Here is a 72,089-nt window from a genome sequence, read left to right as displayed (position 1 = left end):
CACCTTTACATTACAAGTTCACTGATAAAGATAGAGAGGAATAACCCGGATTCTAGTTGTGACTCCTCTCATACGCGTCCCATACCATGTATGAGCTTGGTGGTCCCTACCGTACATCCCAGGATAGTACACAACTCCGGATGATATGACGCACTATCCCTTCGAGTATTCACAGACTTTTTAACAACTCACAAAATAGCTACATGTATATATTATTTTCATTTGAAAATAAAAGAGAAATTAACAATACAAGGTTGATAATGGATATCCAGTTTCCTACCATGCAAGTGTGGCCACCCGGCCTAAAATAAATAATAGAACGAAAAAATAAATAGCGCCTCGCGCTAACAGAAAGTAAATAAACATGCAACCAGTAACATTATCCCTTGATATCCGTTCACCAACCTACACACAATACAACAATGTAAATTGCAGACATCACCCCTCGGGTGTGACTCTGACATTTTACCATTTCATATCATTTTTCCCTATTTAAGGTTTTTACAATTTTCCATCTCTCAAATAAAATATCCATTTACTTATATACATCAACTCAATATGAGTTCATTGAATATTAAATTATATTTTCTAACTATAGAAATTCATATTTATCAATAACATTGAAAAAGTACAAAACTTATATCAAAACGGGGTCCGAACGGTGTACATGACCCAACTGACGGAAATAACCCGTTGAAATATCCTACCCACATATAATTTGTTATAAAATACAATTAAACATATAAAATATGCAAGTTCTGGCATGAATTTGAAATAACTAATTGAATTCTATATTTTTAAAAGCACATCACAAATTTTTTAATAAAATTCTAAATGCAATTTTCACAATCTACCATTACTAATAAAAATTGAGAGTTCCTTACAATCTCTATGCGAAATGATCGAAGTACGTGCACAAAAATTGAGGCGATCAACACGAAAATCGAGATAGATCGGACTTCGAGGCGGTTGATTTTATAGTTTGACTCAGTGGTTTTGAAGATTTTGACGTCGTCGTCTTTTCTCTCTTCTACGACGGAAGACGTTTCGATCCCAAAATGGATAAAATCTGATGTCAAAGTTTCGAAACTCCCGTATATAAATACGACTGATTTTTGACGATACGGGGTGAAAAAAAGTTGTGTGGGTTTTGTAGAGAACGAGGCTGCGGACGTTTTTCCCTTCTACGTCTGTCGTCGACGGCAAGTGGTTCACGACGAATCTGAGTTTGAACGTTGAGAAAAAAAATGAATTTTAAAAAAAAAATCGTTCGCTAGTTTTTTTTGGATGGGTTGGGGAAAACAATGATAAAAAAAAATTAAAAAAATTTATTTATATAACTTTGGGATGAAATCGATATTTTACCTATTATTTTGATCGATGATAACTTGATCATCCAGACTCTAAAACTGACAAATGAATACTCTATTTATCTAATTTTTCATTCCGGATCTAATGGTATGGTCAATTTCTATAAATTTTGTCTCTAACAAAAATTTACATTTTTGGCTTGAGGTGACCCCTAAAATTGACGTCATTTTCATTTTTTGACGATAATTCGACTTTTTATGCTTCAAAAATGACAAATAAATAGTCCATATTTAATAATTTTTTGTTATGAACTCAATGGTATGATCAAATCTTAATAATTCTTGCTCTAGCAAAAAGTCATTATTTTAACCTGTTCCGACTCGGTAATCGAGGATTTTGTAATTTTTATGCTCGGACTCGCATTTGAGTGTGCTTACAGGCTAAAGTATGTTTTCGATCATTTTAAATCCAATGGTGAGGTCAGATTTCATTAAAATAATCAGAAACATTCTAAGATTTTACCCCTACGTCCCACTTTCAAGATTTTCTCAAAATTTCACTATTTATTTTCTCGAGATACGAATTAAAAACTTGGGGTTTTAAAAATTTTTTATTGTTTCATGTGAAATCTTTTTTTTTTTAGATTTTGGATGCATGTAAATTTGTTGATAACTTATTTTCAATCTTATTTTCTTAAGGTAAAATCTCTAGGTAAGAGTCAGACATCAAAGGGTATTTTAGTCATTTTTGTGATTTCTCGTAATTTTTTCTATTTTCTCTAATTTAGACCCCGTTAGACTCGAAATCATGTTCTAAAGTCAATGAATGTATCTTCGAGACTTTTCAGAGGTACGAGGTTCGTGAGGGGTATTTTTATCATTGTATTAAATTTTATGAATTTTGACGTGAGGATTCTTTTAGTCATAGTGAGATTATTTCTAAGTCTCGAGGTCACATTTTCCTAGCGTCTCAAGATCTCTTGGTTATCGAGATGTGTAATGAACCTAAGCGTACGTGCTTACTAAAACGGGTGTGAGGTGTAGCGATCTTAAGCGTGCATGATTTTATATGCTGTGTCATAATGAATGAAATAGGAGAAATGACTAGAAATGAGAAAATTGAGGAAGAGATTCTTAAGATTTTGAGTTCTTTGCGCTCATCATTAAGAATTTACCACAATTGAATGATGAATTACTGAATTAGAAGGTGCAAAAATGGGATGTTTATAAATGTCCTTCTTTGATAGAGGGTGGAAACAAACTAGATGGTCAATCTACTTTGGTAGATAGTACAATATCCAAATGCCAAAGCTAATGACAACTCATTTTGCAGTTTGGTTCGGTAATTTGGCGAGATGTCTAGATCCTTGAGGATAAGCTCTCCTTGGACTAAAAAATGTCAAATCCTCAAATTTTGAGAAATTCTTTTCGAATAATGCAAATGCAATGAGAGTGCACGTGTGTGCAATAGTGTCATGATGATTTTGAAATGGCGCGCCTCCATTCCGTGCATTCATGATGGGAGGATAACAAACTTAACATTGAAAAGAAAATTGAGTAAGGTGATCGAGCAAAATAAAATTTAAACAAAAACTCGAGAAAATTAAAACTCAACTGAGCAAATTTAAGAAAAATCTAGGTATAATTTAAGCAAAGTTTGAATAAAAATCTGAGTAAGGTCTGAGTAAGTCTGAGCAAAATCTAAGAAAGATCTGAGTAAGATTTGAGTAAGTCTAAGCAAAATTTAAGAAATGTCGAAGTAAGATCTGAGAGTCCTACTCTACCTACCCTGGATGAAATAGTAATGAACTATTTTTTGAGAGTCTTACTCTACTAACTCTGGACGAATTATTTTCTAGGAATATTATTCTATCTACTATGGGTGAAAGAGTAATAAATTATTTTCTAAGAGTCCTATTCTACCTATTCTAGGTGAAAGTGTAATGAACTATTTTCTGGAAGTCTTACTTTACCTACTTTGACTGAAAGAATAATGAACTATTTTCTGAGAGTTTTACTCTACCTACTCTAAGTAAAAGAGTAATGAACTATTTTCTTGGAATTCTACTCTACCTACTCTGAAAGGTATATGTAGATACGTGGTTTCACGATTACGCTTGCCACATCTACTAAGGTTTGGAGTCGCCACCATTCATATTGTAAGTGGGTGTAAATGGTCACCCGATGCACCTGCTTTGAAAAATGTGTCATTTTTGGCACGTAATGACGCGCGATATATAAAGTACTAGTCAAACCTTGAGGTCGGGATAAGCGGCTCAATTGGAGAAAAGGAAAGTTGTTAAGCACCCTCTTCACCCCGTCAAGTAGCAGTAACATCAATTTAACTCGGTCATTTCGATTAAAAAGTGCAAAAAATAAAGTGCCACGTGTTGTGTATTTGTACCCTAAGTAAGGATTTGTTTTTGGCTTTAGCTTGTAAGGATCATCTCATTGAAAGAGATTATCCTAAAGGGCATTAGCCTTGGACATAGTTGGTATAAAAAGTGTTGGCTAAGGTTTCGGATCCATTCTCATGGGTTGAGAAGAATCTGAACTCCAACTTGCCTCAAAATAGCTTTTTAGGATTAAAATCGATTTTATGTTTTAAAGGGGTTACAACCCTTATACTTTCAACCGGACCAAAGTCCAATCTACCGAAGATAAGGGAAGGGAGTATTACATCTTAGAGGCCTTTTAAAATAAAAAAAAATAGAGGAGGGGGATAGTAGAAGAGGGAGATGGAGAGGTTAGAGAAAAAGAGGGGGGATTTGCTTTGAACCCATGTTGAAGCTTCTCTCTTGCTTTTCTTTCCTTTTTTCTTCTTTTTCAATGTCTTCTAAAGTCCTTAGTAGAATATGAGAATGAAATTCTTTTTTAAAAGATAATGTGAGAGAGTAGTGAAGAGAGGAGTAGAGTTGAGTTGAGTTATTTTTTTTTATGAGACTTGGGGGGGAATTGGTAATATTTTTGTGATGAGAATTTGGGTAGGGGAGAAATTGGTAAGACTTGATAAGTTTTTTTTTAGTGAGAGTGGGTAATCATTTTAGGAAGAGGAGAGGGGTATTTATAAATGTTGAGGGGTTACCGTAGGGATATAATGGGGTAAAATGTGGGAAAGTAGATAATGGCACATGTTTTAAAGGTGAGGGTATGAAATTAGGAGTTTGGAGAAGGGTAATTATGTAATGGAGGTAAATGGGTTGTGTTTTGATCCAAATGATTTGGATCTTACCCAAACCATTTGGGTGGAGTGTTTGGTGAGGTGAGATGATGAGTGTTTAAGAGGGTGGTTGATTAATTGAGTGGTGTTTGATTTAAGAGAATGAAAGGTGTAAGATGGTGGTTGAGTGTTTGATGAGTTGAGGGGAATGAGTTTTAATTAGGTTTTGGGAGGGTGAGGGAGATGGTAACATGTGGCAAGATGTGTGGAGTTTAGGGATTAAGATGAATTGATGGGAGTGATGATAGTAGATTAGAGGGAGGTATGATGATGACAGGTTTGGGGGAGGTGTGTGTTTGAGGTGTTTGATTTGAAATAATAGGGGTTAGGGAATTATGAGGATAGGTTAGGGGGAGGTATAGGTTGGAGGTGTTTGATTTGAGATAACTAAGGTATATAGGAAGTAATGAGAGTAGGTTAGGGGAGGGTGTGGGTTGATGTGATTTTTTAGAGAAAAGGTGATGTGAGTAGTTAATTTTTTAGAGAAAGGTGATGGGGTGGGTGGTTTGATGAGGGAGGTGAGAGGGGTGATGACATGTGTCACCTTTTGATGATAAAAGAGTGATTGGTTGATGTGGGTTATGGTTTATGGGTTAGGATTGAGAGTTAGATATGAATTGGATATAGGTTTGGACTTAGAGGCATTGGACTTGGGTTTTAGGAAAGGTTTTGGATTTTAGGAATTGGTTGGGATCATTTTGGATTGGATTTGGGAGGGTGGATACGTTTTAGGTTTTTAGATGATATGAGATTAGATTTAGGTTAGGGGATAATGCGAGAGATACATTTTAGGTGATTTGCGGGTTCGTGGGCCTTAGATTGACTTAGGTTTTTTTTGGATTTGGAGATGGAGCGGTGAAGGTTATGGAAGGATGGGGGCGTCCCAAGTCTCACATTTTTAGTTTGTTCATTTTTTTTATTTTTGTAATCATTTGGTTGATCAAAATTCTACGTGTTGGCAAATCGGGCCTTTTAGGCCCGTCTACGAATTTTATTGAGAATCGGGTATTTTTTATTTTTGGAAGCGGAGCGGCGAATATTGGGAAAGCGTAGGGTAGGGCCGAGTCCTTTTGGTGGGCCCCCTAAACCATTAAGAGGTCTTAGGGGCCTTGGTTCGATCAAAATGTCACTTTTCAATGACTTGGGCCTTTAAGGCCCGTTGGCCAATTTATTTGGAAAATCAATATTTTTGGGCCCTTTCGAGTAGGGATCCGTTCAAATTGGGGTGTCTACAGCTACCTTTCTTTGTAGGAATTACGTGCAAGGAATAGACTAAATCCCTATTTGTACGGGACAAATTTTTTTGCTGAAACGCGACTTCGAATTATCGGTTGAATTGATGACTTTTGTAGTAAATGGTTACTTAAGCATGGGGTTTGATAGGGCCTTGCCTTATTAATTCCTTGATCTCGATGGCGCGGAACTCGTGTGAGATCTCGGATTTGATGAAAGTTTGATAAGTTTTGAAATTCAGATATTTTTTATCGTGTTTTAACAAATTTGAATTGAATGCAACTCGAAAGGATTTTTAAGAGATTTTTTTGATTTTTTTGCATTTTCTTGATTTTTTATTTTTTATTTTTCTATTTTCTCGATTTATGATTTTCTATTTATGATTTTTTTTTGTTTTTTTTTTAGATGTAAGGTGCTTTTTTTACTTCTTTACTTTCTTTCTTCTACAACCTAAAATTCATTTTTCATTATCTTCTTTTGTTGATCTTACTTTATTTTTACCATAAGTTAATCTTCCCAATTCATGCATTGTCCCTTGTAATGACGCATTTGATCTTTTCAACGGTGTAAGCAATAAGGTTGTTAACAGTTACTACAGATCCAAGATGGAGTTTTGTTGTTGGACTTGAATCAACCAAGATCTGAAGGCAGGAAGGCTACATAGTCTGAGTCGTCCCACATTCATTGCAACAATATCAACAGGAGCATAAACTACGAAAGAGCCTGTTGTATCGGTGCTACTCTCTTGCAATATCAACATGTTATTTTGGTTATAATTTGGAGTATTTACTCGCAGTAGAGATATGCAGTTACCAGGATCTTGGCCATTAGCAATGTGTGTCATTCCTTGAACAACACTACCATTAAAAAGGATATCCCGCTCATCACGAGAATTCTCATTCCAGAGGAAATCAGACTCTCTTTGGTGGAACAGGAAGCCAGAAAGAAGTGGCTGCACTTAGCACAATACCAAGAGGTAATCCTGGGTCGTTTATGCTTTTCTGGTCATGACCTTCACATCTTCAGCTCCATTTCCTAATAATATGGTCCATGTGTGAGCAGTAGAAGCACTTACTCTAGAACAAAAACTCATCACCATTATCACAGCTAGCTTCAACATATTCTTTCGTCCTTCTTGATTCGTTGTCACACCAATATCTCTAGCCGACATGTTACTAGCCATAACACTTGCAAGGCGTTCGTACTGTCGATCTAAGGTAGCAACCCATCGCTTTGCTCCAAATCCAAGGCCAGAGTTTAACCAGTGATTTATATATAGTATAAACTACTTTGGCATCCCCTTCAACATGTTCAATCCATACAACCTTGGAATAACTATTCGACATTTCTTGGATTACACCGCCAGATGGCCTTCTTCGACATCTCAATATCGAGCTTGGACGTAAATGTTCCAAGGACACATCGACAACCACCAAAATTCCCTCGGAGTACTGTTTACAATACCTTACAAAGAAATTCTCTCGGATCGGAACAAAAGGTGAAGGGACTTGGAATTTTGTTGTCATCACTTGAAGGGTTCCATTGTAGTTTTCTGTTACGCCTGTTGATAAGACCTCAAGAGTCATTGCTCTTGAAACAATGCTAGAAAACACGGTGGACCACTGATTCACATCTATAAGGATCTCAACAAGGTTAATATGATTCATGATTACAATGGCACTTTCTCGTGAAGCTTCTGTTTTCAATCTAAAAGGTTTTAGCTCAATTCTCCTAGGAAAAGTTCCTATGTACTCTTCTTCATTTAGAATCTCATAAGTATCGTAAAGGGCACGCATCCGTAAGGGTTCTTCAAGTTGGGCCATTCGGATCAGCTCTTCTATTGCTGAAATCGCAAGCTCGATGATCAATGGTTTATCTTACTCAATAGGCCCGGAGAGTAATCTTAGGAGAAGCTTGCTCAAGGTCCCTACTTCGTTGCATTCGCGTCTTACCTAGTGAGTCGTGATGCTTCAGACACCGAGGTGGTACCCTTATTTTTTTATATTTATATTATTATTATTATTATTATTTTATTATATATATATATATATTTATTAGTAAAAATGTGAAGCTTTTAGAATAAAAAGAAAATAGGTTTTTGACTTACCTGGCCTCAAGTGTATCTATTTGTAGACACCCCATTTTTGCACTCGCCTGATTAATCAACTCGTCAACCCGATCGTAACGGTTCCCAATGATGTATGTTTATTCCAATACTTTATTTTGTTACCAGATATGTTTCAAAAATCCGGATGAGGTATCTCGAACTGACAAAATTGTAGAAACCACGCTACGCTAGGAAAATATGACCCCAGAAACATAGAAATTATCATCTTGCAGACAAAAAGAAGCTTTACGATAAAAATCACAAAAAAATGATCAAATTACCAAACTACCGCTAACCTTAAAACATCCCTAGAGCCCACGCTACGCTTAGGAAAACTCATTCAAACACATAAAATAACAAATCGAAACCAAATAAATTATTTCGCCAATTTTCACAGACTTCGATAAAATTACGAAAATGCCCCTCATAAAATTCACGATCATATTGCACAAAAAAATTTCATAAATGATACAAACCAATATTCACATTGAATTCTTTATGAAAAACTGATTCCAAAATATCCTGGAACATTGAAAAATGACTTAAAACGTAAAAAATCCTCTCTGAGGGCAAAATAGTAATTTTATAATTTTTATAATTAAAAAATTTAAAATTAATAAATAAAATATTAAATAATTAAAGTGAAACATTAATAAAATTAATTTAAAAATTTAAACTAAAAAAATCGATCAATCAGGCTCTCAGGCAAAATTGTTGAGGGTTGCCAAGATATTTCTTCAAGGACCCCTCCATTTGGGGGTCCAAAGAATTAAAGATATAATAGAGGGGGGTTCTCCAAAAAATTAAAGTCAATCAAGCAAGACTAAAATCAAAAAATTAAAGTCATTTAAGTAAGACTAAAGTCAAGATATTAAAGTCAATCAATTAAGACTAAAGTCAAGATATTAAAGTCAATCAATTAAGACTAAAATCAAAATCTTAAAGTCAATCAATTAAGACTAAAGTCAAAATCTTAAAGTCAATCAAATAAGACCAAAAGTCAAAACCCTAATAGAGTTCTAATTAAATAATAATTCTATTTAATAGAGTTCTAACTAAAATATAACTCTACCTAAAATAATTCTAATTAAAATACAACTCTACCTAAAATAATTTTAACTAAAATATAACTCTAACTAAAAGAATTCTAATTAAACACTAATTCTATCTAAATAAACCCTTAAAAAAATCTATAAATAAGGGTCCCTACACCCTATTTTCGTATCAAATAAAAAACCCTAAGAGAAGTAGGTCAAAAAGCTTCCCTAACCTCCCACAAACCCTAATTTTGAAGCCCCAACTCCTTACCTAACACCTATACTTCGATTTTAGCCTAAAAAACACCTAGACGCCATTCAAAAACACCCAAAAATCGATAACAAAATTTGAAGAATCCATATCTAAGGAAGAGATACCTTGTCTCGGAGATCCGAAATCAGATCCGAAGACAGAACGAAGTAAAGAGTACGGTACAAGGAGTAGTTTTATCAAATCTGAGGGAATAGAACCGTTGCGTTCGAAGGTAAAATCTCTTTTATTTTTTCTATCTAGGTTTTTGTTAGCAATGTAGTCTTATTTGGGATAAGTAGAGACCGGCATTGGCCGGACGGGGGTAGTCCTAACACCTTCCAACCCCGTAATGTGATCTCTGGATTTAATTTTTCTTTAGTAGATTAATTTCTTTATCCGTTTAGAGTCAGTATTCGGTTCCTAGACCGTAATAACTAGGTGGCTACTCCCAAACCCTAAGGGTCAAAAGCGGATCCGCGCACCCCGCGGATCGAGAGCGCTTTCAGTGGCGACTCCACTGGGGACTTTTGAGGATCAGACTTGAAAAGTCCCAAGTATGGGAACATTGCCAATGACCTAGTTTTTTTTTTTTTTTTTAGTTAGTTTCTTTTTATTGTTTGTTTATCAATTTTTTTTATATTCTTGTTGGTACATCATTAATTATTTGATTTTACTTTGAGTACCTGGATCTAACATATTAGTCTTTATGGTTCAATCGAAAACCATTCGAAATGATCCTAAATAATGCGAGATTTCAAAGGGATCGTTTTATTTAAGATGGGATGATGGTGGTTGAACAATGAATTTTTTTTTTAGATGCGTGTGTGGGTTTTTTTTTTTTTTTTAAGAGAATTTTGCTTAATGTGTGCAATCTGTTTCGACAATATTCTCGTAAAAAAAAAAAAAATTTTAGGGAGTGTACGGTTTATCTTTCAACAACATTAGTTTTATTTTTATTTTTTATTTTTATTTATTTTTTTAGTGTGTGTTTTGTTGATATTTTTAGGCAAAGACGTGCTGTCCATTGACGACAAGAAGAAAGGCAAAAACAAAAAAAATTAAAAAAAATATTTTTTAGGTTCTGTTAGCAAGCACCAGCATATTTTTGTTTTTTGGGATGGTGTGGCCCTAGTAAAAATTAGATTTTAATCGTTAAACTCTCAATGCTTTCAATGAGGTGAATGGTGTGCCGTTAATAAAAGGAGATGTTTTCTACTTTTTATCTCTTTCTCAAAGGAGAAAGAAGAGAACAACAGAGAGACGTCTCTCTCTCCTTCTGATCTCTCTTGTTCCATCCTCTCTACTTCGTCTCTCTCCCTCTCTCTGTTGTGCAACTCGATTAAGGAGGAAAACTGATGTTTGGGTGCTGTTGGCAGCAACCAAAATGTAAAGACATTGGATCGGTGTGTTTGATTTTTTTTTTAAACCCATGTGTTTTTACATTTGTTTTCACACCTGTTCATCGTCTCCAATAGAGAGACTTATTTAAATCTAATTTTGGCCATCTTCTTCATCGTCTCCAATAGAGAGACTTACTTTAAAATCTGTTTTTTACCATCGTCTCCAACAGAGAGATTTATTTTAATTTTGATTTTCTTTTACCCTACTTCATCATCTTGAGAGACAACGCTGTCTGATCGGTTTCAATCCATAAATCTAATCATTCTACGAGTCGGAGCATCGAAAAAATAATCCTTTTTTTTAACAAAGAAACTTGCATCGTCCTTCTTCAAAAATCTGTTTTTGGATTTTCAAAATTGAAGCAATCATTGAGTCTAAAACAGAGAGGGGTTGTGTGAGTTATGTTGCTGGCAGCAACATAAAAAAATAAAAATAAAAAACAAAAAAGGGGCATTGGTTATGCTGAGAGTTAGTGGTGTGTTGAAATGTTAGTGGTGTGTTGTGTGTTGTTGGAAGCAACCAACCACAAAACAAAAAAACAAAATCAAAAATAAAAAAATCAAAAGGGATGAGGATATCCTCACCAAATTAGTTAGATTTCATATCTTGCTAAAGGCCTTTGACCTCCCCACGTGGCAGCATTTTTTTATATATTTTTTTAATTCGTTTTAATGAGTTAGAATGTTTTGCATGTGCTTCAAGCTAAAAGAATAAAATAAAAATCTGTGAGGTCGCGTGGTGCCACAAAAATCAGGTACGTGTTAGTTTTTGTCATTTTTCTTATTTTATTTTATTTATTTTAATTTTTATGAACAATTTTTATTAATCTTATGGCATTGCATGATTAGATTTTTAGGTGATTGGAATCTTCATTTAAGGTCATTTTGTTTCATGATATTTTCAATTTATAGTTGTGTATTGAACTCACAGCATTCTCTGGTGGAATTACCTTTGATATTGATTGCGGACAGTCATATGATGTGGTTGGCTTAGTTTCATGAAATTCCAATTCTTGTAAGATTGATTGAGAAGTTGGCTCATTATTCTATCTTTGAAGTGAGCAAATCTATTTTGTTATGGTGATCCAATACCTGTAAAATCTTATATCCATGCATGGGTGGCCTCGGAAAGGTTTGTTGTCATTGGTTATCCCAATAATTATTTGTTTGGATTGAATTCCATTTTCGTGGGTGATTGATGTGCCAACTGATGATTCATAGTGGTGTAAGACCTTCGATTTTTGTTTAGTTTTCACATGGTTTGGTGATTCTCAAAATGCTAATCCAAATTCATCATCCAAGATTTATAATTTCGAGAAATATGGGTTTTGCTACACAACGAGTCCTTATTGAAAATTTTGTGGTTGATTGTGAATGGTAATTGCATTATTTCATTTAAAAAAAAAAAAAAAAAGAATCAATTTGTTTTTTTTTAAAAGGTTTATCGCTCTTTATCTCCACAACTAATATTCTATCTTCGATTCAATATTATTTGAAATTTCGAATTGTTTTGGGTCACCCAAAGTAATCCTCAATTGGACCATAAAAAAAAAGTTATTTTTTAGTTATTTTAAAAAAATAAAAAAAAAAATAAAAAAATCAAAAGGGATGAGGATATCCTCACCAAATTAGTTAGATTTCATATCTTGCTAAAGGCCTTTGACCTCCCCACGTGGCAGCATTTTTTTTTATTTTTTTTTATTTCTTTTTAATGAGTTAGAATGTTTTGCATGTGCTTCAAGCTAAAAAAATAAAATAAAAATCTGTGAGGTCGCGTGGTGCCGCAAAAATCAGGTACGTGTTAGTTTTTGTCATTTTTCTTATTTTATTTTATTTATTTTAATTTTTATGAACAATTTTTATTAATCTTATGGCATTGCATGATTAGATTTTTAGGTGATTGGAATCTTCATTTAAGGTCATTTTGTTTCATGATATTTTCAATTTATAGTTGTGTATTGAACTCACAGCATTCTCTGGTGGAATTACCTTTGATATTGATTGCGGACAATCATATGATGTGGTTGGCTTAGTTTCATGAAATTCCAATTCTTGTAAGATTGATTGAGAAGTTGGCTCATTATTCTATCTTTGAAGTGAGCAAATCTATTTTGTTATGGTGATCCAATACCTGTAAAATTTGATCTCCATGCATGGGTGGCCTTGGAAAGGTTTGTTGTCATTAGTTATCCCAATAATTATTTGTTTGGATTGAATTCCATTTGCGTGGGTGATTGATGTGCCAACTGATGATTCATAGTGGTGTAAGACCTTCGATTTTTGTTTAGTTTTCACATGGTTTGGTGATTCTCAAAATGCTAATCCAAATTCATCATCCAAGATTTATAATTTCGAGAAATATGGATTTTGCTACACAACGAGTCCTTATTGAAAATTTTGTGGTTGATTGTGAATAGTAATTGCATTATTTCATTTAAAAAAAAAAAAAAGGGTCAATTTGTTTTTTTTAAAAAAGGTTTATCGCTCTTTATCTCCACAACTAATATTATATCTTCGATTCAATATTATTTGAAATTTCGAATTGTTTTGGGTCACCCAAAGTAATCCTCGATTGGACCATAAAAAAAGTTCTTTTTTAGTTATTTTAAAAAAATAAAAAATTGGGTTGGATTTCAAAATTCAACCATTGGGGAAGATATTGGTCGAGTCAACTCAGTTGAACTCATGTTGCATCACGCAACATGCTCAATATGCGCGGTTTGGTCTTAACATATTGTTTTTACAATATGTGTTCTTTAATACCCCGATTTTGAATGTGATGAGTCGAGTCGACTCGGTTGGATCTCATGCAACTCAATATTTATTCTCAATGCATTCCGTTTATGCTTCCTGATAATGCTTCACGTGATATTTTTTCATGTTCTATGATGTTGAATGCTATGAGACGAGTTAACTCAATGAATCCACATGTGAAGAGGGTGCATGGTTTTCCTTTTTGATACCCAATTGATATTTGGATATCTCGATTGCTCTAACCATTAAGTCTAACATGTTGATTATGTGATTCTAATTAATTGATTAGTTTTGATTCGATTGATTGATTTTAATTTGCATGTTATGATTTCGATCTTGGTAATCTTACAATGCTTGTTGGTGGCCCATTGATGATCTGATCAGGCCCATGGGCCCATGTGTTTGAAAAAGACCCCGGGCACACCCCACCTGTTTTGCACACACCACTAGCACGTTTACTACTTTGCACGCTTGCACGTCCCATATAGCCAACGTGGCACTAGTGCCTGGCCCGGTCTCTTCGGAGATGCGACGTCATTCATGAAAATCACAACTCCAGTCATATACCTTAGGGTATATCAAACTGGGGCATCAGTACCGTTTGATCAGGTGACTTTGAAAGGTATATCGATGCACCTAGACTGGAGCAACCTGAGCCTTTGACCTATTGTAAGTCACACAGTCACATGTCCCGATTGCCAATGTAGTATTAGTACGTGATCGGTCCCCTCGTGGGATGCCAAACCATTTATGAATGCTACAACTCTTGACTTGTATCCGTAGGTATATCAAAGATAATCCAAGTACATCAATTGCACTTCTTGTTCAAAACCAGTGCCTAAGCGAGATCCTGCCCTGCTGTACCCTACTGTACGAGGGGGATAGTCTACGTCTATTTTAGATGAGAGGTATTTAAGTGGGTCCTTGCTCAGCATCGTGCGCCACCTCTCAACTGGGGATCAAACTGGTTGTTTTCGACTTCAAAGAAGTGAGTTGAAGTTTTAGATTATCACCTACACGGTATATCAAACCAAGTCACCACGTACCGTCTGATTGAGTACGCTCGAGAGGTATATAGGTGTGCTTGGGCAAGGGTGGCCAGATAAAAATGCATTGCATATAGTAAGCTTAGGGTCTAGAAACCTCCCCTATAGATCACGACTCTAACTTATTGTGGATGTTCCCGGGTTATTTATTGAATGAGACCTTGTGAATGATTAATGTATGTGAATGATGAGATCATAATGCATGTGAATGATGAGGTGAATGTATGTAAATGATGAGATCATAATGTACGGTTTTGTCCTCAAGGATCAATCTTTTCTGTTTAACCTAATCACTAGGTGCCTCAACCCAATAAAAAATCCAATTTAAACTTGACCTAGTCCATCTCGATCCAATGATCATTATGGACCGAGCCATTTGAATCAAAATGAAATTCAAACTTTTTTCTTATTTGGATTTTTAACCCATTTTAAAAGAAGAAAAATATTTTCCAGAAGAAAAATATTTTTCAGAAGAGAAATGTTTTCCCAAAAAAGTTTTCTAAAAAAAAAAGAAAAGGAAGAAAAATATTTTTCAAAAAATGGTTTACAAAAAAATCTATTTTTGTATGAAAAATTATTGAAATACGTTTGTGGAAGTTGTTATTCAATGAAAACATTATTTGTCAACATTTTTCAAGAGTGCAATAAAATTATTTTTCTGAATAATCATTACATTAATGAATTGTTTAATGGATTGGTGCACATAATTTAATAAAATCTCAGGGTTTATTTAAAATGTTATCAAGGGGGTGACATTGAAACTAGTTAAATTCACTTTCAATGAGGTTTAAGGGTTATCATTGTACCTAAGCTCAATCATCCATCGTCTAGCTAGGGTTGTAAATCCGGTCAGTTAGAACAAACGTCAATATCAAGTCAATAGTCAAAAATTACCTCAAAATTTCTCAATATCGCCTAGTTGTTCTTTGAATATCACAGCACCTCAGTCATGCCGGTTGTAAGTAATATCTCAGTCCTCAGTCCTAATCAAGCCCGTTGTGGGTAGTCTTGAGTTTTCATGAGTTATTTGGGTTAGTTCGAGTCCCTTTTTTTCATCAAAGTCATGTCTTCTTTTCGAGTCGACTCTTTTTCTGTTGAGTCGAGTTAGTTTGCCGAGTCATAGAGGTGTCTGTCGCCCCGTCTGAATTTGATTGGATAAATGAAATTTTTTAATATCTCGAGTGTATTAATGAATTAACTACTAATCTAGCTTTAAGGATAGATTTATTTCCTGAGCAAGAAGATAAGAGTCAGACTCAACCTTTAATCGGGAAAGCAAATGTCATTGACCACGGAATTAAAAAAAAAATTCCTAAAGAAATTCAAATAGAATCCATCCTATCCCTAGAGGAACACGAGGGGATAATGAATTTACTCAGAAATTTCGAAAGACTTGTTCGCGTGGTCTGATAAGGATATGTTAGGTGCAAGCTTGGGTATTGTTCAACACTGAATAGATACTCGCCCAATGAGATAAAAATATCGATGGAGATGTTATAAAATGTATCGGTGCTATCCTCACTGCATCTTGAGTTGCAAATCACATATTATCAGTTGATATGGGAGTACCCTCTGAACTGATCTCTGATAATGGGGTCGTACTTCAAAGCTTACTCTATGTTCAAAGTTCAAGATCCGGCATCACAAATCATCCCCCTACCGTTCTCAGATTAATAGAGTGATTGAAGCAACTAGTAATTGTCTTAAGATAATCATCGTGAAAATGTGTCAATCGCATCGAGATTGGTCAGAAAAACTTCCATTTGCATTATGGCCATATCGAACTTCAATTCGATCCTCTACTGGAGCCACTCCTTACTCCTTAGTGTATGGCATGGAAGCAGTCTTGCCAGTTGAAATGGAAATTCCGTCTCTCAGGGTCTTGTTGGAAAGTCACTTGTCAGAAGCAGATTGGGTTCGTCAACGGTATGAAGAATTAAATTTGATCGAAGAAAAACTAAGAGCTTTTTACCACATGCAAGTTTATCAAAGAAGAGTCGCCCGTGCATTTGACAAAAAGATCAAGGCCCGTCACTTACAAGTCGGAGATTTAGTACCTATCTTTGACCCTAGAGGGAAGTTCAAATCAAATTGGAGAGGTCCGTTCATCATAAAGGAAATATTATCAGGAAAAGCAGTCAGGTTTCAAGATCATGATGGAATCGATTTACCAGAACCAACCAACCTTGACCAAATCAAACGGTACTACATTTAAGGAGGCCATTTTTGGCCGAATCAATTCTCCTATTACCCAGTTCAATATCTCCTTTCTCAGCCCTTTGCAGCCTTTTTTCAAAAAAATAAAGTAAAAAAAAATATTTTTATTCCTCAGCTCGATCACCTAACCCAGGAGAGGGAAAAATTCAAACTACATTTTGATCTGATCCCAAAATTTTGAGGTACGTAGGCAACCTAAGAAGTTACTCCAGGCCCGACCACATCAAAATAAAAAAATAGATTCCCCGATAAAGAAAAAAAGCCAAAAAAAAAAAATCAAAAGGAAAAAAAAAAGAAATATCATCCAAAATGGGGAAGAAAATTCAAGAAAAAAGAAAATAATTTAAAAAGAAATGCCACACAAGGGGTATCTGGGTTTTTGAGCCTCAAGATTCCTTTCTTTTTTATACCCAGTTCTAAGCCTACCTATGAAAGTCCTCCTAAGTACTGTGTGAAAAAGTCAAGGAAGGTAGTAAAACATGATCAGACAGCAATTCCATAAGGAAGAAAAAAAAAGCCTGCTAGGTAGAAAATCTAAAAAAAGACGACTTAGGTAAAAATTAAGGCAAGCTCGCAAGGTTGAAAATTTGAAAAGACAACTTTGGCAACAATCAGAGCAAAGGAAAAAAGAAAGCTCACTAGTTTGAAAACCTGAAAAGGCAATCTATGTAAAAGTTAGAGCAAGCTCGCTAGATTGATAACCTGAAAAGGCGATCTAGGCAAAAGTTAGAGCAACAAAGCAAAACAGAAGAAGAACTAAGAGCAGTTCGAGCTGAAACATCAGAAGTCCGAATAATCAAGTTCAATACTTAGCTTAAACTAGGCACAAACTCAGAAGCCACAAGTATCTTGTCTACGATCGATCTAAAAATTTTTACTTCTCCAAGTGAACCAAGGGAGAGAAGGATGAATTCTATGATGAGTCTCAAAAGAAAATATTTTGAAGTTTGAATAAGTCCTACATTTTTCATCATCGATCAAAATAGTAGTTTTTGAAATCTAATGAAATGTCTCTATCAAATGAGTATGATAAATTTAGCGTTTGTAAAATCTTTGACTGTGACGATCTTGGTATTTTTGCCAAACATAGGGGATACAAATGTCAATTGTTCTTTTGGTTCCTTTAGAGTCATCCCCAGTGCCTTGGTATTTGGAGGATTGTTATCTGCTCGGGACATGGGTTTTCTTGGAAAGATTTCGTCGTTCACAATTTATACTCTTGCGGGCCAGGAGTTCTTTTTTTTTGTTTTGTTTTGTTTTGTTTTTTTGTTTGCCCTTATTACCCATGGTGCCAATTACGATTTTCACCAGACCCGATTTCCACATTTTTGAGCATCAACGTTCTTTTTTGGATTCTCATCATGCCAGTGGCTTTGATCTTGCTATTGTCTGATTCTTTTACTCATAGTGCCCTTTCGGGTTATCACTATACCCTTTCAGATTATGCTTGTATTTTTGAATTTTTACATTACAATTTTTGCTCGGAGTCTCTGTGTCTTTGTGGCTTGGTGACTCAAGATGAGCTGCGAGATCGACGACTCTACTCTTGTAGTGATGCTCTTTCTTGAGTAACAGATCTAGATTCTCCTCTCGAGCATGCTGACGACTATTCGTGGTTCGATAACTCAAGTTGAGCCGTGAGATCGGCTACTCTACACTTTGAGTACTCTTTTTTTCCGAATATCCGACCTGGATTCCTCTTTCGAGTCTTCCAATGACTAACAAGGCTTTGAGGTCCGAACCAACTCTCAAGATCATTGGTGTTGCCATCGTCACTGTGTTGTCCTGGAACATTCCCTGATCAAAAAGGACTTTTAGTGGGACGAAATGTTGGCTTAGGTTTATGGTAGTGGAAAGATACAAAAATGTTAAGGTAGGGTTTTAGTTTATCTGAAGTGGGCTAGACATGGGATTCGTCTATTTTTGTTTCAAAAAAGTGATCTATGTCTCCTCCCAACATTTCTCGAACTTGTTTAGGCTAGAGATTTGGGTCGAGCTCAGATCAAGTGTCTGAGTTTTTGACTTTTTTGATTTTTTTTGTATTTTTAGCCGTTTACAGTTTATTCTCATGCGGGTCAGGAGTATTTTGATGCTTTCTTTCTGATTTTTCCTGATTTTCTTCTCTTTTGTCTCTTTTTTTTTGTAGTTGTTAACTTGTCCCAGTTTTAGGTTTAATAAATGAACGTGATGGCTCAAAATGGTTGACTAAGGTTAGATTTGTTTGAGATAGTAAAGATGGCCTTTCGTCATTTCAAGGTCAGTTTTTAGGCGTAATATTTCTTGACAATGTCAGCATTGATTGGTTACGAGAAGACTTGTCCGTCCATTTTCGTAAGGATCAGAACTCCTCCCGTCATTACCTTCTTCACGATAAATGATCCCTCATAATTTGGTCGAAACTTTCTTCTAGCGTCTTCTTGGATTGGCAAAATTTTCTTCAGAACAAAGTCTCTTGGTGAGAAATCCCTAGGCTTGTCTTTCTTGTTATAGGCACGAGCTATTCGTCGTTGATAGATCTATCCATGGCAAATGGCTGCAAGGCATTTCTCTTCAATCATATTTAATTGATCAAACCGAGTTTGCACTCATCCAATTTCTACTTCTTTTAAGATCCGAAGGGAGGGAATCTCGACCTCGACAGGTAAGACTGCTTCCATTCCATATACCAATGAATACGGAGTTGCCCCAGTTGAAATCCTGAACGAGGTTTGATAGGCGTGAAGTATAAAAGGCAACATGTTATGCCAATCTTTGTACGTAACTGCCATCTTTTAGATAATTTTCTTGATATTCTTGTTGGCAGCCTCAACTGCTCCATTCATTTTAGTTCTGTATGGTACAGAATTGTGATGAGTGATCTGGAAGTCTTCACACATCTTGATCATATCTTTGTTCCTGAAATTCTTAGCATTGGCAGTTACCAATCCGCTTGGAAGTCCATATCTGCAGATAATGTTGTTCTTGACAAACTTTAAGACATTGTTTTTCGTGACGTTGGCGTATGAGGCAGCTTCTACCCACTTGGTGAAGTAGTCGATAGCAACTAGGATGAAGCGATGCCCTTTTGTAGCTTTTGGCGAGATCTGCTCGATGACGTCCATGCCCTAGAGTGAGAAGGGCAAAGGAGTGGTCATATTATGTAGTTCTGAAGGCGGAACATTGATCTTGTTGGCATATATCTGGCATAGATGGCATTTGCGAACATGCTGATAGCAGTCACTTTCCATTGTTGTCTAGTAATATCCCATCCGCATAATCTTCTTCGTTAGCATATGACCATTCATGTGGGATCGACAAACTCCACCATGTACAGTCTCGATTAATCGTTTTCCTTCTGTTTTTGCCACACATAGGAGTAAGACCTCGTGATGTGATTTCTTATGCAAGATACCGTTGCTCAAGAAGAATTATCCTGCTAATTTTTGAATGGTCCTTTAATTATTCGACGTTGTATCTGAGGAGAGGGTTCAATCTTCGAGATATGCCTTGATGTCTGAATACCATGGCTTTTCTTCAAATTCCTTTACTTCAATAGGTAGACAGTAAGCTAGTTCATCTTGAATTCCAATCTCAATGGGGTCGATAGCTAAGTCTTCTGAAATGCTAATCATAGAAACGAGCGTAGCTAATACATCTATGAATTGATTCTTAGCTCTTGACATGTATGTGAATGAAATCCTCTCAAAACACAAGCTTAGTTCCTCCAGATACTCTTAGTAAGGGATCAATCTCTGCTCTCTGGTCTTCCATTCTCCAGTCGTCTGATAGACTACCAGACTTGAATCTCCCAAAACATCGATCTTATTTACCTAGAGATCCAGTGTTGTTTTCAACCCTGCTATGCATGCTTCGTATTCTACCTCGTTGTTAGAGCATTGGAACTTCAATCTGATTGCAATTGGCACGTGAGACCCATCTAGTTTAATCAAGACTGCCCCTAATCCATTTTCTTTCTGATTGGCTGTTCCATTGAAGTACATTTTCCAGCCTAGTTCCTCATCATCGTCCTCAATCTCGGTGAATAATATGACTTTATCAGGGAAGTTTGTCTTTAATGGCTCGTAGTCAGGTAATGGGTGCTCGGCGATGGCTTGCCCTTTGATGGCTTTTTGAGTAACATAGGTGATGTCAAACTCAGATAATAATAATTACCACTTCGTCGTACGACCTGTTAATGCCGATTTTTCGAAAATGTACTTCAGGGGATTCGTCTTGGCAATAAGCATAGTCGAGTAACTAAGCAAGTAATGACATAGTCGTTGAGATGCCCAGACTAATGCGCAGCAAGTCTTTTCAAGCATTGAATATTTTACTTCGTACTCAGTAAATTTCTTGCTGAGATAGTAAATGGCATGTTCCTTCCATCCTGATTCATCATGTTGCCCTAGTACACATCTCATTGACGTTTCTTGCACTGAGATGTAGATCAGTAGGGGTCGTCCTGAAGTAGGAGGGACTAGGACTGGTGGATTGAGTAGGTATTGCTTGATCTTATCGAATGCTTCCTAACAGTCTTTGTTCCAATTTTTTGGCGTGTCTTTCCTCAGTAGCTTGAAGACTGGCTCACAGATAGGCGTGAGTTGAGCAATGAAATGACTGATATACTGTATTCTCCCCAAAAATGTCCGAACATCTCTCTCTGAGACAGGTGCCTTCATCTCGAGTATATATTTAGTTTTTGTCGGATCTATTTCGATATCCCTTTCGTTGATGAGGAAATCCAATAGCTTGTCCGATGTTGCCCCGAATACACATTTTACCGGATTGAGCTTCAAACTGTACTTTCTGAGCCTGTCGAACAACTTCTTGAGATTTACCAGATAGTCTTCTTCTATGTCAGATTTAGCAATCATGTCATCTACGTAGATCTCCATTTCTTTATGGATCATATCGTGGAATAATGTGGTCATTGTCTGTTGGTAAGTTGTCCCTACGTTCTTCAACCCGAATGGCATGACTTTGTAGTGGAAAGTACCCCATGGTGTGATGGATGAAGTCTTTTCCTGATTTTCTTCTACCATTTTTATCTGGTTATAGCTTAAGAAGCCGTCCATAAATGAGAACATGTCGTGCCCTGTTGTACTATCGACTAGAGTGTCGATGTGTGGTAGTGGGAAATCATCCTTAGGACTAGCCTTGTTCAAGTCCTGGTAGTCAACACACATGCGTACCTTCCCATCTTTCTTGGGTACTGGGACGACGTTAACTAACCATTTGAGGTACGTAGAGACTGCAAAAAATCTAGCTTCGAATTTCTTCATGACCTCATCCTTGACTTTGAAAGTTCATTCTGGTTTCAATCTTCTAAGTTTTTGTTTGATCGGCTTGCTTTCCGGAGCGATTGGCAGTTTGTATACAATAAGATCTGTATCTAACCCCGACATATCCCTGTATGATAATGTGAAGACGTCTTGATAGTTCTGCAAAAATTTGACCATTTCTTCATTTTGTTGTTGTGTTAGTAAAGCTTTGATCTTGACGATTCGTGAGTCCTCTTCGATATCAAGATTGATTGAATTTGTATCCTCAATGTTTGGTTGAACACCTTTCTTATGATGCTCTACCAAGTCTTTGATTTCTTTGGGTGGGTACTCCATTTCGTCCTCAGACTCTTCTTCGATCCCCATGAGGTCAAAGTCGAGTTCAAGATCGAAATCATACTCGTCCATTTCAAATTATGTTCTATCTGAATACTCATTTGATTGAGGCAAATCCCTCGAAAATTCTTTTTTTGATTTTTGAAAAATATCTATTTTTTGTAATTTTGAAAGGTTTTTGATTTTTTGTCTTTTGAGATGTTTTTAATTTTTTTGATTTTTGAGGAATATTTATTTTTTGTTATTTTTTGGATATCTGAAATAAGAAAAACAATCATGCAAATTCATTAGTAAAGATAGGGAGTCCTCAAAACAGTGTTTTCCCGATGATGAGGGTTCGTTATGATCCTCAAGCAAACTAGATTCGTCTAATGGCATTTTTTGAGGCCTCAGCAGCTTTGAGGGTTAAAGGGAATTCCTCCCAGTTGTTCAAGACTTCCCCTTCTCTGAGGGGACGGATGAAGTAAGAAAGCAATTTTTTGAGAGGTTTGGTCGGTGGTTCGGAGATAACCATTTATCTCCGATTAATCTTTGTTAAGTTGGGGCATAGTCTCTTCCAAACTTAGTGGGATGACGACTGATGCCCAGTCAATACAGTGGGGAAATGTGATTCTTTTCCCTTACTCTCAATTGCTTCCTTTTTTGTGGGCTTTTGAGTTTTTTCTAATAGACTTTCGTCGGAATCCCCATTGAATAGGATATCAATGCCTTCTACGAAGGATGGTTGGGACTCAACAACTGAGTCTTCTTGAATGTGCACAGATTTGAAATTTACCATTCTCAATTTTCTTACTGGTTTTGTTGGCAGTGGTTCTGATAGACTATCGGGTCTGACCTGAGATTTCGAGAAGTTAACGCTGATATGGGGGACAATTCCCAGATTCCAGACATTCAGTTCACGATTTTGGCTTCTCGTTAGTCAAAGTTATTTATTTTTATCGTTCATTTCTGTTATATCTTTTTTCGTGGGCCTAAACCCCAGACCGAAATAAGGAGTGTGTTTTTTTGCTTCGACCAGTGTAGCTTTCTCTTTTCCTCCTGATCCCAACCCTTGTCTGGGTCAGTAACCTGATTTCTTCAGAACTCGCCTGACCATCAGATTCGCCCTTGATAGTTTCACTTTCACTTTCTCTTTCCCCTTCTTAACATGATTGATAGCAGTGAATTGATAATAATGGTAGAGTACTTTGTCTTTCGTCATTTTGATATCAATAAATGACACATCCGGAGCTCTCCCAACTGGAATAAGATTCTCTGCTAATATTGATATCATCCTTTGTCCCATGATAAATTTGACTCTTTGGTGCAACGAGGAAGGTACAGTCCCTACTATTTGAATCTATGGTCTATCCAGCAGTAAGTTGAAGGTTGTCGGTATTTCCATGACCTCGAACATTACTTCGAACGTACAAGGGTCTATCGTGATAGGTAGATCCACTTCTCTCAGAAAATCCCTTCTTGACATGCGACCAGTCGGCGTTGAGCTTACAGAAGGTTTCAAGAGGACAAACATTAAGCGCCGAACCATTATCAATCAGTACCCTAGCTACCATCATTCCCTTGCACATGACCATGATATTCAGTGGTTCAACGTGTCCCCGTCCCTTTGGTACGAACTCACTTTCTGTGAAGATGATGGGATTGGGGGCCATGATCTGACCAACTTTCTGTTCTAACTGTGCTGGCGACGTGGTTGCAGGTACGTGCAACTTTCCTAAGATTCTCAACAATGCTTCTTGGTGTTCCTCTGACTTTTGCAACAAACCCAGAATACTGATTTGAGCTGGCTGCTTGTTCAATTGGTCCACTATATTATGCTCACTCTTACGAATGAGCTTAATAAAGTCTACAGCTTCCTTATCTGTCATTTTTGCCTTCTCTTCCGTCTTGTCATCTTAATACATCTTACTATTTCCCTTTTCTTTCCTTTTTTCTTCATCTGTCACCCCCTTTTCTGTTTATTTTATTTCTTCTTTGATGCTTACCCCCTTTGTCGGTAACTTTTGGCACCTTCCTGCCTTTGTCATATGACCAATATCAGCCACCATTGCTTTCTTCATGGTCTCGACCCCTGCGGTTGTGATGACGGTGCTCTCATAGCTACAGGGGACGGCTTGGTTAGAGTTATATGGGAATGATTTTGGTGAACGTATGGTCATTGGAGGTGGATCAGGTTTTATACTAAGAATGAGTGGTGGTGGTAATGATTTGGATGTGGTGGTGATAGGAGGAGCTACTCGAGGGGTTGGTGAGGCATAAGGAATGACAAACGGTGGTCGTGGAGATGAGGTATACGGTATATGAAAGGGGGGTCGAGTTGTATTTTGATGACTTGGCGATGTATAGGGTATGATGAGAGGTCGTCGGATAACAGTATTGGGACTTTGAAGAGTGGGGCGGATGGTAAGGTCAGCCAATCTGAGTGGCGGTCATGTATTTCGATGTGGAGTTGTCGTGTAATGGTTAACTATGTTGATCGTGGGCGTTCCTACTTTCTTTGTTAGGTGGACCTTAATTTTTGCCTCGATAGGGGCTATCAAATCTGATAGATTGAAGTCGAGTTCTTCGTAAATGACATGCATTCCATGCCCATTTCCCTCTTCATTGTGGGTGGGTAGAGGATTTTGATTGATGTTTTGTTGCTGAGTGGGATTTGCCGACCCATCCAATATGAGTATCATTTTATTTATCAAATTCTGTACCTGGTGCTTGAGTTGTTAGCATTGATCTGTAGAGTGCCCTGGAGCACCCATGTGGAATTCACAAAACAAATTGGGATTGTACCCTAGTCTTTTTTCAGCTTCTGGGTTTGGTGATCGTTTTGTGAGGTACTTCCTTGAGCAAGATCAGGAGTAATTCTGATAATGTCATTGGCAACCTAGTAAACACCCGGTTAACCCTGTTAGGCCGTGCTTGCTGACCTTGCCCGTACGGTGGTGCCTGCTATGCAACCAGTAGAGGATTTGCTCGAAATAGATTCTGAGGTGCATGGGTCCAAACTAATGGAGGTGCAGGAGCCCAAGAAGTTGACGGAGCTTGTGGTTTCAGTGCTGGTGCTGGAATGAAGAGGGGTCGGTTTGGTTGTATATTATTGACATGCGTTTATTCTCTCTTCTTCGCTACTAGCACTGGTTTTTTTTAGAGGGGATCCCTGTCGTTGCCCCCAAGCTTGTAAAGTCAAATATCATACTAGTTCAGATCCCGTCCTCGACCCGGTCTGCTACTTGTATCAGATTTGAAAATGTGCCTGTGGTGTGCCCCACCAGATGAGTGTAGAAGGCGTGCCCTAGTGTCTAGGTAAACGTGGTGTTCATCTCTTGTTCAATCATTGCGGGCCTCACTTGTGAAGCAGACTCTCGCCACCTCTGTACATATTCTTTCACCATTTCTCTTTGCTTTCTTGTCATCTTGGCTATGTCATTTCGGTCTAGACCGACATCTGTATTGAATCGGTAATTGTGCCAGAACATTTCTGCCAGGTCTTACCAGTTCTTGATGAGCGTGTGATCCAATCCAGAGAATCATTTGAGGGCCGACCTTGTTAAACTTCTTTGGAACAACTGCACCAGTAGCCTGTCGTCCTCGCCATATTGGCACATAGATCTGTAATATAGTTTCAAGTGTGATAGAGGACATCCCACCCCACTGTACTTCTCAAACTCTAGACATTTGAACTTGGTCGACAACTGTGCATCTGGGTAAAAGAAGAGGTCCTTAAACTGGGTTCCGCTCATGGTGTTGAGGCCTTTCATTCTTCTCATCTCTTCCTACAGAAACTCGATTTGTTGAGCTAATATTTCATCAGTCGCGATGTTGGCCTCTGTGGCCCTATACTCGTATTCGTCATCAGGAATGACCATAGGGGGTGGTCGATTCTGTAGAATATAGAGTGGGGTCCCTAGGTATTTCGGCACTACGGGAGGCATAGTGGTCTGTGGTCCCTGTGGAGGTTGCTCGGGTAAATCTTGATTTGACCCTGATGCAGGAAGTTGTATTGTCTGGGCTTGTATGATGCTGGCATTGGCTAACACGACACTCAGCATCTTTTCTTGCCTCTCAATCATTTTCAATAATGTTACTATTCTGGGATCAACATCTGACATTTCGTCTACTATAGGCTGTGCTGGTTCAGAAAAACTCATGGTGATAGTAGAAGATCTGAGAAAATACGGGGGTACCTCTGGCTGCTTATATTTCTTTCGTTTGGCCACTTGTGGGTACAGAAGACCAAGCGTTATTATTTTGTTTACAAAAATAAAGATGCATGATGTTTTTATTAAGTCGGGTCAAGTTATTTATTATAAGGTAAACGAGTTTTAAAACAAAAGGTTTCTCGGTGCGGAGCTGGCATCAATACGGAGTTGGCATCAGCGCGGAGCTGGATTGTGTATTTTTGAAAATAATTACATTAGCGCAAAGCTAGCATCAACACGAAGCTGGCATAGACTCGAAGTAGGAAACATTTTAAAAAAGGGAATTTCATCAACACGGAGTTGGTAAAATATTTTGAAAAAAAAATTACATCAGTGCGAAATTGACATCGACATGGAGTCGGTAAAAAAAATTTTTGAAAAAAGAATTATCTCAGCATGGAGCTAACATCGACACGGAGTCGGCATCAGCAAGAAACTGGCATTGATACGGAGTCGGCATCAACACGAAGTTGGCATCAGCACAAATCTAGCATCGACACGGAGTCGGTATTGACATGGAGTCGGTATAACATTGAGAAAAAAGAATTACATCAGCTCGAGGCTGACATCGACACGGAGTCGGTATAACATTTGGAAAAAGGGATTGTTGCAAACAAGTCGAGTTGAAAAGACATTTTTTTTTGTTAGCCCTCAACCCAATTCTATGAAATCAATGCCGACCAATCAGATCTCCAGGGAAGAGGCGGCGCATAATGACACTCTTAAATCATCTCATTTCATTGAATAGACGTAGTCTATCCCCCTCATATCAACAGGACAAGATCTTTCTAGGCATTGACTATGATCAAGAACTGCCATTGGCACTTTTAATATATATATTTGATTGAAAAATATTGAATTTATTTGAGTTAATTGATCAATTGTCAGCCTTGTTAGATCATATATGGATCATGGACTTAGTTCGATATAGGTCATGGACCAAGTTTGTAGTGGATTTGGGTCGTGGACCTAGTTGAAATGGATATGGGTCGTAGACCCAGTCGTAATGGATATGGGTAGTGGATCCAGGGTCGTGGACCCCTTTAGAAGTAGGTATGGGTCACAGACCAATTTTGGATGGATATAGGTCGTAGACCCATTTGAAAGTGGATATGGGTGGTTGACCCATTTAAAGAATATGGGTCATGGACCCATTTAAAGAATATGGGTCATGGACCCATTTTTTATGTTTGATGATGGACGGTAATGGATTTGATTGTAGACGAGATTGATAGTGTATCACGTTAGGTGGGGTCAACTTTGATTGATATAATGTATGCAAGTTTTGTTTTGATCAAACAAAGAAAAGCGAGGAGGAGTAGGCCCTAAGCTTAATTAAAAAAATGATTTATTTAAGTATTTTTAAGCCTTAAACATCAAAAGAAAAATAAACCCGACAACAAAAGTTGTCAAGACTAATGTTGGAAATAAAATAAGTAATTTTTTTTTTCATCCATATTTCAAGTACGGATACGAGTATTTTATACCTATCCGTGCCTGAAATACGGACCAGTACAAATTTTAGTAAAAATTATTATTATTTTATTTTTATTTTTATTTTTATTTTTTAAGTGTGTTAATCTAACATTGAGGCACATTACCTCTGGTTTTTGGCTTGGGCCAAAAAGAAGTTACATTTTTTCATTTTTTCATTTTGTTTTTTATTTTATGATATGCATGATAAAAAAACTGAATTTTCCCCTCTTACCAAAAAAATATGCAAAGAAAAAACACACCCCTAAGCATATACAACTTGCCATTGTGGGCTTACAACTTGGGTTTTGAGGCCCGAATACACTAAACCTTTACAACGTTATTTCGAGGGTCGATATAAAATTGAAAACTCGTGTCCTAGCATTGTCTAATCGGGCATATGCATACGGTTAGTAGGTGATTTCACGGCTACCCGATCTTCAAACCTCGATGCATACCGAAGTACGCACGTCGTTGGTTGGTGATCAGATTTGATGTGTTCATCCCTGACACTTGAAATAACGATCTCAAGTCGTAGAACTACTAGGCATCAGGGTTAAATATATTGAGGGTGGGGTGGTCGTGCAATGGGGCTATGCTCGCAAGTGCACACGTGCATTTTCATTTATTTCTTTTATCGACCCCCTTACAAATATCCTTGAAGCAAACGAAAATAAATATTGCAACATGTCACTTGAAACAAAAAAGAACATGAACATGAACACGAACAACAAATACAAACTATGTTAGTAAACCAAATAAAAATAATTTTTTTATTTTTTATTTTTGGAAGTCATTGAGTTGACACGAGGGTAGAACATTGCTCTCCAGTGGAGTCACCAGCTGTAGATATGTGGTTTTGCGATTACAATGGCCACATCTACTAAGGTTTAGAGCCGTCACCATTCATATTATAAGTGGGTGTGAATGGTCACCCGATGCACATGCTTTGAAAAATGTGTCGTTTTTGGCACGTAATGACTCGTGATGGATAAAGTACTAGTAAAACCTTGAGGTCGGGGTAAGCGGCTCGATTGGAGAAAAGGGAAGGTGTTAGGCATCCTTTTCTCCCCGTCAAGTGACTGTAACCTCAATTTAACTCGGTCATTTCGATTAAAAAGTGTAAAAAATAAAGTGCCACGTGTTGTGCATTTGTACCCTAAGTAGGGATTTGTTTTTGACTTTGACTTGTAAGGATCATCTCATTGAAAGAGATGATCGTAAAGGGCATTAACCTTAGACATAGTTGGTATAAAAAATGATGACTAAGGTTTCAGATCTATTCTCATGGGTTGAGAAGAATATGAACTCCAACTTGCCTTAAAATAGTTTTTTAGGATTAAAATCGATTTTGTTTTTAAAAGGGGTTACAACCCTTATAGTTTTAATCGGACCGAAGTCCAATCTACCAGAGATAAGGGAGGGGAGTATTATATCTTAGAGGCCTTCTAAAACAAAAATAAATAGAATAGGGGGATAGTAGATGAGGGAGATGGAGAGGGTAGAGAAGAAGAGGGGGAGGATTTGCTTTGAATTTACTTTGAAGCTTCTCTCTTGTTTTTCTTTCTTTTTTCTTCTTCTTCAATGTCTTCTAAGGTCCTTAGTAGAATATGAGAATGAAATTCTTTTTTAAAAGATAATGTAAGAGAGTAGTGAAGAGAGGAGTAGAGTTGAGGTGAGTTATTTTTTTTTTATGAAACTTGGGGGGAGAATTGGTAATATTTTTGTGATGAGAATTTGGGTAGGGGAGAAATTGGTAAGACTTGATAAGTTTTTTTTTAGTGAGAATAGGTAATCATTTTTTGGGAGAGGAGGGGAGTATTTATAGATATTAAGGGGTTACCTTAGGGATATAATGGGGTAAGGTGTAGGAAAGTAAAGAATGGCACATGTTTTAAAGGTGGGGGGTATGAAATTAGGAGTTGGGAGAGGGGTAATTATGTAATAAAAGTAAATGGGTTGTATTTTGATCCAAATGGTTTGAATCTTACCCAAACCATTTGGGTGGAGTGTTTAGTAAGGTGAGATGATGAGTGTTCAAGAAGGTAGTTGATTGATTGAGTGGTGTTTGATTTAAGAGAATGGAATGTGTAAAATGGTGGTTGAGTGTTTGGTGAGTTGAGGGGAATGAGTTTTAATTAGGTTTTGAAAGGGTGAGGGAAATGGTGACATGTGACAAGATGTGTGGAGATTAGGGGTTTAGATGAATTGATGGGAGAGAATGAGTGTTTGATTTGAGAGGATAGGTATATTTAGGTTGTAGAGATGGGTTTATAGGGAATGATCATGGTAAATTAGGGGGAGGTATGATGATAGTAGGTTAGGGGGAGGTGTGGGTTAGAGGTGTTTGATTTGAGAAAATTAGAGTTAGGGAATTATGAAGGTAGGTTAGGAGGAGGTATGGGTTGGAAGTGTTTGATTTGAGAGAATGAAGGTTTATAGGGAGTAATGAGGGTAGGTTAGGAGAGGGTGTGGGTTGATGTGATTTTTTAGAGAAAATGTGATGTGGGTAGTTAATTTTTTAGAGAAAGGTGATGGGGTGGGTGATTTGATGAGGGAGGTGAGAGGAGGTGATGACATGTGTCACCTTTTGATGATAAAAGAGTGATTGGTTGATGTGGGTTGTGGTTTATGGGTTAGGGTTGTGGGTTATGAGTTAGGGTTGTGGGTTAGATATGAATTGGATATGGGTTTGGGCTTAGAGACATTGGGCTTGGGTTTTAGAAAAGGTTTTGAGTTTTAGGAATTGGTTGGGATCATTTTGGATTGGATTTGGGAGGGTGGATACGTTTTCGAGTTTTTAGATGATATAGGATTGGATTTAGGTTAGGAGATAATGCGAGAAATACATTTTAAGTGACTTGTGGGTTCGTGACCTTAGATTGGCTTAGGTTTTTTTCGGATTTGGAGATGGAGTGGTGAAGGTTATGGAAGGATGGAGGCGTCTCAAGTCTCACATTTTTAGTTTGTTCATTTTTTTTTTAATCATTTGGTTGATCAAAATACCCATGTTGGCAAATCGGGCCTTTTAGGCCCGTTGACAAATTTTATTGAGAATCGGGTATTTTTGGTTTTTAAAAGCAGAGCGACGAATATTGAGAAAGCGTAGGGTAGGTCGAGTCATTTTGGTGGGTCCCTAAACCATTAAGAGGTCTTAGGGGCCTTGGCTCGATCAAAATGTCACTTTTCAATGACTTGGGCCTTTAAGACCCGTTGGCCCATCTATTTGGAAAATCGATATTTTTGGACTCTTTCAAGTAAGGGCCCGTTCAAATTGGAGTGTCTACAGTATATAGTTGTGATTCTCAACACTCTTATCAACTACACTACTACAATTTGTATTTAGATCTATTATGTATGTTTTTTATTTAGTTAAGATTACTTGCAAATTGTTTAAATAATGTTACTTCTATATTTAAATGGTGATATTGTGATATTGCGAACATGATTTTTATTACTGTTTTGGTTTAATTTAAGAAACTTGTATATATTTCAAATGCTTTAGAATGATTTTTAACATTATGTCTAAGATATTGTTAGTTTGAGATAGTTGTTTTCTGTTGGGTAACCCCTTGTTATTCATCCTACCATTTTATTTACAGATCCTTCTTCAGTTGAGGAGTACTTAGAGGAGTCGATGGATGAATTCTAATTTGTAAAACATATAGACGATCATAGTCCATTTCCATGTTAGTAAAGTTAGGATATTTTGTTTTATTTCTTTTGTTTGAGTACGAGAGTAGGAGTTGATTTTTGTGTGTTAGCAATATTAGGCCAGTATTTACTTTTAGTATATTGTAGAGGAAAATAATTGCGCATTGATTTAGGCCGGACACGTGTTCAAACCAGTTAAGTGGTACCAGGCACATATTAGCATACGGGCACTGCCTTTTAAGCAGGATAGGTCAAAGAAGAAACCTTCCTAGCCTGGTTAGAAGGGCAGCACAACATCAAGTGAAACTAGGTTAACCAAGCAAGACAGACCTGGTCGTAGAATAACCGTAAGCCTGATATGCGCACATAAATCCCAGAGATCTTGGAGAAGATCTCTATAGTTTAGTACAATCAATCTAAAAAATTCTCGTTAGTTGAACAACTCCGCTGAACCAGTAGATATCCCAGGATTGCCGCCTGAAAAATTGGAAACCTTGATTCACGACCAGGAACTATAAATGCCACATTAAGTATTATTGGATATGTTCTTTTTGGAGAGAGGGGTGATCAGAGTCTAATTAGTTTTCAAAGACTATTCATCTGCTTCTCTAACTTGAGCGTTGAAGTGATTTTAGCAAGTACCACACCGCTGGTTGGAAGGAGCTACTCGGAGCAACTTTGGATTAGTGTGGCAGGGTCCATCAGAGCTATCGACAGGATTCTAACCGCACATATACTTTGAGTGTTAGTATTTTGAGTACTTGTGCACTTAGAAATTTTATGAGTTACTATCACATTTATAATTCAGATTCTTTATTTTTTCACTGTTATATTATAATCTATCACAACTTTATATATTTATTTTTGAAATTGTTATATTAGTGCCTTCGACTTTAGCATGGAATCATGGGGATTTATGTTAGAATTTGGGGTGCTACACATTGAGATTTGACAACATGAATCAATAGGATATTAGATTGGTCAATTTTGCATCTCCTTTAATGAAAGCATACGCATTATTCACGAATATTATAATTGAAATATCTAAACAAATTTACAAAATTCGATGTGAAAAAATGACAAATCCTATGATTTTTGTAATCAAAGGTACACATGAAAATATAGTAATAACATTATTTTGGTCTTGAATATCTCGTAAACAAAATATAGGAAGAAGGATGACAAGAGAAAAGAAAACGTCCATACTACGGGTAGATTGAAAAGCTATTGAGTTGAACTAATAGAAAAAGAAAAAAAAAGTGCATTATGTCACAAATTCGAACACCACAAACAAATATGTCCTATAAATCTAAATAGAAAGAAGATAGATTATATCCAAGGTAATTGAAATTCTATTCGTAAGCTAATGTCTTAGTTTAAAACATTGAACTGAATAAAGTATAACATATAGTTTTATTATGATTTTTTCCTTAGATAATAATGATATACAAGAATTAGACCTGATATGGAAAGTGGTCACGAGACCTTTTCTTTGTATTACACATTTGGTAAACATATAGTCTTATTTATATTTTGATTTTATCAAGTTTACTTTTGATGTTTGGTTCTTTGATATTTTAATACTTAGACCGTGTTGTTGTCATTCCTCCCTTTTATTTATTTTTATTTCCTTATATGAATATATATAACTGTAGGATTAGATTTTATGAAACCCATTAAGTGGAACCTATTAATTAAAGTAATGACTTTGGACTTATATATGAAACGATGGGATCAATGAAGTTGTCAAGATTGTTATAGATCTGAAATGAAATGTTGCATATAACAGGAATTGTGTTATTATACTACTTAAGTTAGATAAAGTAAATAAATAAATAAATAAAACATCCATAAGTCGAACAAAACAACTAATTCAATTTAGTCTTCAAATTTTCTTTCAAATTATTATATAGATTTACAATATTATTACAAAGACCTTTGTCACATCCTCAAATTCAACACAAATCGTAATAATTTTTTTGCTAAATCTAAAGGCATAATAAACTAATCCAACTCATAATAATATAAAATAATAGATAATAATTTATTTATCAACTATAACACAACGGAAAAATGTAAACAACCAATTGATTAATAAAGAGTGGAAGGTAACTAGTGATAATATCCAACTGATTAATAAAGAGTGGAAGCTAACTAGTGATAATATCCAAAAATCAACATTTAATCTCAAGACATAACTGGCATAATGTATAAGTAGTACTAAATAGAATGGCATACAATACCCTGACATAAGTTTTTTGAACGACAAGAAGAATACCCTAGACTCTAATATATCTTAAACTCATGAAGGTTGTTCATCATCGATATGTTCTTCTTTAGGGACTTCCTAAAAAAACTCCTCGTAAATTGGCTCTTCAACAATCGATTAATCTAAAATAATGAATAATAGGATGAGTAACGGGGAGTCACTCAACAAAAAGTGTACCATTCTAACATGTAGTCATAATATACAACGTAAAATCATACTAAATATTAAAATAAATGCAGATTTTATCATAATATATTATTCGAATAAAAACTAAATGAAAAGTAATAAATATTTGTAATAGCCATCTATCTATTAGTTCTATCATCAAAATATTTTATCATGCTTCCAATATTTTAAAGTAAAACATCTATTAATATTGCATCACAAAATGAAGAAAAATATATAATACAAACGTGACGGTGTAATTGATAAGAAATTTGGAGAACACGTCGATATAATTATTTCGACTATGCCAAATTGATATTTTAATCCTTGACCTCCAATGTGGAATCCTATCGCTTTAGCATACTATAGTTGGGTGACTATTTATTAGATTTAGATTTGTCATTGTCCAAGAGCCCAATACTAAGTTCAACTAATGGTGAGGTCAACTATTTGATGATTACAAACTCTTAACAATCACTAAATAGCCTAGGAGAGACTTCTTGTGTCTATAATATCTTAGATTTGTATGCATATCTCGAGAAAATTCATAGCTTAACCAATATAATTTTTTTCTTGAAATTGAAATTTGACAAATTCAATTAAACCATAAAATCCGCAATGAAAAATTAATCAAGATCGATTATAAGTTTGCCTAAATCGAAGTTCGGAATATAGAATTATTAAACAAAAGAAAACAATTATGTTAATGGTCGTTACGTCATTTTGACTCTATAAATACTAAACTTAATAAAATTTATAGATTTTTTACTTTCGTACTTTGTGCCTCTGAAAATTAAAATCCTAGATAAATCCTAACCTCCACATACCTTTAGACTAACTTTCCGTATACTTAAAGGTTTCATTGGACTTCGATGTAAAAGAAGAAATTGATCGTCTCATTGCAAGCTTCAAAGGGATACAAAAATGTTGGAGTTTCGATCACTCAAGAGAGGAAAACTTTACAATGAACTAAATTTTTGCATTCTTCAAGGATTGTTCGATTTAGATCTAAGGTAAGGAACTTCTAGATCTTCCTAATAGTCATAGTTTTGAATGTATTGTAGTTTTCAATTCAAAATCTTGTATGCTTTATTATAAATTAGAAAAAAATTTCTTTTTACAAATTCATGTTTAACATTGTTTGTTTGATATATTTTCTTGATTGAATCTATTTGAATTTTTTTTGAAGAATGGGTGAATTTAGAGCAAAATCGTTGAAAGAGATAACAAAATCCCTTTCGTTTGATCGATCCACCAATCGCCCCATGTGTAAGTGCAAAATACATTTCACTCAGGTTCGGTCGACCCACCTTCGTCCCACGTAAAATTGGAGAACAAGCAACTCTTAGGTTTGATCAATCTACCTAAAGCCCTATGTACAAAAATCCAGCATTTTATATTTTTTTATATTTAGTCATTTGAACATGCGTAGATCGCCTGTACCTATGCGAATTGTCTTAAGAACTCATTTTAATCATTTTGAACTATTTTTCTCACATATTTTAAGAAAAAGAAAATTTTATATTAAAATTGATTATACGGTTTATTTGGGATGTTTAATATTGGTTGAATTTGAATTTTTTATTTATTAAAGTGTTGATGTTCTAATGTATGACATTTTAAGTAAGTTGTCTTATATTTCATAAATGAGAGTGTGAACTCTTTTTATTTGTGTGTGGTGGTAAATGAATATCTAATGGTTAATATTTACTTTCTATTATTACAATGCAATATTGCATATTTATTTAATTTTTTGCTATCACAAGGTGGTGTACATTGTTATTTATTTTACCGGGTTGGGCCGTTGCATGGTAGGAACCCAAATGTTTATTCCACACACTTGTATATATATGTGTGTGTAGCTATTTTGGGATCTATTAAAAAAAATTTAAATGTTTGAAGGGATAGTTTGTTATATCATTTTTTGAGTGACATACTATTCTAAATTGTACAGTTGAGATGATAAACTCTTATGTAGTATGTGATGCATAGGGGAGTAACATCACAATTAAGATCCAGGATATTTTTTTCTATCTTTATCGATGAATTATATGATGTAACAATAGTTTGTAGAATATAAAAACGTCTTAGAAAATCATATGTTCACTTGATAGGCTTAGATAGAGATGCCTTGTCAATGATTATTACTAATCTAGAGTAGTCGAACAAATTGACATTTCGTGAAAGAACTAGTACCTTATAGTCACTCAATTGTGGTAAGTGTAGTAACCGACCATAAAATCAAGAACTAACAATAGAGTTTCACATCGGTGAAGTTTGGAATAATTCGGATCTTGACTAGGAGGTATCCAGTCATGATTCTCAATACTCTTAACAACTACACATTTATATTGCTATGTATGATTTATTTTATTAAATTAAAATATATCTTGCAAACTATTTACATTATATCATATTTATTTTCAGCATGACCTTATATCATATGATTATTTACACTAAAAACTTACATGTGTTTCCAAATATATTATAATGAATTTTTCCCATGTTAGGGACTGTTGGTTTGAGATAGTGGTTTATTTATTGGGTAATTTTCTTGTTACCCATCCTATCATTCTAGTTGCAGATCTTTCCTCAGCCGAGAAATATATAGAGGAGCCTCTAGTGGAGTATCATTTTGTAGGTCGTATTGATGATCAGAGTCTACTTCCAAACGAAAACTTGAAATTATTTTTATTAATTCATTTTCATTTCAAATGTTAAGAACTCTTAACTTTTATTTGTTTTAAGAGTAGGGTTGATGTTACTATGAGGATTCACCTATTTTTGTTTTTAACAAATTTTGGAATTCTAATTACTAGATATGATTACATTTCAACTATTTTGTGGATATTATTACCTTCAAAATTTAGATTTATTAGATTTTCCATTGCGATATTATATGTTATCACCTTATTGCTTAATTATGTATTTATTATTGTTGGAAGTGTGTATTTTAGTGCCTTGGATTTTAGTATGAAATCATGGGAATACATGTTGGAATTTGGGTCATCACAAAGTAGTATCAAAACTCAGTATTAGGCCCATCTGGAAATTAAGTATCTTTGTTTTAATAAGCTAGCTGATACCACAAAATGGTATTAGAGATTCTAGAGGTCTGTTAGAGTCTATAAAAGAGTTAAGAATAAGATTAGGATGAATTAGGTTTGGGCAAGATTAAAAATCTTTAAATAATAATAATAATAATAACACTAATAAAACTTTAAATTTTAATGCCATGCAATTTTTATTAGGAAAGACTCGACATAGACCTACTTTGTGTATGTTATATTATTGAAAATTTAGCATAATGATCGAAATGTTGCTTTCTAATGAATGATTATCTATTTAAAGAGTCTTACCACACATTTTTCATTTCATAGTTAACAATTTGAGAGGAAGAGGAAAACAAATAATGGATGATGGTCAGTCTGTAGGACAGAGCAACGATGACCAAAAAGGACAATTACTAGATGTTATAGCTCGCATCACAGAACACAAGCTAAGATTATGGAAGAGATGGTTGAGACTAAGAGATACCGGACACACCCACTATGAACATCTGTTATTCCACCCCCCAAGTTCTTCTTTTAGAGCCAATACCTCATATGCACCCACTGGTTAGTTGAGGGTTACCTACAACCAGGTACGTACTATATAACTTCCATAAATTATAATCGCCATCCTTTAGAGGGTTAGTGAATCTCGTAGAGGTAGGGGAGTGGATATTGAGGACAAATGAACTTATGAGTGTCATGGGTTGCATATATCAGCGGAAGGTCACCTTAGTTTCTTTTAAGCTAGAGGGTGATGTTAATTAATGGTATAGATTAGTCAAGAACGTATAGGGTGATGTACCGACCACATGGAGTGGGTTTCAGATTCTATTTTTTATTATAGAAATTCATGTTTGAAAAGACAAAAAAAAAATTGAAGTATCAAGAGTTTATAAACTTGGGTCAGGGAAGATGAACCGTGATAGAGTACGAGACGAGGTTCATTCAACTATCATGATATGTGCCAGGCCTGGTAGCTACAGAAGTGAAGAAAACGAGGAGATTTTTTAGGGTTTGAAGCCATTTCTTAGGAGAAAATGGCTAAATTTGAGAATAGTTACTTGGAAATTATGAATAGAGTGCATAGGATTAAGATAAATGAGGGTGAGTTACAAGCCACTAGGGGACAGATCAGTCACCTTACAGGACAGTTTCAGAGCCAAGTAGATTCGACTAAGAGGCATATGCTTGTGAAGCCTACAGCTCCAGGTCAAACCTATGTACCATATTAACCTCGATTACTAAGATACGACGACTAGTAAGAGCTCACCCTGGACAAGGTAGCTAGAGACCACTGACACTGAGAGGTCAAACACCACTGATGGTTAAGCCACAAATTCAAGGTTCTAGACAACCCGCACTTTAGAGACAAACACCAGGACAAGTTATACGTTATGAGTGTGGACTAGGTTGTCACGTCAGGAGAGACTTCCCACATCCACAACCTAAGGTTGTAAAGAAAGTTAAAAAAAAAGTTTTAAAGAAAAAAATGACAAAAAAATGATTTATTCTTCACTGTTGACATTCAACATGAGATATAAGAATTCATGGGTAGACTATTGTAAATAACTTGGAAAAACTTACATCATTGTATTTTATTTTGAATTTGAGTTCCAATGAAATTTAAGATGTTGTGACGTTTGATTGCTAATGTGAAGATATATTTGAGCCTAATGACCCTTAATAAGATTTCAAACCTTACCAAGTTAGTAAAAAAAATCTTTCTTGAATGGTTCGGTGTTACATACTTTCAGTTGACTTGTTGGCTTTCACATATGCAAAATCAAGGATAATTGTTAAGTGAATCACCATGAAAACTTTAAGACTGACACGTGGACCTTTCCAAAGTATTGCATCTTTAGTGAATGCCATCAAACATGTATTCTGAGTTGGTTTGGCATTTTGATAGTCAAAGAAATTTCTATTCTCCAATTTCTTTTCTTAAACATTTTGGATTTTTTTTCCTAACGAAATCAAACTTTTTTAAAAAAATTGGATTCGACTTCACAAAATTGGAATTTAAAATTGGATTTTGTATTACCAAACAAAAATTCGATTTTAGAATGATTTGATTCCAACAAAAACCATTTTTTTTTTAATTTAGTCTATTGAAAAATCAAATTTCAAAATTAGTCTGAACCCACAAAATTTTAATTTCTAATTTGGTACTACAAAACAAGACTTCAAATTAGGTTCACACGATAAATTGGATTTTCGGGATAGGTGCAATATTGCAAAGCCATATATTTGAGACTAATTTTATGTCCCATACTATTTTTACATTATAAAAAAAAATAAAAATTTTTAGGTCAAGTTTGGGGAGAAATCATATTTTTCTATTAACTCAATAAAATACCCAAAAGAATGGATTTATAAAAATTCGAAATCCAACAAATTGAAGTGGATTAAATGATTATATGGTTGCGAGAAGACTAATTTAAGTAAAACATGAATTAACTCACCCCAATGTGTCAAATTTCAATAAATTTGCTAACACTTGCATACATTACATCGAATCAGATTTAATTAAATCATGGGTCTCAATCCCTTGACTGGGTGAGAACGGAAGGCAGTGCTGAAAATTCTCAAACCATCAATGGTTGGAATACTTAGGACTTGCTTAAATCTCGATAAGATGTATATTGTACATAAATTTAAAATATGAAAATAAATAAGTAAAATCATGTGAATATAAAATCTAAGTGATGTTAAGTAAGTAACTATTTAACGGGTGAGTCTGGGTGCCTAACACCTTCCCTAAGTCAAAAACATAGATTATGTTTGCGTCATATATGCAAGAACTTCAAAGAAAAACATCAGCGCAGAGATTGGAGAATTTATTATATGGGGTTGCTAAGGCTTGGAGAGTAGAAGACTATGAAAGGTATATGTCTGCATTAAAGGAGATATCAGAATCTACATTTTACTAAATGGATAATATCAGTTGAATATTGGTGTAGGGCATTTTATGACATTGTTTTTAAGTGTGAATGAAGTCATAATAATGCATCTGAATTGGTCAACAATTAGATCCTACAAATTCGAGATCTTCTAGTAACATTATGTGCGAAGAGGTACCATTTCATGTTGATGAATCTTATACACAAGCGTATGACGAAGTTGGACGATCTTGATTTTGGATTCAATGAATTGCTTTCGCGTCCACATACAATATTGCAAGTCCATGAAAAGTCTATTCATAATTATAAAGTGTGGGGTTCATCACCTCATATATTTTATGTGAAAAGTGGTCCTGATCAAATGTGGTATATTAACTTAGAAGATAAAACTTACTCTTGTTTATAATGACAAAGTTGTGGGTTGCCGTGTATGCATGTAATGTGTATCATTAAAATGAAAAGTTACCATGGGTGCTGTAAAAATTTACCTTATTTTGTTAAAATTTTATTTTATGTATTTTAATATCACCATATTTTAATTTACTTTAAAACATGTCACATGTTCTGTTGCAAGTACTACACGGTACAACAATATCAAGTTATATACACTGATTTCATCCATCTTACTTTTGATCGAATTAAATGGTCTAGGGTATATTTTTTATTTTCATAAATAGTTGAACTAAATTAAAATACATACTGATTCTTTACTATAAACTTTGGGAGGGAACAACAATAGTGCAACCACCACCTCTTAAGAGGCTTACAAGATGTTCTCGAGTGAATAGGAAATGCGAAGAAGGTAAAAGTCAAACATCCTAAAGCCTCCAATACAAGTGTAGTAAATGAGGATTATTTATTTACTCTTGTATAAAACATAAAAAATAAAAACTCAAATTATGCAAAAAAGGAAAGAAGAAGAAATACTTAAAAGTTGCCTTTCCAAATTCTCTGACATGGTATTATTGTTACAAACAAAGATATACGTATACCCACCAATTTTTAAAAATAATAATAATAAACCAAAACTAATTTAAATTTCCTAGTTTTGTAGAGTAATCTATCATCGACGAAACTCTAAAACTTCAATCAAATAATTTGAAACAAAAATGTAATATAAACTAACTACAAATTCCCATAGTTTACAAAGTAATATATCATTTAAAATCAAAATTCTACTTTCTCGTATTTAAAAACCCATAAATTTGAGCATAACCCAAAACTCAAATGGATTAATAAATGAAATAATAATAAAAATTAAGCAAATGAGAAATTTAAATCATTTTTGTTTATGTAGGTGTGGGGAGAAATGAACAGAAACAAAACTTCTCTAATTGATAATGTATCGACATGATGGATCAATGTTGACTGAAATCATTTTTAAGAAATTCAATTCCATTCAAATCTATTGAATCATTCCGCGAGAACTCGAAAATTTGTAAAAACTAATTAATTCAAAAATTGAGATTAAAATTCTCTAAAACTAAATCCAATCTCCACAACTTAGTATCATTGGAACCCTAACCTACCTTAAAAATTATCACTTAAATTCTGTGTAAAAGATGGATACTGAAAATAGATAGAGAAACTAATAATGAAAATAAAATCCTAATAAAAATAGAATTAAGAGTTACCTGAAACAAAATTTGATTAATCGAAAGTTAACGATGATTGAAAAATGATTTTCACAACAAACAATAAGAATTTCTAACTTTCCCCCTCAAAATTAGTCATCTTCAAACCTTAAATTATATTTTTCTTCCAAAATCTATCATCTTCAATCTCTGGGCAACAAAATCCTTCACATGTGAGATGCAAAGAGAGGGTTGAAGGGCCATGTCTTTCTTCGATTTGCAGCAAGAAGACATGTCTTCTTCAACTGTAGGGCTTAAAATGGGTTGGGTTTTATCTGAAATCCGAGTGATCCGAATTCGATTTTTAGCGAATTTTATTTCTTGAAATATATCCGAATTAAAATATGGGTCGGATATTGGTTGATGGCCCTTGAACTGAGTCAGATACGGGCCCATCCCTATACCCGCTTATATTCGAATGATATATTATTTTATATGTTGTATATTATATTTTTAATCTATAATTCATCAATAAATAAGTTAGGGGTAGTGGTCAATATTTTTTTTCAAAATGGGAAAGTTCTTGAGTTCTAATCACATTTAAATCATATTTTTTAACAAATTACTTTATAATGATTATAAATTATCCGACCCGAATTTATTAATTTGATAAGATCAGATCCGGATATAGGTTTAATGAAAGTAATTTTTATTTTTTAAAATATGAAGCCAAAAAAAAATAATGAAGAGCCGATAGGAATTTCCTCTTTATATATAAAGGGTGTAGGGTATAGAAATCGAAGGGTAATTAATCAACTCCACCAAACACATTTGCTGCTGTGACTATCCAAGACACTGCGTCACGTGGACAAATAGTGCACATAGAACCATTGATACTTTTTAATCGTATCTTGAGGAAAGTATAAATGCTTTTCGCAGTGTGAAATGCAGTGACTTAAAATAGTCATGTGAGCATTTTTTTCCTTTATCACCTGTCTTCCACACTTCCAAAAGGTCATTTTTGTAATTTCAAGTAATCAATAATTCCAAATTCAGACCGACGATGCCCGGTCTTAAACCGTCAAAACCGGCTACGTTTCATGTGTTGGACCACAGCCAGAAAAAACCCTCTCTCTCTCTCTCTCTGGAAAAGTGGGGGCTTCGCTGTACAGATGGTCACCAAACCCTAAAAAAAGTCTGCAAATCTCTGCAAATTCATGCCCCCATTCGATCCATATTCGATTTCATCATCATCACTACTGGATTTCTTCAGCATCAGCTAAGATTCAGAAGTGGAATTTCTTTAAGCAGCTGAATCAGGTCAGTTCTTCTTCCCTTATCGGGTTCTTCTCCATCGAAATTATCTAGGGTTTGCAGATCAGTTATGATTTTATATGATTTTGATACGTTAGATTCCTGGATCTAGTGTTTAAACCGTTTCTTTCGATGTGGATTCTACAATTTGTATTGAAATTCTTTGTTTGGTTGATGTTCGTGGTGTTGATCTTGAATTATTATTTTTTGATGGTTATTTGGGTGAGAAGTAGGAGAATCTGTGACGAAAATGGCGAATCGGATCAAGGAAGATGAGAAAAACGAGAAGATCATTCGAGGGCTTTTGAAACTACAGGCGAATCGGAGATGTATCAATTGTAGCAGTTTGGTATGTTTTCTGTTTCGCTATTCGTTTTGTATTTCAAGCACATTTTTTTGTATTTATAATTTTGTTCAGTGTATTATGAGAAGGAATATATCTGGAATTATGCATGTTCGACAATTGTTTATTGCATTATGAGAGAGATTATTATATCTTGAATTGTCACCAAATTCTGTTTTCAGTCCATTGGCATAAAAATATGGGTTGCGAGCTCCATAAGTCCTGTTCTCTATGTGCAGGATGAACCTGGTTCATTGGGCAGCTTGAGAAAATGCATTATTTCTATTATAATAAATCTCTCTCTAAAACAGTTAATTCTTAGCAAATATTGATCTTTTAAAAGACCAAATTTCTGCCAACAAATAGGATGATTCAATTTCCACTTTCTCATATTTCCATTTCGTGTAAAAGAAAGTATTTATAGATAAAACAATTAAGAGTGAACAAGTCTTGCTATCTTGCTTCTCCATGATGTGTACTAGTTCATGGACAAATCAATTGATCCATATGACGAACTAGGTAACCTCGGGCAAACATGTTGGAGCTCTTTTGAAAAATTCATTCCTTTTCGGATAAAAACATTTCAACGTTGGTTGAAAGATGTGACTTTAGGAAGTTGACAATATATGACGCTAATGATGTTAGATCAAATCAGGTCGTAATATTATAAGCTTTAGTATTTGAATTGAATCATCATTCAGATTGTTGGTTTTAAGACTATAAGATATAAAAAAATATTTAGGTAATTTGCTTCTATTCCATAATTAAGTTGTTCAATGATATTTTGAAGACTAAAAACATGCTAGATGCGTATGTAGAAAAAGTATTGTAGTGCTTGTACATAATAACAAAGAACAAAACTGCATTTACTATTGAGGCACCAAACTTGTGAATCACATTAGGGCAATTTTTCTAGTTTGGCAAATGGTATACTATTGATGAAAGGAAGAATGTACAAATGATTTTTGTTGACTTAGACAAAGTACTGTAAGAGTTAATTAGGTGGGTATTAAAAAAGAAAAGTCTCAAAAAAAAAAAATGTAAATGCAATTAAGGACATGTATGAGAGTGTTATGGCTAAGTTAAAAACCAATGGGGAGCGGACAATCGAGTTCCCAGTTGTAGTTGGTTTATATTAATGATTTTTTCTGATCTTATATTTGCTTGCTTTAGTCATAGAGGAAGTAACTGTTCAGGTTCAAGAGCAGGTCTCTTTATGTATGTTATTTGCAATTGATGTAATATTGATTGATGAGAGTAGTGAAGGAGTTGACCCAAAATCATCACTCTAGAGAGTTGCTTTGGAGCCCAAAGGACTTTATGATACTAATACTAAAAAACCAAACTCCTAGACCAAGTAGAGGAGAAAAAGAGGAGAAGAAGAAGATTAGAGAGATGGAGAGAGAGCCAAACACTCCAGCAGCTATATAGTTTGTCATCTCCTCTTTATTTATTGAACATAACTAACAAAAAGTATGTGGGGCCCACATACATAACATAAGGTGGGCCCCATTATACAAATAGCCCACACGAGTTACTAAAGCCCTAGGGTTGTCACACAAACACGCACACATGAACAACCTAGCTGTTCTTGTATAACATAAACAAATTTCTAACACTCCCCCTCAAGTTGAAGCATACATATAAAAAATGCCCAGCTTGGTACATAAAGAAGAAAAATGTACCCAAGATAAGGGCTTAGTGAAAAAATCAGACAATTGATCACTTGACTTCACATAGAGTGCGACGATCTATTTACGCATGAGTAAATCCCTAACAAAGTGACAATCAATTTTGATATGCTTTATATGCTCATGAAAGACAGGATTGCTGGCAATAAAAATGGCAGTCTAGTTGTCACAATACATCTGCATAGGTAATGGAGCATCAACACCTATGTCACGAATAAGATAATGAATCTATGATATTCACCTTCAACACTAGAGCGAGCCACAACGTTTTGCTTTTTACTACACCAAGTAACAAGATTTCCACCAACAAATGTGCAATAACACGAGGTAGAGCGACGATCAGAACGACTCTTGGCTCAGTCAGCATCAGAGCATTCAGAAACAATCAAGCAAAATGAAGGACGGTACAAGAGACCCTTTCCATAAACACCCTTCAGATAGCATGGAATATGGCAGATATCTTCCCAATGAGGTTGTTGAGGGCATGCATAAACTGACTATCCACTCCCACAACATAAACAATATCATAGGAACTTGCAATTAACCACCTGTACCTCCCAGTGTCCTAAAAGACTTTCCCCTGTTCAACATCAAACTTGACAGAATGGGAATATCAACTGGACGAAATTCTAGAGTGCCTGTCTCAAATAATAAGTCCAGCACATACTTGTGTTGACACAGAGTGAGTCCATCATTGGAACTTGCAACCTTAATCCCAAGGAAATTACGAAGGAGGCCCAAGTTTTTTGTACCCAAATGAGTTTGCAACTAGGCAATACCAACAGAGTTGTTTCTAGTGACAATAATGTCATCCACATACACAATGAGAATGATAATACCTGAGGTAGAATGTCATGTAAATACAGAATGATCAGAGGTGGAAAGCTGAAACTCATACCAAAGCACCACATAACTAAATTTGTCAAACCAAACACGTGTGGATTGTTTCAGTCCATACACCTTCTTCAGCCTACACAAGATTTTCTTTCCCTTCAACTACATAACTTTGGGGCTAATCTATATACATTCCTGTAAATCTCCATGAAGAAATGTATTTTTGATGTTTAGTCAGTAAAATGGCCAGTTAGAACTTAATGTGACAGATAGAAAAATTCTAATGGAGTTGATGTGAGCAATAGGTGAAAGGGTTTCACAATAATCCACACTATAAGTCTCTGTATACCCTTTAGCCACCAATCGAGTCTTAAGGTGATCAATCGAGCAATTAGGTTGATATTTTACCGTTTATACCCAACAACAACCAACAAAGGTCTTCTTGGAGGGTGTGGTGAGGTCCCATGTCTGATTCTGATAAAGGGTATGCATCTCGTCGTCCATAGCAAGTTTCTATCTAGAAGAAGACATAACCTATCGATAAGTACTAGGAACAAAAAGAGTGGACAATAAAAATGCGAAGGAATGAAAAATAGATGAAAGATGATGGAAAGATACAAAATTAGAAATAGGATGGTTAGTGTAGGAACGAATACCTTTCTGCAATGCAATAGGTAGCGTGGAGGAGAGGAAGGTGTTATCGTCAGAGGTGGATGGTCCTTAGGAGATTCAGGTGATAGTTTGGCTACGGCTAGATTGTAAGATACAACGGCGATGCTGAGAGTGCTGATGAACCTGCAAACAAGGAGGAGAAGACATTGGAAGAGGAACAATAGGCAAAACTAACTCTCCCTGACGAGAATGAACCATATTAGAATCGAACTAACGACCTAAAGTGGAGAAAAAATATGTTGACTAAAAAAAGGTGACATCAACACTACTCTAATATCGACGCCTTAAAGGATCATAACAACGATAGCCTTTTTGAGTCCTGGGATAACCCAATAAGACACTAAATAGCACGAGGAGATAACTTATCATGACCAGTCCCAAGAATGTGGGCGAAGGACACACACCCAAAGACATGTGGAACAAGAGGAAATGACTTAACCTTAGGATATAACAAAGAGAAGGGTGTCTAACTACCCAAAATAGGTGTGGGAACTTGGTTAATGAGAATAAGTAGTAAGAACGCCATCGGCCCAATAAGGTTTAAGAACAGACATGTTAAACGATAAGGTGCAAGTCACATTTAAAATATGACGAAGTTTACGCTCAATGATGCCATTATGTTGGGAGGTATGCGGACAGGTAGTTTGATGGATAATACCATGGTCTATGCAAAAAATCAGACATACAATTTTGGGTATATTCAAGGACATTGCCAGAACAAAATTTTTTAACACGATGTTCAAATTGAACAAATATCTCATTAGAATAGGACTCATTAATCATCCACAAAAATGACAAAATAAGAAAAATTAGTACTTTTTATTCTTGCAGGACCCTAAATGTTCGAATATACTACATCAAAAGGACTCAACTGATGACTCTCTAGACTAGAAGAAAAACTACTACGGTTATACTTGCCTAATTAACAAGCCTCACATTCTAATACTAAAATAGGACTCAATGTGGGAACAACTTGACGCAACTTTTGCTCAAAGCAAGAATTGGCTTATCACAATCTAGAAAATATAGCCCATTTTGTTCATGCCCCAAACCAATCACCTTTTTCTTGAGGTCCTGAAAAACACAAGAGGTAGGAGAAAATGTTATAGAATACTTTAGTGATTTTGTTAGTTGACTTACAAATAGAAGATTAAAAGAAAATTCAGGAACAAATAAACAAGAAGTGAGTCATGGAATTGTTAGGGTGAAGATCACTAGTGCTAAGGCCAGGGTGAGAAGAACCATTAGCTAAAACAATAGGAGATCTAGATGAGTGAAAATTAGAAAAGAGGGAGGAGATACTAGATATGTGAGCACTAGCATCAGAGTCAATAACCTAGGAAGATGAAAGTGATCAAGCAACTACACAAGTAGAATTACCCGTATTGATCGTAGTTGCTATGTGAACATATGAAGGAGAGGGTAGATCAGACAACTTCTGAAGGATTTGACTAAGTTGAGCAGTAAGATTGCCCTGAGACAAAATCAGTAACCAGGTGTCTAGAAGCAGATGGTTGAGTGACAAATGCGGAGGATGTATCAGCAGATGCATTGTGGGCATAGTCAGGATGTCCACATTTGTCCCAACGATAATCCTCAGTATGCCCTGTCTTACCACAGTTGCATTTCCAATTTGACCTATCAGTACCACGGCCAAAAACAGTACGACTACGACGACCCCCACGAGTCCACCACGATGACCACTACGATTATCACCACGAGCAACAACATGTCAATTGCGAGGAGTCCCACGAATACCATCACTGGTGATTAAGGTAGATGACTTCTTAAGAAATGGAGCTGAGTGCGAACGAGAGGCCCTTTGAAGGTGAGAATATGCATTCGCTACAGTAAAAAGTCGTTCACCAGTCAGAATCTGATCCTTGAAGACATTGTACTCTGAGTTAAGACTGGACAACCATAATGCAACTTGGAACTCTTCCCGTTGGCGTCGTTGAACTTCCAAATCAGTGCTCAAAGGTTGATAGAGTAGTAACTCTTCCCACATACTTTTTAGATTGCTTTAACGTTCATTTAGGGGTTTATCACCCTGTTTGGAAGTAAATGTGTGTTCAACCAATCTCAAGCACCCTAGTCACATTACTCTATTGATTGTACATCTCTACAAGAGAGCTCCATATCTTCTTTGTAGTATCAAGAGTTGGACATTGGAAGCCACATATGGTTCCATGCTTAACCAAAGCTAGGTTATATCCAACGAATTTTCACTCCACTAATCTTCATAGTTCATTGAATCCTCAGGAGGAGGATCTTCAACAAGGTGTTTCACTTTGTTCTTGGCTCGTATGAACACCTTGATAGCATGGGACTAAGAATGGTAGCTATTTCCATTCAAGCTTATTGAAGTAATTTATTTGGCGAAATCATTAGTTGAAGAGCTACGTTCATCCATTAGAACAACCACGAAAAAGAGCAAACACACAAACGAGGGAGAAAGCAACCGGCGTAAAAGACACCTAAGAGAGGGGTGACAAAGGGAGGAGGCGTCAAAACTCCACCAGTTTTGGGTAAATCAAAAGCCCAATTTGGCCAAAAAGAAAAATAATAAAACTGACCTAGACACCACTCATAGCAATTAAACTTTCTAAGATGGCAGGAAAATAGCATCATGCAGCCCTAAAACTTAGTTACAACCAACCACACGCACACAACCACGCCCTAGATACACATCTATGGTTTATCTTGAAACACCACAACAAACCGAAGTTTTTTTCACCCCAAAACTGCAGAAAAAAAGTTCAACTACAGAAATAAGGGTTTAAAACTTAAAAAAAAATAGGAGAGAAGGAAAAAAAAACTCTGCTCTGATATCAAGTAAAACACCAAACTCCTAGATCAAGTAGTGGAGGAGAAAGAGAGAAGAAGAAGATTAGAGAGATGGAGAGAGAGTCGAGCAAACCAACAGCTATATAGTTCAGCTTCCTTTTTATTTATTAAACATAACTAATAAAAAATATGTGGGGCGCACATATATACATAAGGTGGGCCCCATTATATAAATAGCCCACACGAGTTACTAAAGCCCTAGGGCTGTCACACAAACACACACACATGAACAGCCTGGCTGTTCGTGTATAACAGAAACATATTTCCAACAATAATAATTAGAATAAAAGTCGAGTGTATAGAGTGCAATTTTAGTAATGACTTTTGTAAAAATTTATAATAAAAAAATACTGTAAAACTGACATTTTTGCCTTGGGTCTATTATCCTTAGAGATGGAGAGTTTGAGGAGGATGTTCTCCATAGGAATAAAGATGGATGGTTGTTGTCACACCCCAAAATCCCAGCACGAATCCCTAGGATTTTGTGTTGAGATCTTGAAGTGTGAGATATTTTACAATACAGTGATAATCAATAATCCAACAAATTCTAAATTATACAAATAATAATGAAAAATGCTATGAAAAACTGTTAACCTATGTAAGTAAACAAGAAATATGGATACTTATTGTGTCAATAAGCTGGGTCAGGCAAATTGAGCCAATTCATTATTACCATGTCCAAGCCTTGTTGCTAGTGGTGCTTGCTATCTCTCAACTAAATTCTTTAATTCCTTTGCACCACATAATTACTTGCAATTGAAGGTGGAAGGGGTGAGTAATAAGGAAGTCATCCAGTAGAAATGAAATTGTAAATATGTAGCCATATCATGCATGATTAATCATGTTAAACATTTATAGAATATGCTGGATTTTGAGTAAAAATTTTGATTTACACTATGAACATGATGAACAAGAGAAAATAATAAAGTCAACAAACTATCAGTTCTATACATATCCATTCGAAGCAAACACAAAACATTAAAGAATATACATAATAAGAATGCCGTGATGTAATCGAAAAGAGCTTGATGAACACGTCATAACTGCCTCGGCTATGACGAATCGATGTTCCTGTATTTAACTTCCAGTATGGAATTCCATCATTATTTTCTGATTCTATGACCAGTCTAGCATATCACACTTGGGTAACCATTTATCCATCTTTTGTTGGTCGTTAACCAAGACCCAAAATACGTTGATCCATGGTTTGATGACTATAAACTTTCAATGATCACTAACAAGTCCAATAGAAACTCCCCACTTCTTAGCCTATCAAACAATACAATGTGGACCTCAAACATTTCTACACTATACAGAAATTGTCTTTACATACAATTGTTTATTTTCCATAAAAGATAGAAGGAATTTTTCAGATATCACAAGTGATCTTTTTTAGGATGTCCCATACCACCAAGGAGATCAAACATCTCAAGTGTTATCCTATAGTAACCAATCGTATCCAGAAATGCAACAATAAATTACATGCAGTTTTGTGCCTAATGAGTTTGTTTATCAAGATTGAGATTGAAAACAATTTTGTAACTCTCAACTTGCATAGAAAGCTGCAAAGGAATCTAGGTCCATCAGTATTATTCCTGGTGGACTCCAAAAAAAAAAAAAAAAAAAATCAGCTTGGGATTTTTTTATGCTGAATTTGATAAGGTGGATCAATGGAAGCAGAATTAGAGGTTCTGGTATGCAGGTGGGCTATATGTGGACATGTGTCTATGCTGCAAGTACGGACTCCCAAATAGTTTATTGGGCAAGGAGAAGTGCATGTCGTTTATCAAGTCCAAGCAACCATGAAGTGGTCTGGCAACGTTGAGATCGTTGATTCGACTCCAGCTACCCACCAAAAAAAGGAAAAAAGAAAAAGTATGAAGTGGTCTTAGTTTTGTCTGTTTACAAGTTCTAGATGTATGACTTTTGGTTAGAACAGTTTCGTGAAAGTTGATGGGAATGAGAGTACTTCTATGTTGATAGTGGCCTAGTCACTTGAGGAATGAAGGATTACTTGTATTGATTGAGCTGAGTGCCCCCATTTGAATGTTTATTGTTTGGTTGATCCACTTTTTGGTTGTTTTATCTTTATTCAATTTATCTTGATTTATTGATGTGATAGCCTGCATAAATGAAATTAGGTTACACTGTTAAGGTCAGTTTTCTTAGGTATTCAACTTAATTGCTGAAATCCTTCAATTTGTACTTTTTTGTTCTGATTCCTACATTTTGGGAAGTGTTAGTGAAGTTATCATGCTTTTTAGAAATGGCTAAAGGGTGTAAGCTCTTGAATTGGAGAATATGTAATATATTACTCTCCTTTTCTACCTTTAATTGGAACGAGAGCAGTTTGGAAGTATATGATACATCCTGACTTCACATATTCCTATCTCTGCTTTGTCATTCTAACGATTCTTGCTGAGACCCCTTTGTATGGATGTATCTTCAATGAATACCATTACTTGGTATGCCTTGTTGATATGCCTCTGCATTACTCTATATGCATTGGTCATACGTTCTTGTTTTGCTCGGTATGCATCATCCATACCATCCTCTCCTTGGTCATTATGCTATGTTCTGTGTAAAGAAAAATGACTCGTAACTATTTAAAGGAATTGTGTGACAATTTACGTCTTATTATTTACCTAATTGCTGTACTTTTGATATGCCTTGCCCTATATTTTTTATTGACTCACTTCTAAATTTTTTATTCTCGATATGATCTCTATACATAAAATATGGGGACATATTGAGGTGTATCAAATGATACTTTATACTATGCTGTCATGAAGATACCCACTTTAGGTTATCCTACTGTGCCCTGATGTACTGCAACAAATAGTCCACTAAATGATCTAATCTATGCTGCAGTTGCTTACATTTTTTGTACTCCCTCTTTGTTGGTAGAGTAGCTTGTGTTAAACTGCTTATGGGTGTAGAAATCTTTGTTCTTCCATGGATATACTTTGACAGTTCCACTAATTGGGTGGACATGTTGTCAAAGGTGAAGGTTTTTTTGCAGGATTACCATATTGCTCACCTGTTCCTTGTATTCCATGCTTCATAGTTTGAATGACTAGGTTCATTTCGAAATTCAGTTCTATGACCTTTTTTGAGTTCATGGATCTAGCTTATATTGCATGGACTCTAGTGTAGCTAGGGGGTTTGGAGACAGGAGGAGATTGACCACTCTCAAATAGGGCCACTGGATGCGTTTGGGGATAGGAGGAGATTGACCACTAGGGGGTTCACATGACATGATCTGGAACGGGTGACCCCACTAGCAAGGGAACGGCGGATTCATAATCCACTCTCGCTAATTAGACAAACGGGAGGGAATACAATTCTTTCGGCATCTTATCATCAACGATTTACATGTCATCACACTGAGAAGAGCATAATCAAAGAAACCAAAGGTCCCGTGAGACGTTATTCTTTTGAAGCATTTTGCCAGGAGAGTGAGGGCACCCTTCTAGGGTGGGAGCATTTCTTTTCAAATGACAACTGCTTCTTCCTGCTGTGGGGGCGTTGCACCTTTCCCCTTTTCTTTTTTATTTCTTATTGTGACATACTTAGTAGCACTTTCTTTACTTGTTACAATATATCACATTATCCATTATTATCCTCACTATTGTGTAAAAATCATTAGTTCGATCTAAATTATTTAGATAAAATGCAGAGTCAATGAATCCTATTTTCAAGGTTTGTCCCATCTAACATTAACTCCTCTTTTGGACTTTGACACCAGTCCTTGGATCCATGCAACATGGATTCTAGTTGTTGGAATGTTTCTTTAGCTAGTAGCTAAACACTCGTCATTTTTCTGGCATGCAGGGACCACAATATGTGTGCACAAATTTCTGGACGTTTGTTTGCACAACCTGTAGCGGAATACAGTAAGTTCTCATCTCTCTCTCTTAGGATAAATAGTGTTATATCTCTTTGTTGTCTTTTGTTATATGTTTTTATTACCTGTCTAATATTTTAGGCATTTTGCTTCTTTGATTCATTTCATTGGGTTTGTGATGCACAATGAGGTTCTATGTGAAATTGCAGAAGAGACTCAGGTTTCTTTTGGATGAGTAACTCTGATAAATAGGGCCACTTTCATTTCAATATTAGCTGAGACATTGTATTAAAGAGATAATTGATTCGTTGACTTATATTGCATCCAAAATAATTTCAGTCGGGAATTCACACACCGTGTTAAATCAGTGTCCATGGCAAAATTTACTTCACAAGAAGTTAGTGCTCTTCAAGGAGGAGGGAATGAGGTATACATTCACACCCTTTCATGGATGATCTGGCTATTGTTATTTACAATCTGCCAATTAATCCCTCATTCTTGTTGTCACAGCGTGCAAGAGAGATTTATTTTAAAGAGTGGGACTCACAGAGACATTCTGCACCTGATAGCAGGTTTGTTTCTTGTATCCCATGTTATGCTACGTTAATTAGGAACTTATTAATGGGTGCGATTTGTGATTCAATTTTTTATTTTCTTCCAGTAATGTTGACAGACTCCGGGACTTCATAAGGCATGTTTATGTTGATAGAAGATATACTGGTGAGAGGAGTATTGACAAGCCTCCAAGAGTGAAGATGGTACACCAAGTTTCTTTATATCTATTAATTTATTACTTCATTTTTTCTCTTTTACTCTGGATGGTAAGCTGAGATTGAATATTAAGGCATTAATTGTTACCAGTTGACGGTTGTGAACTTTGTCATGCCCATTTCTCCTTAGTGTAGTTCCAGATGGCAATTGTTTTTAAGTTCTGTTGGATATCTCTAGTTAAACTTTGTTCATTAATGATGTTGCTTCTATGTGTCATACAGGGTGATGAGGATCCTCATGAAAACAGAAGGGTAGATACATATCGAGGTAGTTCTAGGAGCCCACCTTATGAGGATACACATGATCGTCGCTACAGTGAAAGGTCTGGTCTTGGTGGACGAAATGATGACAGAAATTACAGATATAATTATGATGAAAGAAGAAGTCCTGGAAATGATCAAGAAACTCGATATGGTAATTATAGGAGAAGTCCTGTACGTTTTGAGGTGGTAGATTACAAGCATCGAGATGATAGATTTGGAAATGGTAGGAGACCTGATGGAGAATCTAAGTTGGAGGAAAGGTCACCGAACCGTCAAAAGGATTTGGACGTGTCCAGTCCCCCTATGGTACGCCCTGTTAGAGAGATTTTGGGAGAGGATGTGCCACCTCTACGTATTAGTGAACCTCCTAAAGCAAATGGTGGGAAGGCTACTGATGGTTCTACACGTACACAGGTGGAATTTCTATTGAATTCTAACCTGATTTTTTGTGCTTTGGAGAAAATTCTCCTACCTGACTTCATCCCCCAGTATCTCCACTGTAGCATCATAAAAGTTTATGGTGTTAAAAAGTTTTGGCTTATTGAAATGCATGGATGTATCATTCAGTGATATGGCAGGGGTTTTCATCAACCTGTAGGATTCATTCTGATGACCTATGTGATAAGATTTTTAGTTCAGATATCTTTTGATATTTGGTGCACCAAATGTGTGCAGCTTGATTACACCCGGTTCCTGAACTGTTGCAACTTGAGTTCTGTTTAATTGATCTTTTAGTTTTAATTGTGTTTTGTTATCTTTGACAGTTCTAAAATATGAAGTACTTATCCTTCAAAGGGTTCTTCATTGCAGAGGACTGCATCTTCCAGCAGCCTGGGATCCATAGATGGTAGTTCAGTGGAAATTAAAGGGGCGAACTTAGGAAGCTTGATTGACTTCAATGCTGATCCTGAACTTCCTGATGCTACGGTAGTGCCGCCAGAACAACCGACAACAATATCTACAGCTCAATCTGTGACACAGACAGCAACAACTCCGTCCGTTGATGGTGGAAACTGGGCCTCTTTTGATTTCCCATCACAGGCTCAGGCTCCGGCTTCGGTTCCAGCTCCAGCTCCAGCTCCTTCAAATGCGAACACACTGGAATCTATGCTGTCTCAATTATCAGTTCTAGCACCTGCACCTGCAGGCAACATGTCAGCATTGTCCATTGGTGGTGGTACTCCAACAAATGCACCAGTCAGTAACATGTCAATATTACCCATTGGTGGTGGTGCTCCAGCTGCAGTTGTAGGCAACATTTCGACAATACCTATTGGTGTTGGTATTGCAGCCACACCAGTGGGAAACATGTCAACCTTACCCAATAGTGGTGGTGGTTCAGCGGCCCCACCTGGGGGCATGACGTCAATGTTGCCTATTAGTGGTGGTGATTTCTTTGTCAAAGCTAATGATGGAAGGCAGTTTCCGAGCATACAGCAACAGCAGCCTTCTTTATTCACTACTACTGTTAATCAGTCTGCTACTCCACAGTCCACTGTGTCAGTTGGTGGGGCTCCAAATAATCAGGTGAGTCACATTACAATTATATTCTATGTATTGTTATGGCCCTTGTGATGGATGTTCTCGCTCATATTTTATGCAGCCATGGAATTCATCACTCGTGCAAAATGCACAAGGACAAATGACTGCAACAGGACAGCCATCTCAAGCAGATTCAAAGCCCGCCCAAGAGACAATTGGTGGGGTTGCCTCACAGCCTGCCCTTTCAGAAGTGAAAAATAGCGGAAGAAAAGAACTTCCCGTGGTAATGATTTTCTCTTACGTTGGTTCTTGGGTCTCATTAATTATTACTCTTCAGTTATAAAGATTTACTGAATGCTCTGCAGGACCTTTTTGCTGCCACCTTTTCAACAGTTCCTGGTTGGCATACTGGTACACCCCATGGCATGGGATTTGGGATGCAATATCCTACTGCAGCGGTACCGTCACCTGCTTATAAATTATTGTTTTAAATGATTTGCTACCATTTACATTTGACCAGTTACTAACTCGTGAATGTGGATTTTCTGCTGCAGCAAATGCCAACATATCTTTATCCATCAAAACCATCGAATCCATTTGATCTCAACAATGAACCAACTATGGTTCATGCTCCATCGGTATGTATATTTTATTTCAAGTTTTATTTTTATTTGCTTGAGTTGATTCTTTTGCTTTTGTTTCTGAGCATATACGCTGAGCACCCGAGGTTAATGTTGTCTAAATGTAATTCTTTCCAACATATTTTCTTGCTATGCTTCATATGGTATCAAAGCCCTTTGGGATCTAGTCATCAAAAAAAGTGGGTAGGAGATTAGGTTCCTAGAGGTTGAGGTTCCTTTTCAAGGATGGGAATGAAGCCCTTGCAGGATCTTAGGGCCTTGTACCAAAAAAGGGAGAGGAACTAAGCACATAGGATACATGACTAACATTGAGGACACTTTTTTAAAAAGAGGCAGGAAGAATGTTACTTATCTTGTTAAACTAAGTCATTGGTTCTGAATAACAATACTAGCAATGCGCCATTCGGAACGATAGGGACAACAACAGGCAGTTTAGCAAATGAGCAGGCTTACTAGTTGCAAGGCAGAGTACGAGCACAACTGTTTGTCTTTACACTTTCAACGTGGGATTAAGTTTAATAATGAATTCGTAGTAAGTATTTCTATGTACTTCCTTGCAATTTTCTCAATCTCTAGGAGTTTTGAAGCTTAATCGGACAAAATGTTTAGAGGATAGAGATATCTTTATGTTTCTTGTAATTCTCGATTGGTCATCTCAACCTTCTCATTAATGCAAAGTTTGTTTTACCTATCAAAAAATGTTTCAAGAATTCTTATGGAACAAAAAATGGGTCCTGCAAATTCCATCTTGTTGATTGGAACACCATATTTTCCTATCAAGAAAAGTGTTGGGAAGATTAAGGTGTGGAACTTAGCTCTCCTTGGCAAATGCTTGTGGAGATTTGGAGTCGTTCGTGGTTGCCTTTGAAGATTGGAGAGTTATCTAAGCAAAGAATGGGTCAGCCAATTTTGGGTGGGAAAGTTGGGTTTTGAGGTTATCATACGAGTATGTTGTCTGGAAATGTTTTTTTGAAGGTGCTTTCTGAATTTCGTAATAGCATTGCATTCAGAATTGGTAAAAGGTATAGAACTGGTCTTAGGAGGATCCCTGGTATGATAATTCTTTTCTTGTGTCGCAGTCTTCAAATCTTTATTCTGTTTTTCTAAAAAGAATGCTTCAAAACAAAATTTCATTTTTTGTCTGGGGTTGAGTTTTTTTGGGATTTCGGGTTTAAAAAGAATTTCAATGATTGGAAGCTCGAGGCAATTGCTAATCTTATCATCCGGATGTCTATCATTACAATATCTATTTCACACAAAGATGGCTGGGTTTGGTCGTGAAATCATAATTTTCTAACTCAAATCATTCTACGAATCCATTGTCCTTCTTTTGTGGTCTGAATTAAAATAGCTACAGTTATTTGAGAGCCTAAAGTACCATCCAACGTGGTTTTTTTAGCATTTGGTTAGCCATCTTAGGATTTTGACCATTGAGTATGAGTTTGGACCTCTGTAAGGCCATGAATCCATTAATCATCTCTTGATCCATTGTTCTCTCACTTGTTCAATCTGGTCTCATTTTTTTTTTCCTATGTTCATGGAGTTTTTTCAAGCTAATTACTTCACCCTTTTTTAATGTTGGCATTCTTTGGATTTAGAACTAGGGAAAGTTGTTTGGAATTTTTCCATTTGGAAGGAGGAATAACAATCCATTCAGTAAGTTGTCATTTCTATCTTAGGGCCTACGTTTCATTGGAGTAAAGCCTTTGAAGAATTTAAGTGTTTCTTTTTTGAGGATCAGATCTTTTAAAATTGTGTTTTGTTTTGTTTCTTTTGCCCTGTGGCAAATAGATCTTCTCGACCTCCCCTATTTATTTTTTTGTTAATATATTTTCTTCTACACATAAAAAATAAAAAGAAAAAAAAGAAAAGAAAAGAATTAATCATTCTTCCAAAAATCTTAGGCATGTTTGTACAACTATGAGTATACAATGTACAGAGAACTTTCTGATTCATTATTCTTGAAGAGAAGAAAAGGTGAAGTGGAACAAAAAGTTTATTCGATATAAATATTCAGTTGGAGTTTACATTAATGGAAGACTACTGTACAGTGTTTTAAAGTACCTAAGGCGTACTTGAAGTGTGTTGGATTCTTGAGGCGATGCGTAAGCCTCAATTAATTTAAAAAAAAATCATAAAAAATATATATAAATTATAATAAATTTAAAAATATATAAAAACAAGTAAACAACCTTCAAGCATCAAATAAAACATTAAACAATAAAAATTTAGGGAAGTAGTAGTGTATCATCACTCATAGAGTATAAAACATCAAATAAACAACTAGTCTAGGCCTAGGAAAGAATTTTTAGACTCTATTATAAACTAGAAAAGAATTTAAAAAAAAAAAAACAAGAGAAATATGAGATTTTGAAAAAAAGAAAAAGAAAGCCAAAAAGTTCAAGAAAGAACATAGAAAAATCACATATCTAAAAACCTAAGAAAATCCTTGATTTGTTGGTTCTATTTGACCACAATCTTCGTAAAAAAAAGTTATAGGAACTGACGGATTCGAAATCAGATGAGTATTGGAACCTCTGGGAAGAAATCTCGGTGTAGGGAGTTTTTAGGGTTTCAAAGAGTTATTTTGAGATATCTCTTGATAACCTATGTTTAGAAGACAAAAAACACTCTTATTTAGTAGTCTTTAGTAAATGAAAGACATGGGTTGGGATGGTGGTGTGTTTGTGTAAAATAAAGCAAGAAACAAAATTTGAATTTTTGATCCAGAACATTGGGGTCTGCCGAAGAAACTGAGGCTTAAGCCTCAGTTGTTCTTGAGGTGTGAGGCACGAGGCGTACGCTTTACATCTTTGAGGCGTAAGTCTCATTAATTTCTGCTGAGGCATACGCCTTGAGGCATGAAGCATACGCCTCGCCATGAGGCGTACGACTTTTGAAACACTGCTACTGTAAGTTTTGGGATGAAGTATCAAGTCAAGAGGTTTGATTGGTTTCTTCTGGATAATTTGATATATATATTTTTGGTTAGACCTTCCATGTTTGATTCAGAACGTGCCATATTTGAATCACTCCCAGTTTACCTAATCATACGGGGCCTCTGGAAAGTCGCTTCTTTCTTATGGATATTCAGGCCACAAGTGCTTGATTTCGATTCTGTTGACTTGGGAGTCCAAGCATGGTCGAACTTTGAATTTAGGTCTATTGATTTATAGTTTCTCACTAGTTCACTACTGATTTATTTTTCTTTTAACACACCGTAATCCGTGTTTCATGTAATGTAGTATCCATCTATGACATCTTTGCAAGGAGCACTACCGAACATGGCAGCTCCTCCAGGCTTATTGCGTACTTACAGCCTTGGTACCCCCAGCCATGGTACTCCTTCCCCACGCTGGATGACTCCCCAGTCACCATCTTATGCATCCGCAGTGCCTCCAAGTAAAACATGTTTCTTGTCGTTTATCTCCTCTTCCTTTTTCTCATGTGGCATAATATTACTGGCCCTTAAGTTTTTCTGACTTTGGTCAATAATCTCAGGTGCATACATGGGGCAACAAGTACCACCCAGTAACGTACCAGCTTTGGGGTAATAATAATTATCTATTTCTTGTTTCATTTTTAGTTTATTCTCGATTTTTTTTCCTGATCACTGGATTGCATTGAATTTTATGAAATGTCCAAAAATCAGAATGTGGTTTTACACATTCCACTGCCAACTCGGCAAAGTGGCATACCACAGAGGCAGACTTTGGATCAAACGCCACCTCCCCCCCCCCCCCCGGATTCACACTTAAAACCTTCCCCAAATGAGAAAAGAAAACAGAAAATCAAGAGTAACTGACTACTATGCCAATAAAATCTGATCTTCTAAGAGCACATAAATCCCTGCATTCGGATTACAAGTTACCAGCCTAGTGAAATCCAGGGATCCCAAAAACTAAATCACGGCTAACAACCAAAAAAGTAATTTTGGAACTTAGTACTACTATGGCCTAGACTTGGCCAGTTTTTTACAGCAAGGTAATTTTGATTTTGGTTGTCCATTTCATACAACCCAGGCCTGATTTAAGTAACATTCCACAAATTTCCGGCACAACCTGGTTTATTATTATTACTACTACCACTACCCCTAACCCTTGAATACTTCTTTACCAGGAATGTTGAAGATTACATTGATTTTTCTCAACCATAATTTTTATTTTTTATAGATCAAATTTTATTAAAGACAGATGGTGGTTGTGAAGAATTCAAAACCATAAATTACTTTAAATATCTTGCACTTGCATTTTAAAAAAAAGTTCTACAACATTTTCCAACAATATTGGCTGATGGTATTTTGTAAACCATTGCAGACATCAAGGAGGTGGGGGCTTCGGTGGTGAGGCAGCTTTATTCGGCTCTGTAGGTACAGATCAACAGCTGGCTGGAAGATATTCACAACCTGCTACCCCGAATTCTTTCTCTTCCCTTGGAGGAAACCCATTTGGATAGAATACAGAGAACAAAGGCTTCCTGATGCCATGGCATCTTGCTTTTCAGTCTGCTGGGAAAGAGTTATTTTATTTCTAGTTGAAGATCAAGTGAAATGGCCCTGTTGAATCAGAATGTTTTCCAGGGACATCTTTGTCCAATTTTACGGTAAAAAAAAAGTCTGAAACAGTCATTGTGTACGAAGTTGAATGAAAAAAGAAGTGATGCAGAGAGAGATTTGGGGGGACAGTGTTTGGACAAAAGAGGAAAGGACACCTCTCGAAGGTATTTTTTCGTGGTCATGGTTGTGTTGTAAATTTTATTGTTGTTATCATATAATTCATTGGGTATATTGTATGTTTTCAGCCTCCCAACCCAATGGTGTTTGTATCTTTTGTATTAGTCTGTTGTCATACTTTTCTACCTCTGCACTTAGGGTTTTGTATTTTTTTTTTTTAGGTTGCTGTCACACCATATGTACCGTGGTGGTTGCTTCAGGTCCATGAAAAGTACATAATTTTATAGAAGTTCTATGTCAGTGGGAATGGAGTTTGTCTTGATAATGAAACATAAATCTATAAATATGGTTCTGATTGTGTTGATTCTTAGATCATTATTGTTTCTGGAATTTTTCCTTGGGTGTTCTTGAAATGATTTAATTACATTCACTTTTGGAACAAGTCTTCATTTAGATATCATTAGTAATTCTTTTGCTGCCTATTTGATTCTTCTACTTACCTGTTACAATCTTCTCTAGTTCTTGGGTTCGTATGCAGACGTAGGTTTGCTCGCTGGAATTGAAATAGTTACCGAAATAATTCTTTTAAACAAAGGTATTCGTGCTTGGATGGCGGCTAGAGATCGGTCTCACGAAAACCAACCTTACATTCCTTGAGGAGGTTCTATCCTGTGGAACTTTAGCTTTAGTTAGTCATGATCAAGAAACCACCGGTTTCATTCAATTTGATTGGCAAACTACTCGGGATGCACTGGATTATCGTATTTTGTGTTGGAGCATTGAACCTATTTGAAGTGGCTCTTTCCGTATCGGAGAAGCCCATGTATGAACAAGGATTGATTTTACCTGCAGTCGGTCCTGTGGGTCAAACACCTAAGGTGAACATATGGGATCTATTTCTCTCAATTTTCTTCAAAATATGGAGAATTACAAGTGCAGTGAAATAGTTATCTAGGCTTTTAGCCGAATATTGGAGCGAGAGCGGGCAGCATGAATATCTTTCCACCATTTCTTCCTCAATTCATTTGTTTAAAATGTAAGAATCATGATTCGTAGTTTTGCTGCTAACCTGACTAAATCTGCCTCCTTTTTGTGGCTCGGAATTAAGCATTGCAGTGAAAGAAAAACAATTCGTTTAGGCCGAAGAAATGCTTTTGAAGTTCATCCCAAAGATATCAAGACTATAAAGAAAGTAAGGGGTATGTATGATTTCCCCCGAAAAGGGCTGAGAAAATGATTTTTTAATTTTTTTTTTTGAAAATTAAAAAAAGAAGGAAGAAGGAAAAGCACTTACAATGGTGTGATTTTATAGTAAAAGCACTTATGGTGTGAATTCATATTATAATGGGGTGGTAATATCACAGCTCTCATAGTTTTGGGTGTGTTCCTATTTCATACTTTAGTAAAGAAAAATACCTTGAGAAGTTTTAAACACCATGTATGTAGTGCTCATAAATTCTAACATGAATCCCCATGATCTTATGTCAGAATTTAAGATACTAAATAGCACTCCATAAACGATAATAGCATAAATAGACATAACATGGTCAAGATTATAATATAGTAGTGAAATAATAATAAAATTGAACTACAAGCATGATAACATACTCATAAAGTATTTGAGTGTAAGAGTACTCAAATATTAAACTTAAAATATTATAGGCGAAATAAATTGCATAATATTGCCAATGTACGAGAGTCCTCTAACTAACTTAAAATCCTACCCTCTCACTCACAAATTAAAAAAAAAACCCTAAATTACAATTGGGCTGAAGACCAAACTGAAGAAAATAGTTCCTTTTTTTATAAGGATTCCAGTGAATCACCATATGGGAAGAAAATTTGACCTGATAAGAGTGTGAGTGATGATTCCGCATCTCGAAAAGCACCTTCCATGACACCAATCGCTCTTAGGCAAGTACCATAGGAGAAAGCCTATTAAAGAAGTATACGAGTTTGAAAGGATAGGGTGGTCGTAGATCAGGAATATTGAAATCGATTAACTGCCTACCTATTACCTCTGTGCTTATAGGATGCCTTACTTTCCTATCCCTTTGCTTGTAGCATAGGCTTTCGCCACTTCAAACGACCCATATCCCTTCGCTTGTGGCATAGGCTTTCGCCTTACTTATTCATGGAAGATGAAAGACAAATGAAGAGATCATCAGGCTGGAGAAAGGGAAGGGGCGTGGTTGGTGTGTCAGGTAAGGGAACCCGTAGGAAGGGGAGACGACCTGCCGAATTCACATCATCAATCGCCAACATGCGAATGAATTTCGTATAGAAACAAAACGAACCACAAATCTTCCAATACTCTCTTGGGAGAGTGGAAGGTTTAACCCCATCTTAGTCTTCTTATTTTCTTCATTTTTCTTCTTCTTGTCATGGGTTGAGCTTCCAAGGATTTTTAGAGAGGTTTTGAGAGAATAAGAAGGCTTAAAGAGGTTTGAACAGAATTTTAAATCACAAAATGAGATCCTCCATTTACTTTAGAAGGGTCTTTTATTTATAGGATTTTGGGAAATCATTGGGGATAAATTGGTTCTAATTCTTCAAGTTCCCAATAATTTTACTAAAATCTTCATGAAAAACATCACTTCTACCTTTTTACCTTGGTTTTGATGGTCTTTATCCTCTTGTTGGATTTCACCAATCTTGATTATCAATGGGTATGATGGTAAAAATTCAAAAATTCTTGATGGAAATTAAAATGGTCTTAAGACTTTGACTTTGAATCAATTGTGAATAAACCAAGCCAAATGACGTGCAATTAGATGATAGGTTTTTGGCTACTTTGGTCACTTCCCTTAAGAGAATCTTTAACAAACTAGGGATATATTGGTCATTGGGTAAAAGTTCTAAAAAATTCTCTAGGATGGACAAAAGTGACATAGACTTTGGAAATTAGTCAAATTACATTGAATACCAGGGAAGCTCTTTGAATTTTGAAGAATATGGAAAAGGTAGAAGAGGGATTTGCCTTTGATGAGTCTCAAGAAATCAAGGTCAATGGAGGTAATTGCCCTTAAGTGGGGACCAAGCAAGATTAAAAGTCTTTATTGGAAGAAAAATAAAATTTACAAGCAGACCATGATGATGGGTTTATTGAAGAATTAAAGGATAGGCAAAAAAGTAAAATAGATGGACTTTCTTAGAGGGAAAGGTTATTAAGAAGGGGGGTCCATAATAAAATTTGAGCACACATGTGTTTGTAACAAAAATGGCTTTAGGTGAATCAAGGCTTGAACAAAAATTATGCATGATCGTGAGTCACCCTTGAACTAGGAAAAAAATACTTTTGGACATGAGTTACCCTTTGTTAGGCAAACAAATATGCTTGGCCAAGGTTGACGTATGGTCAGGCTTAAAATTAAGCCTAAACAAAGGTTATGTACGGTCAGGCTTTACTCTAGAATCTAAAAAATGACCTGATATTTGAAAGTTGTTTTTGAACCATCTTAAAAATTGTCTTCGATCAAGTCCCTTCTTGAAAGATTTTTGGTGCTCTTGAGCTTGACCTAGGTAAAAATAGGGTATCTATAAGTGGTTACTAATTTTTTGGGTGGAGGATATGATGAGATGTGTCAAAGAGGTGAGGGGGTGTGTGTTAGGTGAGATGGTTAGGGAAAAAGAGTGTGGGGGTTTTTTGTGATGAGGGATTTGGAAAGAGTAATAGGAATATGTTATGACATTGGTGTGGGTTGAGATGTGTGTAGGTTGATTTTTATAGAAAAGTGATGGGGTTGGTAGATGAATTAGGGAGGTGGTTGGGGTGATGACATGTGTCTAATTGTGATGATCATTGGTGATTGGTTATGATCATTGGGCTTGGGTTGAGCTTTGGGCTTAAGTTTTGGGTTTTAGGTTGGGTTAAAAGATAAGATGGTTTATGGCTAACGGGATTAAAGGTTAAGTTGTATTTGGTTAGGTTAAGGTATATGTAGGATTGATTTGGGTTGAGAGATGATGTGGTGATGACAGAAAAGAAGGAAGAATTTTTAGCTCATAAGCTAAGCAAAAAGAGCCCTAGTGTGAAGGCCATGCATTTTGACACCTAAAGTTAGGTGTAGCTCACCCTAAAGTCACTTGGGAGCACCCATGTAATCTTATGAAAGGCTCACATATGAAACCATATTAGCCCCATGCCAAGGCATATTTATTAGCTTAGTGGCATTTTAGTAATAAGGGAGTATGACCAACCTTTACTTTTAATGTTTCCTTCTAGAAACTTCGGAAAGACTTAGCGTACTCTTTGTAGGAAGGATTTCTAATGTTCCAATCTCCAACCTACACCCACGTTGACTTCAAGCCCTCGTGCCAAACTACATGGAGTCTCACGTGTCATAGATCATCAGTTGCTTGGAACACATCTATTTGCTTTTGTAATGTATTATACCGTGTAATTTGCATGTATATCAACAATATTGCCTCCAGACTTTGCCTAGTGTTGCCCTTGTTTTCTTCCTTGCTAGGTACGTATTATGTGTGTGGAGCTTATTTTTACAGGTTTGCTTGTGGATTAGCACCCCTTGCGCCGCATGACCTCATTTCAAAAAAACACAACCGTGATAATTGGTATCAGAGCCAAGTTGGTTTCAACACCAAAATTTTCCCCAGTTCCATTTAGTTCAAACGTACAATGGCAAAATGAGAGAAAAATACTGTGGACTAACCCATTCCAATTCTATCATCCGCACGTACAAACAAGAAACGTATTGAGCTACTCGAAGATAAGATGGCCTAGTTATCGGGTCTCGTTGATGGTATTGCATAACTAGATGATCGTCAGAACACGTTGGACAATGAATCCGAGACAATCAGTGCTAGATTAATTGATCTCGAGGAAGATACCCGATGATTCCTAGCCAACTTACAAAAACAGATCATGAAGCTAACTACCAAGGTAGATCTCTTGGTCAAAACTGTCGGTAATGAACGACCTACCAGTAATGAAACTTCTCCCTCGCGATTGCGAGTTCCTGAGTCACGTGCCTTCAGTGGTGTTCGTGATACAAAATAGCTCGAAAATTTCCTATTTGATATGGAGCAATACTTCCGTGCAGCTCGTCCAGATTCAGAAGAGGTAAATGTCACCACGTCTATTTATCTCACAGGTGATGCCAAACTATAGTGGTGAATAAAGTACACTGAAATGAAAAGTGACCGATGTTCCATTGATAGATGGGATGACCTTAAATGCGAGTTGAAAAATCAATTTATACCAGAGAATGTGGAGTTTATTGCCCGTAGAAAGTTGAGGCAACTTTACTAGACACGTTGTAATGACCTGAAATCCTAAAATGTATCTCGAGGAAAGAATTTTAGATCCGTGCATTGATTTAAAAGTTATCAAATCCTCGAGTTTCGCATTAGATATTTTTCCAATAGGTAAACAACACCTTAGAGACGTAATTTGAGGAAACCGATCATACTATTAGATTCATGTCGAAAAATCACCCAAAATATAGTATAAGTTTGTCCAATTCGGCATTCGGGAAAAATAATTCCCAAAATGCCAAGTATGTCCCAACTTAAGTGATATAAATATCTAAATTCTATTAGAAAAATCAGATTTTTCTTATTCTCCTCTCCAAAAAAATCTCAACCCTTTTCCTTCAATATTTGAAACTCAGATCTACGCCAAACGAGAACGATCCGAGCTTAGGCGCAAGAAGGAAAGTTGTTCCTCTCGCCGAGGGTTACGCGTGGACGCAAAGAAATCCGATTTTCGCCGGAAGAAAATTTTGGAGATTGGTCGGAGGCGATTTTAAAGTTCGTTCAACCGTTGAAAATAGCTTGAAGTAGGTTGCCTTCCCTTCTACCTTCTAGTTATGCGATAATTTCATAGAAAATCCATATGATTGTTGATAAATCGATTATTTCATTAAGTTTATACATATTTGAACGATTTGAATCATGTTTACATGCTTATTTATGATTGGTTTTAGTTCATTTGATGTAATATAATCATTTTATAGTTAATATGATATTTGGATCGATTTTGGTCGAGTTTCGACGAAAAATCAGCAATTCGGAAAAGTATCCGAATGTTGAGTTTGGTTCTAATTTGTTTTGTGTTGCTTCCATATAGTATGTATACCCATTTCCTACATTTATCTCATTAAAACTAATTAAGTATTACTTTAAGTTCTTTAATAAATAAATAAATAGTTCGTTTTCAATTTCGACTTTGAAAAAAATTATTTTTCAACACTTAGTTAAATTTTCATAGATTTTCAACTTATGGTTTTATCTTTGTTTTCGAGTCTCTCGACTCAACCAAAACCATCAAATGGAATTGGTTGATGCTTTATGGATTTCGAATTACTTTAAAAGTAAAATTACTTTAATAGATATGTAGGAAATTAGATGATAGATTGATCGATTTAATTGATGGATGGATAGAGAGAACGTATGTTCTCGACTGATTGATGGGACAGTGCCTCCAGTTCTACGTAGTGGCCATGCCACGTAAAACGTAATAGATAGATAGAGGGAGGAGATGGTTGATGGATGAAAATGACAGATAACTGTCACTAGAAGGCACTACCAGACTTTGTTTGTATTTTCGATTAAAAAGAAATGATATATTATATACAAAATAAATTATTTTGTTTACCAGTAAAGATTTGTAGAAAACCCATAAAGAGTGACGCGTTGCTATGTATCCGGAAGCGGCGAGTCAATCTAGGATAACACTAGATGTCATATGCTCTTCGGTAGTATGGGATACCTTAGAGCATATTACAGCTTATGAAATCCGAGAATTTCTCCTACTTATTTCCTGGAAAACGTTGTGTGTAAAGGCGGTCTCTGTATAGTGTAGAGCTAGGCGGGGTTCACATGCATTGCCTCTTGATAGGTTTCGACGCGAGGGGTCTCCTGGGCTAGTTAGTGATCACTATTAGTCTGTAGTCGTCAAACGGTCGACCTCACCGTTAGTTGAACTCAGTATTGGGTTCTTGGTCAACGGCCAGTCTGAGCCGGATAAATGGTCATCCAACCGTGGTATGCTAGACCGGCCACAAAATCAGATTATAACGATGGGATTCCACATCGGATGTTAAGTTTGGAATATCGTATTGCCATAGCCGAGGCAGTTATATCGGCGTGTTCCTCTGCTCTCTTATCGATTACACCGTCGTGTTCTTATTATATATCTTTTTCTTATTTTGTAATGATTGATAGATGTTTTCATTTAAAAGATGCATATGTTACTTTAAATGATAGAAATGATAGGTTGAAATTATTTAACTGTTTATTGAATATGCTTAGACATTTATCGTATGTTACATTATGAAAAACTTGCATTATTTAACTGTTCAACTGATTACTCGTGCATGTATGACTCGTTGTTAGAACGGCGTTCATTCTGCTGAGTAACATTCCCCTGGTACTCACCCTATCCTTCCCCTTTCAGATTATTCAACTTTTGAAGAACCGTTCTTTGAGGAGGTCCTCGAGGAGGATCAGATTGATGTCTTGCCGCCGCCATGTCTTTGAGGACTAGTAGAGGATCTTAGCGGTTTTTGGTTGTAGATAAGAAACATGGTAGTTTAGAAATTTTTGTAACCTGATGAATTATGAGATTAAAGATCTTGACTTATATCAGTGTTTGTCGATTTCTTCTGTTTACTCTAGACTCTCGTATAGATGTTAGTTAAATGTTTATTCCGCTGCGTATATTTTCTTTTCATAAGTATTATTATTTATGAATGTTCTGTCAGATTGTGTGATTGATTACCTCACACCTCGAGATTCTAACCGATTAATCATAGGGATTCGTGTTGGGATTTTGGGGCGTGACACATGTACAGTGCACGACTATGTCAAGTAGTTTTTCACCTTGATGCTTGATATCCGTGACATGTCCGAGAAGGACAAGATGTTCTTATTCCAATAAGATATTGGATCAGATCCTTACCAATGTCCAAATAATCAATCTAGATCCGAAATTATTGGATTGGAACTGATCAGATTCCAAGTCTCAACTGATCAATTAACATCCCTACCTATATCGATGATCAACGCTGTTGTTTCGGGTTGAGAATTGAGAACATGCTAGGACCATAAGCTGTAAATTAATGGATTCGGGTCTATGTTGGCATGATCATGTAACGATGCCCAATGTATTCTTTACAGTTGAAGAAATTTAGAGGTCTTCCACTGCCGTATCAACTTGTCGTATCAAAGGTAGATTAATTATTATTTGTTTATCAAGAATGCACCCCATCTCTTCACATTCATCCTCTTCTAAAGTTGAGTTTATTTCTCTTCCTCTACGTAAAATGTGCAAAACTTGGAAATTCTCCTTCATCATCTGTCCAAATATTTTATAAAAGCAACACATTTAGGCTTTGTTACCCATTACACCATCATCGGTTGCAACCATGGTTTTTAAACTCGGTATCGCGTCTCATCTCATTCAACTCAGATACCAAGTCATCTCGGACGAGTTTTCCGATACATTTGAGACATCTCGTGAGATAACTCAAAAAATTATACTGTGAGACGTAAAACTCGGTCAAAAAATGATTTTATGAGTTGGTATCGTTCAGGTCTGATACCAAGTTAACTCAGGTGATACGTCTCGGTCTCGGACGAGTTTAAAAACCATGGTTGCAACTTCGCTTTCTAACATTGAATTGTCGAATTGTTACACTATCTCATTAATATGTCAATTCGTTTAAGTACTAATGTTGTTGGTCAACCCATAATCTTGGTTTTCTTCTATGTAAATGTTGGACTCGGGTCAATCTAATATCGAAAACATGTAAATCAAACATTTGTTTTTATTCCAAGAAGAGCTCAAACCTTGAGTTCAAACATAACTACAAAGACAACGTGTGCAAGATCTCGTGTCTGTAATTGTTGTAATCAAAAGGTTGACTAATTATATTCCTGTGGATGGGAACAAACAGAAGGTACACCCTCACTTGAAGATGTAATCCCAGCAACATGAGCATACCCAGAAGTCTTCTAATGGTAAGAATGTAGATCACAAACACAGTTCTAGTCAGGGATTTAAAAGAAATTCCTCCCTTTTGAAGAGCTAAAGTACCTCGTTTGCCAAACACTACCACAAGCTTAAGTGCATTATATGTGGTGCTCCTCACAAGATGTTCAAGTACCCATAGAGAAGCAAGTTGAACGCATTATTAACCTCCTAGAGTGACCCTAGTCACGAGAGTACAAGTGGGTGAGATGATGATGATTCTCCTCACATAAGAGCCACACATTTGTTAAATGCAATGAAACAGACCTCTGAGACTTAGAAGATCCATCCATGGAAAGGTCTCATGTATGTTGACATCGAATTTGGTGGCAAGACCACCTAGGCAATGGTCGATACAGGAGCTACGCATAGCTTCATTTCCCCAACAGAGGTGAAGCACCTCAATATCCGACTTGAGAAATATTCAAGCCGTATGAAAGTTGTAAACTCCTACGCTATTTCTATCTAAGGGTCGGCCAAGTCCATGTCTGTCAAGATAGGCACATGAAACGGTAAATTTGATTTATTCGTATTTTCACTCAATGAATTCAGAATTATCATTGGGATGGATTTCTTACGACAGGACAGGGTCGTATTGATGCCATTCGCCAACACGTTGGGCATGCTAGGTAAATGTCCAAGCTTCATTCCCCTCCCCACAAACAAAAAAGAGGGAAAGATGATTTCAGCCCTTCAATTGAAGAAAGAGTTGAAAGAAGGTGAGCAAAAGTACATTGTTACCTTGTTGAACCTGATGATCATAACTATAATTCAACTCCCACTCAGGTTAAACATGTATTGACAAAATTTGATGATGTGATGCCGAATGAGTTTCAAAAGGTTCTACCGCCACGTAGGCCAAGTGATCATTAGATCGAACTAGTACATTGTACATGCCTCTTATGAGGAGACCGTAAAGGATGATTCCTCCGGAACTAACTGAGTTATGCAAGCAACATGATGGACTTTTGAAGTCGAAGTATATCAAACCTTCCAAGGCACCTTATGGTGCTCCTATTTTGTTCCAAAAGAAGAATGATGGGTTATTACAATGTTGTGTTGACTACCGAGTGTTGAACAAGATTATTGTCAATAACAAGTATCCTATCCCACGAGTTGCCGACTTATTTGATCAACTTGTGACAACCAAATACTCTTCAATGTTGGGTTTGAGATCATGTTACTATCAAGTTTAGGTTGCAGATGAAGCCTCTTAGTTACTTCACAAGTATGTCATCAAGTATTGGGGTGTGCCAAAAAGTATTGTCAGTGATAGATATTCTAGATTCAAAGGAAAGTTTTGTACCGAACTGTTCAGATTACTCGGGTTTCAACTTGATTTTTCAATCAGTGAACATCTTCAAACAGAATGACAAACGTAGAGATTCAATTTCATGTTGGAATATATGAGGCATTTTGCCAATGCTAATCTTAAGAATTGGGCGAATCTTCTTGATGTTGTGCAATTTAATTTCAACCTTCAGAAGAGCTCTTCCTCCAATAAGAGTCTTTTTGAACTTATCACTGGCCAACAATATTTAACTCCTCACACTATTGTTTCAGGCTTATCAAGGATAGAGTCCTAGGAGATTCAAGTTTGCTAAGCTTTGATTGCCACACTGGTTACACAGCATTCACCCTATCTTCTATGTAAACTGTCTCAAGTGTTCCAATGCAAATCCAACAGATCTCGTGTGTAGCCTACCAACACGTACACCTTCTCATTTAGTTATTCAGTCAGAGCATCTTGTCGACAAAGTTCTCAAAAGCGTCAAGTCAACAATAATACGTGGAACACTTCGTCAAATGGAAAAACATGTCAGAATGTGAAGCTACCTGGGAGAGTGCAGAGAACCTACTTCCTTTGAAGTAGAAGATTGAAGAGTTTGTCAGGGACAATACGATGAGGACGTCTGTAAAATAAGTGGAGGAGACTGTGAAGGTTATGCATTTTGACACCTAGAGTTAGGTGTAGCTCGCTCCGAAGTCACCTATGAACACTCATGTAATCTTATGTAAGACTCACATGTGAAGCCATATCAGCCCTGTGCTAGGGCATATATGTTAGTTTAGTGGCATTTTAGTAATAAGGGAGTATGATCAGTCTCTACTTTTAATGTCTCATTCTGGAAACCTAGGAAATACTTAATGTACTCTTTGTAGGAAGGGTGTCTAATGTCACAATCCCCGGCCTACACACACGTTGACTTACGTGGAGTTTCGTGTGTCATAGATCATCAATTATTTGTAATATACCTATTT

At 36.1% G+C, this 72,089-nt stretch overlaps 1 protein-coding gene and 1 pseudogene across 2 annotated transcripts; one reads left to right on the top strand and one right to left on the bottom strand.

Moving 5' to 3' along the window:
* Positions 1-6,284: 6,284 nt before the first annotated feature.
* Positions 6,285-7,905, bottom strand: LOC147388829 (homeobox-leucine zipper protein HDG2 pseudogene; annotated as a pseudogene).
* A 34,646-nt stretch (positions 7,906-42,551) lies between these two features.
* LOC147388828 (uncharacterized) lies at positions 42,552-61,202 on the top strand. 2 transcript variants are annotated; one of them, XM_086419131.1, is made up of 14 exons: positions 42,552-42,775; positions 43,003-43,118; positions 52,991-53,052; positions 53,343-53,430; positions 53,514-53,575; positions 53,665-53,761; positions 53,996-54,451; positions 54,848-55,564; positions 55,641-55,802; positions 55,885-55,977; positions 56,074-56,157; positions 59,406-59,562; positions 59,662-59,710; positions 60,477-61,202. In XM_086419131.1, the coding sequence occupies exons 2-14, from the start codon at positions 43,020-43,022 to the stop codon at positions 60,613-60,615; spliced, it is 2,265 nt and encodes a 754-aa protein (XP_086275257.1). In that variant the 5' UTR covers positions 42,552-42,775; positions 43,003-43,019; the 3' UTR covers positions 60,616-61,202. The 2 variants fall into 2 exon arrangements, with proteins under 2 accessions (XP_086275257.1, XP_086275256.1); XM_086419130.1 differs by having other exon boundaries at positions 43,000-43,118.
* The last annotated feature ends 10,887 nt before the right edge of the window (positions 61,203-72,089 follow it).

This window comes from Akebia trifoliata, chromosome 12 (assembly GCF_017979445.1).
Source record: "Akebia trifoliata isolate Shusen 1 chromosome 12, ASM1797944v1, whole genome shotgun sequence".
In the NCBI taxonomy this organism is placed as follows: domain Eukaryota; kingdom Viridiplantae; phylum Streptophyta; class Magnoliopsida; order Ranunculales; family Lardizabalaceae; genus Akebia; species Akebia trifoliata.
This window is presented reverse-complemented; position numbering and strand designations above follow the sequence as displayed.

Coding starts and splice junctions, on each gene's coding strand:
- LOC147388828 (XM_086419131.1), top strand. CDS start 43,020: ATGGCGAATCGGATCAAGGAAGATGAGAAAAACGAGAAGATCATTCGA. Junction 53,762..53,995: donor AGCCTCCAAGAGTGAAGATG/GTACACCAAGTT, acceptor TGTGTCATACAG/GGTGATGAGGATCCTCATGA. Junction 59,563..59,661: donor TGCATCCGCAGTGCCTCCAA/GTAAAACATGTT, acceptor CAATAATCTCAG/GTGCATACATGGGGCAACAA.